General features: G+C 43.2%; 1 protein-coding gene across 4 annotated transcripts; it reads right to left on the reverse strand.

Moving 5' to 3' along the window:
• Positions 1 to 5,044: 5,044 nt before the first annotated feature.
• fgfr1a (fibroblast growth factor receptor 1a) lies at positions 5,045 to 49,295 on the reverse strand. 4 transcript variants are annotated; one of them, XM_071353202.1, is made up of 18 exons: positions 48,639 to 49,295; positions 31,936 to 32,116; positions 20,317 to 20,565; positions 20,100 to 20,189; positions 19,284 to 19,456; positions 17,324 to 17,447; positions 15,996 to 16,186; positions 15,174 to 15,324; positions 12,254 to 12,444; positions 11,671 to 11,816; positions 11,420 to 11,541; positions 10,654 to 10,764; positions 9,493 to 9,683; positions 9,253 to 9,375; positions 9,064 to 9,134; positions 8,799 to 8,936; positions 8,498 to 8,603; positions 5,045 to 8,254 (listed from the first exon to the last, which is right to left on the reverse strand). In XM_071353202.1, exons 2-18 carry the CDS (start codon positions 32,021 to 32,023, stop codon positions 8,078 to 8,080), a joined length of 2,442 nt encoding a protein of 813 aa, XP_071209303.1. In that variant the 5' UTR covers positions 32,024 to 32,116; positions 48,639 to 49,295; the 3' UTR covers positions 5,045 to 8,077. The 4 variants fall into 4 exon arrangements, with proteins under 4 accessions (XP_071209303.1, XP_071209301.1, XP_071209304.1 ...); XM_071353200.1 differs by having other exon boundaries at positions 9,457 to 9,683; XM_071353203.1 differs by lacking the exon at positions 15,174 to 15,324 and adding an exon at positions 14,189 to 14,333 and having other exon boundaries at positions 48,639 to 49,292.
• Positions 49,296 to 72,089: the final 22,794 nt, after the last annotated feature.

A 72,089-nucleotide genomic window follows, 5' to 3' on the forward strand; every position in this document is an offset into this window, starting at 1 on the left:
AAATACAGTTTAAATATAATAAAAAATAAATGAAACATCTGTTTCCTAATCAATGAATACCATTTAGGGCTGTACATAAGACGGTCGGATAACAATATAGATTTTAATCCGAAAAGTCCGGACGTTACATTTGCCCTCGTGCCAGGGGCAATTGTAACACCTCAAAAAATAAACCAAATAAACTCAACAATTATTATTTTTTACATTCAAAAACATTTATCATATTATCATAGACATATGTAATGATTTTGCTAAAAAAAAATACACTAACCGGACAGTTTATTAGGTACACCACCCCGTTCATGAAAGAAGATTGTTCCTACAGACAGTGAGTCACGCGGCCGTGGCTTGCTATATAAAGCAAGCAGACAGGCATCGAGGCATTCAGTTACTGTTTGATTGAACGTTAGAATGGGCCAAATGAGTGACCTAAGCAACTTTGAGTATGGTATGATCGTCTGTGCCAGGCACACCGGATCCAGTATCTCAGAAACGGCCACCCTCCTGGTGTTTTCTCGCACGACAGTGTCTAGGGTCTACCGAGAATGGTATGACAAACAAAAAACATCCAGTCAGCGGCAGTCCTGTGGGCGAAAACAGCTCGTTGATGAGAGAGATTGAAGGAGAATGGCAAGAATCGTGCAAGCTAACAGGCGGGCCACAAACAGACAAAAACAGCGCACTATAACAGTGGTGTGCAGAAAGGCATCTTGGAACGCACAACTCGTCAATCCTTGTCACGGATGGGCTATTGCAGCAGACGACCATACCGGATTCTACTCTAATCAGCTAAAAACAAGACGAAGTGGCTCCAGTGGGAACGCGATCACCGACACTGGACAATTGGACAATTGAGGAGTGGAAAAACATTGCCTGGTCCAACGAATCCCAGTTGCTGTTGTGTCATGCTGATGGCAGAGTCAGGATTGAGTCCATGGACCCATCCTGCCTGGTGTAAACGGTACAGGCTTGTGGCAGTGGTGTACTGGTGTGGGGAATGTTTCCCTGGCACACATTAGGTACCCTGATACCAAGTGAGCAATGATTGAACGCTACAGCGTATCTGAACATTGTTGCTGACCAAACCCAATAGAGCATCTTTGGGGTGAGATGGAATGGGCTGTTCACAGCATGATTGTACTGCGTAATGCCATCGCGTCAGCATGGACCGACATCCCTGTGGAACGTTTCCGACACCTTGTAAAATCCATGCCCTGAAGAATTCAGGATATTCTGGAGGCAAAGGGGTGTCCGACCCGGTACTAGATGGGTGTACCTAATAAACTGGCCAGTGAATGTAAGTATTTTTATGTATGTAAGCATTTTTATGTATGTAAGCAATATTTACAGTAACAACCCCTGTTTGTGCATGGCCATTCAGTTCCTCTCAAAACATCTTGAATAGTCTGATGGTGCCCAGATCATATCTGTTTACAACTTCTTTGGCACCCTACAGGACCCCAAGGCTGGTATTATTTGGTTAGTTAGTATTTGTATAATTCACGTATAATTCATACCATCTTAAAGTTAAAATCACTTCCCACTGGGCAAAAACTGATTAAATCAACTTTGTTTCCACGACATTTCAACAAAAAATATCAAACGTGATGACGTTGAATCAATGTGGAAAACTGATTTGGTTTCGCAAAAAGTCATCAACGTCAGGGAATTTCTTCTTTTTTTCACCCAACTTTTAACCTAAATCCAATGACATGGTGAATTTTATTTTTATTTTCCATTAGTTGACAACTCAACCAAATGTAAATCAAAACTACACGTTGAAATGACGTCTGTGCCCAGTGGGTTGTTTTCATCATTTGGCTGTTTGGATTAAGCAGCCATAAGAAAACATCATGTGCCTAGCAAGAGACAATATTTAGCCAGCATATAGTGATGAAAATTTTGCCAGTTTGAATTCTTGGACATTAATGCTCAGGACAGTATAAAAAGTCAGATATTTGGCTCAAAATTTCAAGCAGGGAAAGAACCTAAATGGGCATGTACTGAGTGAGTTTCATCACAAGTAACTTGTTTCTGTTTGGAGAAATTCAAAATGTTACAATTGCCCCCTGTTGGAATTGCCCCTGGTCTCCCCCACAAACATTTTAATGTCTCAAAGAGGCTATGTTTTCAGAGTGGCTATTAGTAGTTCAGAGAGGATATGAATGTGGCTGGACGTCACTGCATGCATTAGTTTTCCCTTTCTCTGTGACGTGTGAATGCCAAGTTTATTCTTTCCCTTTGAGTACAAGACCGCTCCCATGATTGGCATGGAGGGAGGAGCAGGGCAGAAACTGAGAGACAATACTGTGATGGCCAGTGAGTGACAGGCCTCGCCCTACGATAACCCCCGACTGTCAGTTCTGTCCCAGTGAGCAGAGTGCACTGGGGACCTGTCACAGACACAGACATCCCATAGACAGGGGCCCAGCCCTCAACAGAGACCCCTGCATCAACAGCCAAAGTGCATGTATACTCCCTGCCAACAGCTGTCATATTTACCTCAGTGTGCTGTTAGAAATTCTTTGCTATACTGCTGAGACTGCTGCTTTCTTTATCCTTTTCTTTTGAAAACATTTACATCATCAAAAAAGATTACGTATTTTGTTCCACTGCAAACTGTGTCAAGAACTGAACTACACCCCAAAAACCACAATGGCCACAGTAGGATGAAAACACAGATGATCATCGACTCCTAACCCTCAATAAAGAGGCTGGCGAAACAACCCACTAGAGAAAGTAAAATATATTGTTTCTGACGTTATTACTGAGTAATTCACAGACCACATTTTCCTTCCTTGTCTGCATTTGTGCTTCAAAATATTTATTTTGGGTTGTAAGTCTTGGTTACAGCTCATTATAGCTGACATGGTTTTAGGGCTCGATTCCATCCGTATCACGGAAGTTCCGAGTTATAGTCTGATTGAAATTTAAAAGCAATGTTCCCGCGTTAGCAGAGACCACATTCACGGTAAATGCCGCATATGTCGTCTGAAACTGAAATGGCCTTTACATTTCTATCACGCAATCTGTAGCGCTTCACAGATACAGACTGAATAGAACCCTTAGTGGCTATTAAAGAGACCAGTATGTTCATCGGCTCTAACAGCACAGTGCCCCCTCACTCTGGGAATGTGCCCACCCTTCACTTTGGGCACTGCCCCCCTCACACTCTGGGCTCAGCATGTGGAGACACTCTGCCTCTAGGACAGGAGACGGGCCTCGGTCTCCTCCACAACTCATAGCAGATGGAAGCTGGCCGAATTGATATTCATGAGCACCTGCATTGTACCGCTCCCTTTTGTCCCCTTCTACCCCTCATGTGCATTGACAGCCCCCTGCACTTTCTCCTCCCTTGTTCCCATAAATAATCGGGCTCAATTGCGATGTGACAGCCAAAGGCGCACAACAACAGGCTGATGTCACCACTCCTCTCTCTGGTGGAGGCTTTAATAAGCAAGTACCCCCCGCCATCCTCACAAGCTCCACTTGTTATTGAAGGTGAATAATGATGTCTGATTGACAATGCATCACCTCTGTGGGGAGTCTGCAAGGTGAAGGGCAGGTCATCTGTCAGTCCTGACAGGGCACAAAGTGTGGACAATAATGGAGGATTTGTGTTGCTTGAAAAACAGACTTGGAGCCCAGGGTTGAATAAATCAGGACAACTTAAGTAAAAAAGAAAATAAAGCAATTCATCTGAGTCCCTACAGCCATGGACAGGGTCAGTGTTAAAACACCAATAACTAATCCAGCACTCTGTGGAAACATTATGCATTTTAAATCAGGCATTTTCTTGAGGCTGAAGCATTCTGTTTTAAAATATAATTCCCAGACTTCAAATGAGGACTTTTTATTGACTGTTATTTCTTCACACTATGCTTGTTTTTCTCAGTCTCAAAGACTCAATAGCACATCCTAATGACAACGATGAACAAAAAGTGATGCTTGAAGACATCACCTAGCGTTGCCCGCTTCTAAAATAAACAGATATTGAACACTACGAGACGTTATTTAACACATTTATGTGCTCATAAATCAAAGCTGCACCCCAAGCAGGTACGGAGCTATTAGTAGCCCTGATCATCTCACTGTTGCTATACTGAACACTCACTAATTAACTTTGCCCCACCCAACTCTTCCTAGACCATCTGTCAGAAGTGATAATACCATCCATTTAATTGCACCTGCCGTCTTAGCAATGCATTAGCTGCCCATAAACCCACGTTACTGGGGTCCATTCTATTCCTATATGGAGCCCTTGATGGTCACCTCAGCCACAGCACACAGATGTACCTTTTATTAGTACGCGTTTCCAGGGATTAATACAATTCCTCCCAAAAACAACATTCAGGTGACATCATTGGCCTCTCAGATTCCAGGAAGGGAACAGAGGCGGTTTCTCATTTCCTGGTAAAGGACAGATGAGGCACTATGTCCCTGGAAAGGCCTTTTCTCAAAACAGTGCCATTTGAAGCGTTCACTTCATCCCTCCTGCAGCAATTAGTCATTAGTTGACGTTACATATTTCAGTTCAAATACACAGGTCTGAAGGATAAAACAGCTCACACATGAATCAAAAACCTAACTCGTTCTTGCATCCTTACATATTTACCTTCAGCAATGATATACCGTAGGCACTAAAGGCTACTTCCATTGAATCCAGCAGTCAAAGCTAGCTCTTAACAGGGATCAGGAGCTGTCCCACTGTGCGGCGTTAGTTTAAGCCTGTTGCATGGAGACAGCAATCCAGGTGATGCATCAGGCCATAGCAGGAAGCCAGAAGCAGACATGGGTATCAGCGTCTGTGGGGGTTGATGGATGGCACTGGAGAGCCAGCCAAACCAAGCCATTTACACTGCAATAAATTAAATGTTTACGGCTGCCCACGGCTCTCTGTACTAGCGGACATTTCTTCTGGTGTCAGCAGCACATTATCATATTTAATCGCCCCCAGTAACCTGCACTAAATGGGTAGGAGATTGAAGTGGCCATCAGTCCATCTTTGTAAGTATGATTTACATCATAAACAACAAAATCAAGATATTTATGCACCTGTTTATTAAGTCCTTTCAAACTCTGAAAGCTTTATTGATTTGTTTTTTCGATAGCATTTTATTTAATGTAATTCTTTTACGATGACATAAGTGCTCTGCAACCCTTTAACAGAAGATCCCTGAAAACAAATGGACCTCCTGTTAAAACATGAAGAGGATAAGTTCATTACATGGCAGGCATGCACAATGAAAGTGCATGGTGTTATCTAAAGCATAGAATTCTGGTTCTTTTTAATAAGCATGGTTAACAACTAGAAATCTTTACAGTTGTGATCATACTTAAAATAAACGACAGATCATGAATGAGAAGAGGTACATAAAAGACTAAACCCTCACAAGCACACTCCCACAACGTACAAGTACACAAGCATACACTTCAGACATTAAACATATGTATGCACGCACAACTACAGCATGGATTTTACTAAAAGGAACATTGCTGGTGTCTCTGATCGACACCAACTGCTGACATTGAGCTAAGAATAACGCTGTATTGCAGGTTGTCATGAAAAAACATTTGGACCTGAAAAGATTGATAGAAAATACATGTTTCCACTAGTGGTTAAGCAGCCAATTGATTAATGGTATAAAAAAAGCAAAGCTGACAAATTTAGAAACAGCAAAAACTGGCCAAGTAATATTTAATACAATTTATAGTTATTTTCATGTAGCAACTCCCCTTATGGACTATACTCAAAAATGGATCAAACATAAGCTTCCTTGTACAAAAAGAAAATAAAAAATATGGTAATAAAAATAAAGAGTGCTGTGTAAATATATATTCATATTTATAAATTTAACTGTATTTACAAGGAGATTGTAATATGAATGAAATAACTGACCACTGCACCAACATATACAAGGTATAGTGCCTTCAGAAAGTATTCACACCCCTTGACTTTTTCCACATTTAGTTGTGTTACAGTCTGAATTTAAAATAGATTAAATTGAAATTTTGTGTCACTGGCCTAAACACAATACCCCATAATGTCAAAGTTTAATTAAGTTTTTTGAAATTACAAAAAAAAATGAAAAGCTGACATGTTTTGAATCAATAAGTATTCAACCCCTTTGTTATGGCAAGCCTACAGTCTAGGAGTAAAATTTGCTTAATAAGTCATATAATAAGTTGCAATGTTAATAAGTTGCAAGTGTTTAACATGATTTTTAAAAATGTCTACCTCATCTCTGTACCCCACATACAGATTATTGTAAGGTCCCTCAGTCGAGCAGTGAATTTCAAACACAGATTCAACCACAAAGACCAGGGAGGTTTTCCAATGCCTTACAAAGGGCAACTATTGGTAGATGGCTAAAAATAAAAAAGCAGACATTGAATATCCCTTTGAGCATGGTGAACTTATTAATTACACTTTGGATGGTGTATCAATACACACAGTCACTACAAAGATACAGACGTCCTTCCTTACTCAGTTGCCGGAGAGGAAGGAAACCGCTCAGGGATTTCACCATGAGGCCAAAAGAGACTTTAAAACAGTTGCAGAGTTTAATGGCTGTGATAGGAGAAACTGAGGATCAATAACATTGCAGTTACTCCACAATACTAACCTAAATGACAGAGTGAAAAGAAGGAAGCCTGTACCTGGGGCGGCAGGTAGCCTAGTGGTTAGAGCGTTGGGCCAGTAACCGAAAGGTTGTTAGATCAAATCCCGGAGCTGATAAAGGTACAAATCTGTTGTTCTGCCCCTGAACAAGGCAGTTAACCCACTGTTCCTAGGCCGTCGTTGTAAATAAGAATGTTCTTAACTGACTTGCCTAGTTAAATAAAGGTTAAAAAAAAAATCCAAAACCGCAAAAAAATTGTCAAAGAATTTAACTTTATGTCCTGAATACAAAGTGTTATGTTTATGACAAATCCAACACATCATGGAGTACCACTCTTCATATTTTCAAGCACGGTGGTGGCTGCATCATGTTATGGGTATGCTTGTCATCGGCAAGGACTAGAGTTTTTTGGGGGGGATAAAAATAAACAGATAGAGCTAAGCACAGGCAAAATCCTAGAGGCAAATCTGGTTCAGTCTGCTTTCCAACAGACACTGGGAGACAAATTCACCTTTCAGCAGGACAATAATATAAAACACAAGGCCAAAAATACACTGGAGTTGCTTACCAAGATGACATGGAATGTTCCTGAGTGGCCTAGTTACAGTTTTGACTTAAATTGGCTTGAAAATCTATGACAAGACTTGAAAATGGCTGTCTAGGAATGGTCACAAAGAACTTCAGAGTTTGAAGAACTTAAAAAAATAAAATAATGGGCAGATATTTTACAATCCAGGAAAGACTAACAATTGGAATCGCTGCCAAGGGTGATTATAACATGTATTGACTCAGGAATATAAATACTTATCTAAATCAAGGTATGAGTGTTTTATTTTTCCATAAAAATTTTCTTCCACTTAGATATAAATATTTTGTATAGATCGTTGACAAAACATGATAATTCAATCCATTTAATCCCACTTTGTAACAACAACATTTTGAAAAGGTCAAGAGGTGTGAAAACTTTCTGAAGGCACTGTATGAATGTCCCTTGTTAATATATTCTCTGGATTTGGTCTTAAAAGCAATTTTTTATTTATTTATTATTGATGAACATTGGAAAAATACAACAGACATAATCCTAACTCAGATCCATCCAATTCATAATTCTTTCAGTTTAGTACGGTCTGTTATTCTTGTTCCATGGAATGCCCAAAGTGGAGAAATTAGTCTTTCCTTCTCCTGCACCGTTTGACACAAAAAGAAAGACAATCCCAGCAATACAAAGTGCTCCGAAAACATATCCACCTCAATCACGAGCCAAGAAACTGCTGCAGCCTTGAGTCCTTGATGCCCAACCGGTACATTTAAAAGTTTCAGAATTAAGCTTGTTCCACTCTCCACCAGTGTTTTGCCTAGTCTCTGGGAGGGTTGGGAGAGTTCATACCAGGCCAGCGGTGCAGAGAAAGAACGACAGTAAGAGGAATGTCAGGGTGTTTGAGGGGAGTGAGGTATCAGCGCTTCTTGAGGGCCACCCCGTTTGAATGGGGAGGGAACTTTGGCAGGCAGGGCTCCTCAGCTCCAGCATCGTGGGAGAAGACAGAGTCCTCGCCAGAGGAACAGGTGGAGCTGCGAGTGTCAGGGTAGCTGGGGGAATACTGGTCCAGAGGCACAGACAGCTCCAAGTACTCCTGCAAACACACACAGATGGGATTTATGAGAGAGGATTGGACACACTGGCCAGAACACAGTCATATATCCGTCTTTGGATATCATCCATTTCACACCCACATACAGACAAGTGGCTTAAATATCAAGTAAACACAACATTTTAACATTTAGCATTTGGTCCTGACAGTAATACAAGGATGTGAGTTTATCACCTTTGTTGACTGTGTGTGAACTGCTGAGGCGTGCTCAATGTAGAGACTCACCTGGTTGGACGTCATGGCCAGGGTGCGGTCCAGGTCTTCCACCAGCTGTTTGAACGTGGGCCGGTGAGAGGGAACGGCATGCCAGCAGTCCCTCATCATCATGTATCTGGGAGGGAGGAGGAGAAATGGAGAGAATAGAGAGGGAGAGTAAGAGAGCGAGAAAGAGTCCTAATTCTGCTGCTGGCTTGCCTGTCTTTTTTATTATCAGAGATCAATGTCTTTGCAGCAGCTGCATCCCTGTGCTCTGGGATAAACCCATAGCATCCATTCTAATGATAGAACGCTGAGGAAGGAGGCTTACAGTTCGTGAGTGCAGGTGGAGGGCTTGTCCATGCGGTGGCCCTCCTTCAGCAGCTTGAACAGCTCTTCTACAGGGACCCCCGGGTACGGCGAGCCCCCCAGGGTGAAGATCTCCCACAGCAGCACCCCGAAAGACCATCTGCAGATACAGAGGGACAGGACAAGCCCCATCAGTCAACACACAGGTCATATCATACAAGCCACGGGTATCTGGCCAACGTCTGCCCATTCCAAATATGGTAAATGTGTATTTCTTCCATACTCACACATCACTTTGGTGCGTGTATATCCGGTCAAATAGAGCTTCTGGGGCCATCCACTTGACTGGTAAACGACCCTATGGGTTAAATGCTAGTGTAAATTGGCAAATTGACACAGGAGATGGAATAAGGTCAGGGGAAGCAATTTTCACATTGATTGGCATGGCTGAGGTAGGTAATTAGTAGCATACTGACATTGGTGGTCTTCTTATAGTAATCAATATGGTGGATATCTCTGGCCAGGCCAAAATCTGCGATCTTCATCACGTTGTCCTCTGTCACCAGCACGTTGCGGGCAGCAAGGTCTCGGTGGATACACTGTACACAAACACACATAAGAACAAGGTCCAGGTGGCCTGGTACATTCACTGCATATTTACTGTGTACTCTATACTCAACTGTGCTGATGTAGGTAGAGTCGGATCCTGATGTTACCTTCTTAGACGACAGGTACTCCATGCCGCGGGCCACTTGGTAGGCACAGGACACCAGGTCTTTGATAGACATGTTCTCTATGGGCACCTGGTCAGGGTTGTAGCAGTACTCCATGCCTGGTGGACGCCGAGCTCTCAGGTACTCCCGGAGGTTTCCCTTGGATGCATACTCCACAATAACATAGAGAGGGCCTGGGGAGGGAGACAAGGGTCACTCCTCAACACCACTGGAGGACGTGACATTTGATATACCTTTTATGTGACACCTAATGCAACAAGACAGACTGATAGGAGCACACCACCTTTACTGTCAGAGAACAGCATTTCCAGCGGTGAGGAGGGATGTCACTGAGCGGTGGAGGGGTCATGGTGAGAGAGTTAAGCTCTGAATTATAACCAACAGCTGTATCTTTCTCCTAACATGCCAATGAGTGCGAAGAGTAATGGTGTATTCTGGACAGCTATTTTGTGGTCAGGGAAAAACACCATTACAAATCAAGGCATTAAGAATTTACAAGCTGTAACTAAAGAACAAGAAAAAGAAACCAAATGTCTGTTAACACTTGTATGCCGTGTGAAGAAGAAAAAAATAATTCTCCATCACTATCATCTATAGTAAGTAAATTCAAAGACTTGAAAACATTTAGCCAAAGATGAAAGTTTGTATGTCAAACAGGTCTGGGTAATAAGGTGTGAAATGCTAACAGATTCCTACAATAACCTACTGGAACTTCTCAAGGGACCAGGTGGAACAAAGAGCAGCCTCCTGTGTTCTGCTACGTGATATTTAGAACAGAGAGCTCTCCAATGTTCACAGCAGGGTCAGAGAAGGCTAATGTTCCTCCCCAGCAGAACACAGCTCATGGTGCCAGGGCTTGTCAGTCAAGATTTGAAAGATATGGCAACCCTGGCAGCAGCTGTGGTCATCTCAAACTGAGAGCTCGGAAGTTGGTGTCAGAATCCCCTTACTCATACCATTACACACATTTCTGCATGCTGATATGATCATGCTGTGCTTTTTGTGGTCTTGTTAAACAACTGAACAATGCAAGGGTCTAAAAACACATTCCCAAAACACTCACTTTCCCCTCTCCAAAATGAAACATGTTTTCAGTCTTTCTGAATGAAGGATTTAAAGGGAGTGTGCCAGTGTGAGACCTACCATCCTGGGTACAGGCTCCCAGCAGGTTAATGATGTTCTTGTGCTTCCCAATGATCTTCATCATCTCCATCTCGGAGATCAGATCTGACAGGTCTTTCTCTGTAGCATCAGCTGAGGGGAGGGAAAAAATGAGAAAGAAATTAGACTCATTACAACAAATCACCCAACCCTGAACTCTATGATTGGCAAATAAAAAAGAGTTCTCATGTAAAACATCCCAGTTGTGTACAGTGCAAAGGACACTACTATGCAAAATGATTTCAAAGTGAATTTACATACCCTATTTAAAAATGTTTCAAAAGGCACCAACTGTAGGGAAAAGTCTACAGACACCACTAAGGTAACCAAGAGGAGAGTCTACTTTCAGAGGGACATGCAGGTAGGGGGAGGGGGAGATGAAGGCAGCACTCTCTGGGGGGAGGAACTTAAAAAGTACCAAGCAATAAATGGTTATTTTCCTACATCCCCACTCTTCACAGTTTTATGAACCCTGTCATATATCCAAACTCAGGGGTTCTCATAAATGTTTACTCTGGTCTCCCATTTGCACAGTGGCCAGGAGCCAGTGGCAGATGCCTCTTATGTCTGTGCATCACAGCACTAAGTAGAACTCTCCTCCCATCCTGTAATAGCAGTTGTGGTTTTCTGCTCAATTCTGTACTCCTTGCATTTGAAATAACTTCCCAACATGCAGTATCGGCAACCCAGCCATGTGCCTAAATCACAGGTTTGATATGGTTTATGAGAGAAAAAAGACTTGACTTACATTTGAGCATCTTGACGGCCACTTTGGTGATCCTGTTCGGCTTCTCTTTGTCCATCCCTAAAGCCTCTCCCATCACCACCTGGCCAAAGCAGCCTTCTCCCAGGGGCTTCCCAAGCACCAGTCTAAGTGGGACACAGGGATAGGAAAAAACAACAAATGTGAGATGATTGAAACAGACAGGCAATGTTTCCATTCAAAGGAGTGTGATGTTATGTCTGTATTTAATAGGTGTGTTCCAGTCATCTGTGTACCTGTCTCTGGGCAGCTCCCAGCGTGGGTCCTGGGGCAGCTCGTACTCAGACACCCCAGACAGCATAGGAGAGCCGCTGGACGAGAGGCGGGAGGGGCGCACCAACATCACCCCGGAGTGGAGGGAGGAGCTAGAGTCCACTGACACCTGTAATACAGAAGCCTGCCGTTACTCTCTCATAGTGGAGCCAGGGAAGGAACAACAGAGACAGGCAGACAGAAGTATATCCAGTGTGTGGACAGAAAATTATGTTAAACCTTCAAAATGTTACTTAAATAAGTCTGTAGACACAAAATGTAACAACTAAAACTACTTGAATCCCAGTGGAAGCAGATAGCAGGATGAGATTAACACCTGCTCTCTACGCATACCAACCTGACTCACCTCATGGGCTCTTTGAGGAACCAGAAGCTCGAGGAATTAAGGGTTTTTATTTTCACAAGATAATGAACACTTCCATTTGATAAGAATAAGTGATAGGAATACGTAAAAAAAATATTAAGATACGATAAAGATTAAACTAAATGGGATGAGAAAGCAGAAAATGTATAAAGATGTCAAACCCCCTATCTACTTTCTGTTACCTGTCTGCGCAGAGGGATGCTTTTAGCCAGCTTGTGGACAGCCAGCTGACTGTTGAAGTCACTTTTCTTGGACGAGGTGCGCATCTTGATGATGATGGCCACGGCCACCATGACAGCAATGAGGAAGAAGCCCACGCAGTAGATCAGCACTTCCAGGTAGGTTTGGTTGGGTGGTGGGGAGCGTGGGACTGCTGGATGAGGGCAACGCGATGGGGGACAATAGGTCAGCCACACAGGGTCAAATCACACAACAGAGGTCCATGCATTCTCAAATAACAATCTCACTTTCACAACAGGCATGTAACAAAAACACTGAACACAAACACACACAAACACCACAATGATACATTCACTAACACCACTCAGCTGACATGTACAGAAAAACAGAGCCCTTAACACCACTGGCATAGAGAGCGGAGCACAAACTCCTATTGTGGCACCATAATCACTTCTTTCAGGCATAGGGTTTCACTCCACATTCTTTGCCAGTTTGACCAGCAGCCATATTCTCTAGTGGCAGAGAACGGCCAAGTCCTCTTGAGCTGGGACAAACCCAAATAATACAGAGCCTTGTGCAAACTGATGAGCATTAACACGGATGTACATTAAGTTCAATCTTAGCTTCCTAAAACCATATAAAAAAAAATAAAAAAAATATTTATTTGTGTGTGCAAAGGCTCGGTTATTCAGGACAACGCGTGTTAACATCAGACAAAAACCATGCCACTCCACACTAATACACATTTTTCAAACATACTACTCATTCATAAATGTTGTAATATATATGTTATAAATAGAATGTGTTCAGTAGTTTAACTTAAGCTAATTATTTATTTAAAGTAAATGTCCCATTCTGACTTCCTTAGAGCACATAAAATGGTGGTTCTGCATAAAAGCCCAGTTTGGTTTTAAAATGGCGGCTTGTGTGGCGATTGTTGGTACAAACAATTGTCATTATGATTCCCTTGTAATTTAGACATTACAAAATTTGACATTGTCTCTCGCTATGAGGATCAAAACTACCTACGTACTGAAGACACAAAAGATAAAATGTTTAATCTAAATATCTCCAAAATTTTACAATATGGTTTAAAATTAACATTTTGGATGTTTCTTTTTTACCTCGCTTTCCGAAAAACACCAGAATGACACAAACACCAGCAACACAAGTGAGGTGTTCTTGTGTCTTGAGGCTGAATGACAAGCAGCTTGATAATTGGACAAATGCCTATTCCAACCCAGAGGAATGAGCCGTCCACTACAGTGAGCCAATTATCAAAGCTAGCCTTAAGAGCAGGCTTCGTCCTCACAGCAGGAAATGACATCAGGGATATATGTCATTTGTAGTGCTTGTCAGAAAACATCAGCCTCACACAGAATCAAATGTAAACACCAAATTGAAACCAGAATGGGAGAGACAAGTTGGAGTGAAACACCAACAGTACTGCCAAACAACCCCTTCTGAATGAAAAACTTCATCTTAAGGCAGTCAAGTGGAAGTGCATTGCAAAGTTACCCGTTAACCATTTGAAACAATGTGGAAAGCTGACAAATGATTTTTATGAAATTGGCAGAGGAAATGGTCATTTAGTTATTTTTATTTTGAGTGTATGAAACACCTAAACTTTCTGATTCAGGGGTTGTCAGTTGAGGTATGGGTCAGATGGGTTGTTTGGCATTCTGTGATTTCTGGGAATCATTTCTCAACATGGACCATACCGTCCCATCCAGAAAGGTTGGATGGGCATGGAACCATGCTGACAGGGGAAGGGAGAAGGTTAGTATCACAACTTGGCCTGGCTTCCACACACATCCACATTGCTCACTGAAGTAGGGTCTACAGAGACCATATTCAGATAAATGTGGGCAGTGGATGCCCAAGCCATAGTGGAGAGTAGGGAGGGGAAGGAGATCAGAGGAGAGAACCATTGATACCTTTAAAAACGATCAACCATGCAGAGTGATGAGAGAACCCGATAGAATTGCCCGCCAAGCAGGTATACTCCCCAGCATCATCAAAAGACACATTCCTCAGTTGGAGGATTTCCATTTCCTTGTCCGTGGTGTTAAGGCCAGCAGTCTAGAAAAGAACAATGGAAGCAGACCCGACAAGAGGCCCAGAGGAAAAATGGAGGCATGAGTAAAAGATTCTGAAAGGGAAAGACTTCTGGTAGAGGAGGGGACAGGACAGAGGGTGGGTGGGGTGTTCATACTCCCCTCTCAGTCCAACACCATCCCCCCAAGAGTAAAAACCCGTATCGGCCCTCCAGTCAGTTAGTGGAGGAGCTAGTTAGGTAGAAACCGCACCGCAGCACTGAACCCTTCACTGGACCATCACCATTTGAGAAGGAGCAGGGACGGACATCCCATACCCTAAAGACTCATCTCTGCATGCAAGAGATGGGCTACATGGAAAACCCCTCAGCAGAGCACACACACTCACTCTCAAGGCCACACACACACACTTCACCATACAACAAATCCATGAGACAAACAGCAGGAGCTCAGTGAAAGACGGAAAGGCTGAGTAAGACAGCTGAAAAGTAGGGGGGTACAAGGCAGTAATAAGCGAGAGGCAGTCAGAGATCTGAGCAGAAGACTTTGAAGGGCGAGGGAGTGAAAGTAACAGCAGTGGATGGCAGGAGAGGCCCTTATTAGGAGGGCACGGGAGAGGCATGGGGCAGGAAAGAGAAAGCAGTCCAACATAAAGCAAGACTAAACACATTCAACCGCTCTGCTGGGAATTTTCCATAGTGTAATTTACAGTCAGGAGCACTGAGGCGGGATAGAAGGAGGGAGGGAGCGAGGGAGGAGAGAAACAGCTGAGGTCATCCCTAAACAAGTCCCTAGGTCTCCAGGTGGCCCTAGCAGCCCCTGGCTGAGGATCTCTCTATGTGCTGCTGCTGCGTGGGGCGGTTACCTTGGGCCTCATGCCTGACGATGGTCAGCCAGGCCGACTGATTGGCCTCTCCTATATAATTGGACACTTTACATATATACTCCCCGCTCTCCTCCTCAGTGACATTGTAGAGGGTCAACACCTGAGTGTCCGAGCTATTGACCCCAGAGTGCTGGAAACAAAAACATGTCATGTGCAACAACAAATCAAGATGAGGTTGTAACAAATGTCTCTGTTGAATGAGATCACAATCATTTGTTAGCATTGACTTTCCCCTCTCAAGCATAGACTTTTACAAGGCACAGAAAACTACTTATATAGAGGGATAAAATGTACATTTTAGTCATTTAGCAGACACTCTTATCAAGAGTGACTTACAGAAGCAATTAAGGTTAAGTGCCTTGCTTAAGGGTACGCCGACAGATTTTTCACTAAGTCGGCTTGGGGATTGGAACCATCGACCTTTTGGTTACTGGTCCAACGCTCTTAACTGCTAGGCTACCTACCTGCCATATCCTCGAAGAGGGATACTATTTGCCATCCTTTGCCAGACAGTCTTGAAGGGTTATAATAGACATGATGCAACAGGAAATGAAAATGATACAAACTACTCAACAAAGATATGCGCTTAAGACTGTACTACACAATTTCATTGAAATCTAATACGGTTTGGCTGTATTACTACACAGTTGTATGTCTGCATTCCCCCAAGCATAACATGGGGTGTCATCTTTTACTTAATGGAGGTTCACATTTAGTTCCTGACTGAACAGAACAAACGCAGCTATGTTGTGTCCTGTGTAGACTGGTGGTGGACCCAGTCAGTGCGCTGCGAGCCCCTACCTTGAGGACGCGGACGTAGGGTAAGCCATCAGGGCCTACGCGACTCCCATTGACCTCGATGTGCTTCAGCCACTGGATGTGAGGCTGGGGGTCGCTGAACACCTTACACTCAAACGCTACATCACTGCCCACCACCGCAGTGAGATTGGCTGGCAGTCCGGCCTGCAGGATGGGTCTGTGTGGGGAACGCTCTGCAACGGATACACACAGACGCATGACAATCACATTAAAATACGAACATTAATAACAAAAAAAAGACACACAGCGATCACATACAAAGACACCTTAAATCACATACGAAGATACGTCAAAGACATAGTCGTGGAGAATCCTAGCGGTCAGCGCAACAGAAATATCTTGGTAAAAACCACCATGGATTATCATTGGAAAACAACAGCAAATGATTAGGCTATGTTTCTAGTTCATTCCAGTAATGAATAAGCATTGAGGCATGGCTGATCTGGGAAAGTAAAATACAACAGGAGGAGGACAGCTCTGTCAGTCTGGCCTTGGTAGAGGTTGATCTCAGGCCAGGTTACAAGGTTACCCAGATCTCATGTCCTTTCACTACTTACAGACGGTAATTTCACAGCCAGGGAAATAGCAGTTCCCCCAACTACTCTGCCGCCTGTATAATTGCTGCCATTTTTCCCAAATTACTGGAAACACAAGCTTGCAGACAAGTTTCGAGCCATTGCACTGAGAGAGAAATGTTCTCCGGGTGCCATTTTGATGACTGATAACTTGCCAAACCATACTAATGAGCCCAGCATCTGGCAGGGAAACAAAATGTTCAGGCTTCATTTGCTTTCCTGATACAGAGATGAGTGTGGCGCTTTGCACACATTTTGTAGAATTACTCTGTCTGCAAAATGATCTCACAGTTGACCGAGGTTGGGGAGTGAAGTCACGCCAACACAGGCCCTGGCCGCAAATATCCCAGGAGACACCACTGTCTGTGGAGGTGGAGCTTTGATTTATAGAACCAATGGAGCATGAGTAAGTCACAGGGCAGGTCCAGGATGAAATAATAATTTCACCTTTTCAGACAGCTTCATTGGCAGGGCCACAACGTAAACAAGGTTAATAAAAAAAAATGCTAATTTGACAACAGTTCAGACCATATGACTCTCTCCTTGGAAAAAGGGCACACCATTACTTTGATTACTAGGGCCTAGTGTTGTAAACCATTAGCGATATTGAACCAACAACACACTTAAGCTACATAAATATCCAATTGATGATTAAACCAGGTGAATGGATTAGCAAATGAATGGATTAGCAAGGAATTTTCCCGATAAAATGCCCCGGTGAGGAAAGAGACTTACCAACAACATCCAGCTGGTAAGTGTGGTTGATGCTTCCGTGTTTGTTTTCCACTACACAGGTGTAGTTCCCCTTGTCAGATGGCACCACAGACTCCATGATGATGGTCCACATGTGTTCTCGAACCTACAAATTGGAGAAGAGAAAGGTAAAATATTTAGTCAGAGGAGGAAGTATGGAATGCACTTCCAGATGACAGCTGGTCCAACCAAAGCACTAAGACTTAAATAGATCCCCAAAGCCCCATACTTTCACAAAACTTCCTATAACACCTACTATAAAACACTTTAGTGAGACACTTGTGTCTAGATTATAAAAAAGATGGTCAAGCCAGCCTGATACAACACTTTTCATTCATAAGTTAATTTCTGGAATTATTATTTTCTTTGACATTGGGGTGTACATAACCTCTCAAGAGCACATTTAATTTGTCATGATGCTAGTTAGTTATTTGTACAAAAATGGGGAAATATTTACGAGTTCAATGATGTGTAATGAAATGCAGATCAAACCATTTTATTTTAACATCCATGGGAAGGAGGAACTTGCTATCAGGAGACTATTTCCCATGTCATATAAAACTATATTGTGCTCCATTGCTTGAGACACAGTACATTAATGCACTCTTGGAAACATATTGGAGCGGGGAAAGGGTTTTCTTAGTGGTTACATGACTTGTCACAACCTGCTCCGGGAAAAACTGTAGTTGACATTGACCAGGTTACATCCTATGCACATCTAAGGCTAAATCCTGTTCTCTATATTCCAAGTTATTATTTTTCTTCCATATATCTGACCAAGACCGGCAGTGTGTGATTAAACTAACAAACCTCTCAGGCAATGGCAACATCAAACATTCGTACACAGAGCCTGCGTTAAGGTTTCCCTCATTTAGCTTAAATGCGCTGGGGTTCCACAGCTGCTTTTGGCCAGATGTGTTGTGCTTGGGTTAATACATGTGGTCTGTGTTATTCCCCCTGCCTGCCTGCCCTCTCCATACATTAAGACTATATAAACAATGGAGCTGTGGTTATAAAACCAAAGCGCGCGGGGGGGGGGGGTTGGCGAGCCTCGTTCATAGACGTCCCCAGCTGCCCATCTAGACCTTTGCACCTTGACTGAAAAAACAGCAGCCAGATGGTAAAGTGTGCTGCGTGGCCCGGTAGGGTCGAGATGGGCTGGGGGAGAGAAGGCAGCTGAAAGGAAACTCTTTAATGTGTCCCAGCGGGGGGGGGGGCTGCCGAGGACAGGGCTGGACAACACCTTGATGGGAAGAGCAGATGCACAGGACCCTAGACTCCTACAACATCCCAGCACATCCTACATGAGCCTGTCGCAAGCCAACACACAATCGTCCACACCACGGCACAGATATGGTCAACTTTAAAAGCCAAGCGCACAGTATACACATGCTATCTGCACCAGGGAAAAGAAAAGGAAACAGACTCGTCACCACCACACCCATTATTGTGAAATGTTTACCCCGTCTCACTTCCTCTGTGACAGTGAGCTGTCCTGTCCTGCTCCCCAGCACTGAGATGGGGGAGATCTGCAGGATTTATTACGTCTCCTCATTATAAACAAATTTCCTTTGAGAAGTTGGTTTTGCTATACGCAGAGAAATCTGGACTGAAAACAAATGCTGCAAACATCAGATACCCAGATATGTTAAATGAGGACAGCCAGGCGTATTCTGCCTCCCGGGCTAAAATTGCCATCCTCGAGGCATGCTTTTTTGTGGCACAATCATCCCGTTGTGGCATTGGATTTCACTTTGCATTGTTCCCTAGTCAGGTGCGACATGGCTCTAATGCTGGGGGTGGGGGTTGGTGATTTAACAGTGACGGGATCACCATCACACCTGCACTCATGTTCAGGGAGTTTGGGGATATTCAATTAGGATAATACAGTATGGTCTCTAGCCATCCAGTACCAAGGGGTGAATACAGGGAGGGGGTTTACCTTGAAGCCCCCGATGCGCTGATCCCTCTTGAATTCCTTGCTGTTCTTGAACCACTTGAGTGTTGGGGTGGGGTTTCCACTGGCCTGGCAGCGGAACTTGACCGTCTTACTGGCTGGGACAGCATGCAGCTTTTTCTCCATCTTCTCGGGCTGAGCCCACTGAGGGGCCATTGCTGAGGAACAATGGGGAGAAAGAGAGAACACTTAAACACCTATTCTGACAGAAGAATTGACAACAATTGTGTGTGCAGGTAGTTTCCATCTGGCTTAGGAGAGTTCTATACAACGATCCACAAAAACAGTACAAGTCAAGTGACAATTTCCAGTTTTGCTTAAAAACATACAAAACTCCAGTATAGGATTGCCTAGTCTCTTGGGGCCCAAGGTCGTCGTCAGGGGTGCCCGCCACGCTAGCTGCTTACTTCCCTGTGGGCACATGGCGTTCACCAGACGGCAGTAGCCAGCTGACCACGCCTGACTGGCTTTATAACGCTGCGTAGACAAACAGTAATCAGGGGACGTCTGGAATGTACTGAGTTTAGTCACTAGTGTGACATTCCTTACTCAAGTGTAAACAGCAGTGTGGGGTGCTACTGGCCCTCTGAATCACAACTGTGAACAAATCACTCTTATATGACCAGCAAATGCCTAATAGGTGAATCACATATGAAATGTAACAGGAAATAACCTAATTAGTCAGGGCTGTCATGTTAAGTTCAGGGCATTAACCTCAACAGGAGCAGAATCGGGTCCAAGCCCAGTCCTGGTCTACCATTCCAGTGACAGGTGGTAGGACTAGGAGGATCAGACACTTACGTAAAAGCTTTTGACTGCTAGACATCTTTGCCTCCTCTGAGGAAGACTCATCCTCCTCGTCTTCATCTTCAGAGGATGCCAAGATATCAACTGGTGAATAGGCAGATAGGACAATACATGTCATTTGACCTGGGCTTAGCTGCATTACCACATACCTTGAATTGTTTCTCTCTACAGGACCAGTGATTTGAGCCCTCAGTGGTAGCTTTGACCTTACCTGTGACATTGACAGAGAAGTAAGAGCTGTGGTTGCCAAAGGTGACGCAGGTGTACAGGCCCGAGTCAGCCGGCTCCACCCCCTCAATCTCCAGCTGACCGTCTCGTAAGCGTGTGTGCTCCCCGTCCACCACCACTGCATGGTTCTTGGTCCAATTGACTGACTCGGTTTTACAGCTCAGCTCTAGTCGGTCCCCAGGGTAAAGGGTGTAGCGCTCTGCTTGGATTTCCACAGATGGCACAGGGTTGACTAGGGTACAAACAGGGAAAGGTGTGAAGGCCTGATCACCGACAACGATAAGACTATAGGGAGGAGGTCAGAGACCTGGCAGTGTGGTGCCTGGACAACAACCTCTCCCTCAATCTTGTTAAGACAAGACAAAGGAGCGGATTGTGGACTACAGAAAACCGAGGGCAGAGCACACCCCCATTCACATTAACGGGGCTGTAGCTGAGTGGGTTGAGAGCTTCCAGTTCCTCGGTGTCCACATCACTAAGGACCTATCATGGTCCAAACACACCAACACAGTCGTGAAGAGGACACGTCAACAGCTCTTCTCCCTCAGGAGGCTGAAAAGATTTGGAATGGGCCCTCAGATCATCAAAATGTTCTACAGCTGCACTGTCGAGAGCATCTTGACTGGCTGCATCACCGCTTGGTATGGCAAGCTACAGAGGGTAGTGCGTACAGCCCAGTACATCACTGGGGCAGAGCTCCCTGCCATACATAATCTCTATACCAGGCAGTATCAGAGGAAGGCCCAAACATTTTTCAAAGACTCCAGCCACCCAAGCCATACTGTTCTCTCTGCTACCGCATGGCAAGCGGTACCAGTGCACCAAATCTGGACCCAACAGGACCCTGAACAGTTTCTAATCCCAAGCCATAAAACTGCTAAACAAGACTGCTAAATATCTAATAAAACGGCTACCCGGACTACCTGCATTGACCTTTTTTTTCACCGACTATGCACACACACACACACACACACACACTGCTGCTACTGTCTATTATCTATCCTGTTGCCTAGTCACTTTACCCCTACCTACATGTACAGTACATAGCTACCTCAACAACCTTGTACCTCTGCACATCAACTCAGTACTGGTACTCCTTGTGTATATAGCCATGTTGTTATTTTCTACTCCTTGTGTATATAGCCATGTTGTTATTTTCTACTCCTTGTACATAGCCATGTTGTTATTTTCTACTTCCTGTATATAGCCATGTTGTTATTTTCTACTCCTTGTACATAGCCATGTTGTTATTTTCTACTCCTTGTACATAGCCATGTTGTTATCTTCTACTTCCTGTATATAGCCATGTTGTTATTTTCTACTTCCTGTATATAGCCATGTTGTTATTTTCTACTTCCTGTATATAGCCATGCTATTGTTATTCAGTATGTATTTATTCCTCGTGTCACTATTTTTATCTTATCTTTAACCCTACATTGTTGGAAAAGGACCAGTAAGTAAGCATTTCACTGTTAGTCTACACCGATTGTTGTCCTACACCTACAAAGCATGTGACAAATAAAATTAGATTTTGAGGGCTGAGTACCTTCCAGTACAATAGTATACATAAAAAAATGCAGGCAAGGTCCAACTAACACAATAGCTTAATCACTGGGTAAATAGTAAAACCACAGACAGACTCAATTGTTCATATGATACTGGGAGATGCATATCAACATTTATGTAATAATATACAGCAGGAGACAGCATATAGTATCCACAACAACCAGTCTTGAGGAAATGTATTGAAGAAAAAAAGTGCATAAATCAAAAGTGCATATAACTCAACCTAAAATCTGCAACATGTCTGACATTCGGTAAATGTCTAAAAAGCTCATATACTGTGATGCAACCATTAGTCTAAATGTTGTGCCCAGCTACATGAGAAAGGAATGACAAAGGGAGCAGCTCTTTCCTCGATGTCCCTGAAAGAACCATCGTCCACATTCACAGGCAGCTTATTGAATCTAGGCTCTCGTTTGCGTTTGCAGAGCTGAAAATCGAGCTACAGCCTCTTACCTTCTTCACCCAATCCCTGCCTATCCTCTGCCTTAAATTAAATCGCACCCTGAATTAGTCAAGGGCCAAATTGTGAGGCTGGCAAGGAGCTCCTCGGGAGAGGAAGGTGGAATTAGATTTGAGGAATGGGGAGGGTGACGGCGACACAGAGCTAGACACCTGAGCCCCTGTTTTCTACGACTACATAGTAGACCAGGGGGAGGGGGTAACCCAATTATGTTGACACATTGTCCATCACAACGGTGTTGTCTGTCTGGTTACAAAAGCACACAGCGTCACAAGCTAAACTTGCCTGGGAGTCTTGCTCTTTATGGGGAAATTTGTTGAGTAGACACTGGAAAAGCATTAGAGGACAATGTGGTCTGAATCCTAGCTATAGGCTGCGGACTGGGCTATACAGTGAAAAAGCCATCTTTGCCATTTCCAGATGGTAATGTCTGTCACAAACACTGTGGCCCAAATACATGTTCTGCATCCTTTGCCATTCTCATTGCTCCTCTTTCACAACTATCTGTGCATCTCACGTACTTATATCCCCCTATATCCTTGATGGATTAAAATCCATACATTCCAACAATTATGATTCCAAGAACGTGGAATCCCAAATGCTTCTAGACATAATCTAAAGATCGCTTAGTTATGAACAGATAACCTAAAGATTGATGTTAAGAAAAGTTAGTGTTGTTGAATCTACTCTCTTCCTGGGTCCAAAGAAGACAGATTCTTGGTGCGTTCATAATGAAGTGAAGACTGAACATACAGCACACTGCTACATGTAACATATACTAGGCTCTTCCTCCAACACAGGGAGCACACCCATATACCATACCCTCAGGACAACGTTAGCAAACCTGATCACAGTAATCCCTCCATCTCAACAAAGGCCTCTCAACAATAAAGGGGGAGAGAGAAAGAGCGTGTGCACAAGAGAATGAGGGAGAGAGAGAGAGAGCGAGTTAGGGCCTGCAGTGGCAAGTTCTAGTGCCAGTTGCCATGGTGACCCTCAGTTGGGCCTAGTAAAGGTATTTCCTGGATCACATATGTCTGACAGGCCCTTAATCCCAGCAGGAAAAGGGGCCAGGGGGTAGGATCAACTTTCTCCTCAAAAACAAAACCAAAGGGAAGGGGGGGACGGGAAGCCCAGAACTATCCAATTGAGACTTGGGCTAAAACGTTAAGGGCTCCACCATGCTCTGTGTGGGGCCATGATCATGCTTGTTTTTCTCCTCCTCGTCCTAAACCTGATAAGGCTATGTCAACATTAGTTATTAATCTAGCTGCAGACGCCCCATAAATATCCCATGAAAGATGTACAAAATGTACTTGTCACTGTTGTGGAGCAAAGTCAATCCGGTTTCATGATTACAGCTGGGAACAGCAACCAAGTACAACATTGTCATCACTATTGAGGAGCAGACATACCTTGCATACATAATAACCAGATTTTTTCTTTCTTCCAAATGGGAGAATCAAGTGGGAAGCGCACATGCTGTAAGGACATTGAGTCAATGTCTAATTGAGGTCTGTCTAGTTTATGTATTTAGAAAGAAAGAGTCATATTAACTAATACTGTGAGTCACAGTATTTTCACAAACAGTCATTCCATCATTATTTCCATTCAGTAAGCGGTATCTGTGTGTAACTCAGAATATAAAAGGTGAACAGACAGCTAGCCCATTAGGAAATTGTGGCTCTGTTAATCCTTCTGCATCAGTGATTGGATTAGAGACCATATTTTCAGAAAGCACCGCAGCTGGAATATTCCTGCTTGCATACTTTCTTCAACTATTTGGAAAAATTGATTGACATTCCTGAAAATCAACTTAATTACACAAAATCATGAAAGGTATTTTGACCGAGAAGTAAGCATGCAAGACAGGGTTTGAACAAAAAAAAAGTAAATGAGTCTATGAGCGCAGGACTGAATCCAAAAACGGAACATATAGGCGGCAGTCTATAGAACCTGTGCTGGCTTCCAGATAGGAAGCAATATGCCATGTGAATGACTGTTGGGATTTCCTGCCGGAGTGTAATAGCAGACAGGAATAGCAGGAAGTGAGAACACAGGGTCTATTAGCAAACCCAAAAGTTTACATTAATGGGATAACCTTTGCTTAAAGTTTTTCAATGGCCAACATTTCCATCTGAACCCCTGATGTCTACTTCATTAGCACCATAATATCCCTGATGTTCAGCAGGTATAGTGCCGTTAACCCCACTGTCTGTATATAGTGCCTTTAACCCCGCTCTCTGTATACAGTGCCTTTAACCCCGCTCTCTGTATACAGTGCCTTTAACCCCGCTCTCTGTATACAGTGCCTTTAACCCCGCTCTCTGTATACAGTGCCTTTAACCCCGCTGTCTGTATACAGTGCCGTTAACCCCGCTGTCTGTATACAGTGCCGTTAACCCCGCTGTCTGTATACAGTGCCGTTAGCCCCGCTCTCTGTATACAGTGCCTTTAACCCCGCTCTCTGTATACAGTGCCTTTAACCCCGCTCTCTGTATACAGTGCCTTTAGCCCCGCTCTCTGTATACAGTGCCGTTAGCCCCGCTCTCTGTATACAGTGCCGTTAGCCCCGCTCTCTGTATACAGTGCCGTTAGCCCCGCTCTCTGTATACAGTGCCTTTACCCCGCTCTCTGTATACAGTGCCTTTAACCCCGCTCTCTGTATACAGTGCCTTTAGCCCCGCTCTCTGTATACAGTGCCTTTAACCGCGCTCTCTGTATACAGTGCCTTTAACCCCGCTCTCTGTATACAGTGCCTTTAACCCCGCTCTCTGTATACAGTGCCTTTAACCCCGCTCTCTGTATACAGTGCCTTTAACCCCGCTCTCTGTATACAGTGCCTTTAACCCCGCTCTCTGTATACAGTGCCTTTAACCCCGCTCTCTGTATACAGTGCCTTTAACCCCGCTCTCTGTATACAGTGCCTTTAACCCCGCTCTCTGTATACAGTACCTTTAGCCCAGCTCTCTGTATACAGTGCCTTTAGCCCCGCTCTCTGTATACAGTGCCTTTAACCCCGCTCTCTGTATACAGTGCCTTTAACCCCGCTCTCTGTATACAGTGCCTTTAGCCCCGCTGTCTGTATACAGTGCCTTTAACCCCGCTCTCTGTATACAGTGCCTTTAACCCCGCTCTCTGTATACAGTGCCTTTAACCCCGCTGTCTGTATACAGTGCCTTTAACACCGCTGTCTGTATACAGTGCCTTTAACCCCGCTCTCTGTATACAGTGCCTTTAGCCCCGCTCTCTGTATACAGTGCCTTTAGCCCCGCTCTCTGTATACAGTGCCTTTAACCCCGCTCTCTGTATACAGTGCCTTTAACCCCGCTCTCTGTATACAGTGCCTTTAGCCCCGCTGTCTGTATACAGTGCCTTTAACCCCGCTCTCTGTATACAGTGCCTTTAACCCCGCTCTCTGTATACAGTGCCTTTAACCCCGCTCTCTGTATACAGTGCCTTTAACCCCGCTGTCTGTATACAGTGCCTTTAACCCCGCTGTCTGTATACAGTGCCTTTAACCCCGCTCTCTGTATACAGTGCCTTTAACCCCGCTCTCTGTATACAGTGCCTTTAACCCCGCTGTCTGTATACAGTGCCTTTAACACCGCTGTCTGTATACAGTGCCTTTAACCCCGCTCTCTGTATACAGTGCCTTTAACCCCGCTCTCTGTATACAGTGCCTTTAACCCCGCTCTCTGTATACAGTGCCTTTAACCCCGCTCTCTGTATACAGTGCCTTTAACCTCTCTCTCTGTATACAGTGCCTTCAGAAAGTATTCACACCACTTTACTTTTTCCACATTTTGTTGTGTTAAAGCCTGAATTTAAAAAGGAGCTAATTGAGGTTGTGTCACTGGCCTACACACAATACCCCATAATGTCTAAGTGGAATTATGTTTATACTTTTTTACAAATTAATAAAAAATGAAAAGCTGGAATGTCTTGAGTCAATAATTATTCAACCCCGTTTAATGGCAAGCATAAATAAGTTCAGAAGTAAAAATGTGCTTATCGAGTCGCATAATAAGTTACATGGACTCACTATGTGCAATAATAGTGTTTAACATTTTGAATGACTCATCTCTGTACCCGACACATACAGATAATTGTAAGGTCCTTCAGTCGAGCAGTGAATTTCAAACAGATTCAACCACAAAGACCTGGGAAGTTTTCCAATGTCTCGCAAAGAAGGGCACCTATTGGTAGATGTGTAAAAACAACAAAATGGTGTATCAATACACCCAGGCGCTAAAAGATATATAGGCGTCCTTCCTAACGCAGTTGCCGGAGAGGAAGGAAACTGCTCAGGGATTTCACCATGAGGCCAATGGTGACTTTAAAACAGTTAGAGTTTAATGGCTGCGATAAGAGAAAACTGAGGATGGATCAACAACATCGTAGTTACTCCATAATACTAACCTAAATGACAGAGTGAAAACAAGGAAGCCTGCACAGGATAAAAATATTCCAAAAACATGTATCCTGTTTGCAACAAGTAACTTAAGTAAAACTGAAAAAATAGGAAATTAACTTTATGTCATGAATACAAAGCGTCATACACTACATTGCCAAAAGTATGTGGACACATGCTCGTCAAACATCTCATTCCAAAGTCATGGGCATTAATATGGAGTTGGTCCGCCCTTTGCTGCTATAACAGCCTCCACTCTTCTGGGAAGGCTTCCACTAGATGTTGGAACATTGCTGCGGGGACTTGCTGTAGCATTACATTTTCCCTTCACTGAAACTAAGAGGCATAGCCTAAAACTATGAAAAACAGCCCCAGACCAAATTTTACAGTTGGCACTATGCATTTGGGCAGGTAGCATTCTCCTGGCATCTGCCAATCCCAGATTCGTCAGTCGGACTGCCAGATGGTGAAACGTGATTCATCACTCCAGAGAAAGCGTTTCTACTGCTTCAGAGTCCAATGGCGGCGAGCTTCACACCACTCCAGCCAACTCTTGGATCTTAGGCTTGTGTGCAGCTGCTTGTCCATGGAAACCCATTTCATGAAGCTCCTGACGAACAGTTATTGTGCTGACGTTGCTTCCAGAGGCAGTTTGGAACTCGGTAGTGAGTGTTGCAACCAAGGACAGACGATTTTTACACTTAGCGGTGCTGTTCTGTGAGCTTGTGTAGCCTACCACTTCACGGCTGAGCCGTTGTTGCTTCTAGACATTTCCACTTCACAATAACATAACTTACAGTTGACCGGGGCAGCTCTAGCAGAGCAGAGGTTTCACGAACTGACTTGTTGGAAAGGTGGCATCCTATTTTGGTGCCATATTGAAAGTCACTGAGCTCGTCAGTACCAGACAGTCTACTGCTTAATGTTTGTCTATGGAGATTGCATGGCCTTGTGCTCGATTTTATATACAAGTCAGCAACGTGTTTGGCTGAAATAGCCAAATTCACTAATTTGAAGGGGTGTCCATACACGTTTGGCCATGTAGTGTATTTGGGGAAAATCCAACAGAACACATCACTGAGTACCACTCTTCATATTTTCAAGCATGGTGGTGGCTGCATCATGTTATGGGTATGCTTGGTTTTTATTGGGGGGGGTAAATGTAATAGAGCTAAGCACAGGCAAACGAGTATTTCTCTTTGTATTTTCAAGTAAGTTATCTTAGCGCACTCACTATCTTGAGTGTTATGAACATGTGGAGGCTTGAGTATTTGTTTGTGGCTTGTTTGTCTGTGAGAAGGATTGGGATTAAAAGGCCCTCCCTAGAATTATATATTGTTTCCCAGTGGAATCTTTTGACTGTGCTGTCCTCCTGTCCTGAGGCCTAAAAACATGACAATTTCCACATAAGCTATTTTGTTTCCCACCCATGTGCAAAAAGAACGTGACCAAATGCTTCTACCGTGATGGTTTGTGGACAGCTGAAGCGATCAGTCCCCCAGCGGGAGAGCACAGGGAAAGGACTGGAGGAAATGCAGAAGGGGCCCTAGATAGTACCTGACCATTTGGGTATGAAAACTGTTTGGAGAAAGACAATGCATCATGCTCCCCACCCCACTGGCAATATGTGACTTGTTTCAGGAAACTAGGCGTATGTCAAGCGTCACTACTTCACACGAGAGGCATTTGAACGTAAACTTAACTTTCTTTTAATCAAAACACGTTTTTTGGCAGAAATGCCTTCTGGAACATGTGAACTAAATAACCAACTTGTATGCCATCTGTAAATATGAATACAATTGTTACGTGACGAGCCTAGTTGGTTTAGCCACGGGAAAAGACTGGAACCTTCCAGCTAGCAATGATTGGCAGAGATAATGATGGGTTGGACATGCCGAGAGAGGAGTTGCGATTGGTCTGCCACGTAGAACGCTTCAGTGTGTAACTGAAGGGCTGCTCAGTATGTGTAGGTAATCCTTTCTAACATAGCTTTTTTGAAAGATATCACAAATATCTGCAAAAGTGTTCTTCTACACTTTCTGGAGGACAGTTTTGAAATCAGTGGAATGCCTGGTCGAAGCAGAGTAGGATAGCTAAGGAGGTGGAGAAAATTCTGGCATTTGATATGCGGGTGGAGTCGAAAAGAGAACACACAGAAGGCTGTTGTATAAAACACCCATCTCTGGATTACATTGTAATGACTCCCGAGTGGTGCAGCGGTCTAAAGCCCTGCATCTAAGTGCTAGAGGCGTTATAACAGACCCTGGTTCGATCCCAGGCTGTATCATAACTGGCCGTGTTCGGGAGTCCCATAGGGCGGCGCACAATTGGCCCAGCGTCGTCCGGGTTAGGGGAGGGTTTGGCCGGGGTAGGCCATCATTGTAAATAAGAATTTGTTCTTAACTGACTTGCCTAGTTAAATAAATACAAAAATAAGGGCATCCGTGACAGAGAAGGAGAAGCGTGCATCCATGTGTACGGGTAAGAGCATCTATCTAGCTACATTTTCAGATTTTAAACATTTAAGTTAAAGCGCATTTGATTTGGATAGAAAACACTCTGAAGTTTCTAAAACGGTTTGAATGATGTATGTGAGTATAACAGAACTCATATGGCAGGCAAAAACCTGAGAAGAAATCCAACCAGGAAGTGGGAAATCAGAGGTTGGTCGATTTTCAACTCAGCTCCTATTGAAGATACAGTGGGATATTGGTAATGTTGCACTTCCTAAGGCTTCCACTAGATGTCAACAGTCGTTAGAACCTTGTCTGATGCCTCTACTGTTTAGTGGGGCCGAATGAGAGGGGATTGAGTAAGGTCTACCATGACCTGAACATGCGCTGACCATGCGCGTTCATGTGAGAGCGAGCTCTGTTCCATCGCACTTCTGAAGACAAAGGAATTCTCCGGTTGGAACATTGAAGAATTATGTTAAAAACATCCTAAAGATTGATTCAATACTTCGTTTGTCATGTTTTTACAGACTGTAATATAACTTTTTTAACTTTTCGTCCGTACTTTCCGCTGGACTTGAACGCGCGTCGTGAGTTTTTTGGAAAGTGTACTGAACGCTAGAACAACAAGGAGGAATTTGGACATAAATGATGGACATTATCGAACAAAACAAACATTTCTTGTGGAACTTGGATTCATGGGAGTGCATTCTGATGAAGATCATCAAAGGTAAGTGAATGTTTATAATGTTATTTCTGACTTCTGTTGACTGCACAATATGGCGGATATATTTTTGTCTTGATTGGGCTCTGAGCGCCGACCTCAGATTATGCATAACATGCATAACAGTTGTATCTTTTAGCAATGTTTATTATGAGTATTCCTGTAAATTGATGTGGCTCTCTGCAAAATCACCGGATGTTTTGGAACTTCTGAACGTAACGCGCCAATGTAAACTCAGATTTTTGGATATAAATATGAACTTTACCGAACAAAACATACATGTATTGTGTAACATGAAGTCCTATGAGTGTCATCTGATGAAGATCATCAAAGGTTAGTGATTAATTTTATATATATTTCTGCTTTTTGTGAATCCTCTCTTTGGCTGGAAAAATGGCTGTGTTATTCTGTGAATAGGCACTCACCTAACATAATTGTTTGGTTTGCTTTCGTCGTGAAGCCTTTTTGAAAATTGGACACTGTGGCTGGATTTACAACAAGCGTATCTTTAAAATGGTGTAAAATACATGTATGTTTGAGGAATTTTAATTATGGGATTTCTGTTGTTTTGAATTTGGGGCCCTGCAGTTTCACTGGCTGTTGAAGAGGTGAGACGCTACCGTCCCACGTACTCTAGAGAGGTTAATTAAAAGAGATGGGTGGGGCTAAAGCTTAAGAGGGTGTGAACTATGCTGAATGGGTGTAGACAAAGAAGAGCTCTACAGTACGTGTACCAAAACATTCAAGGGCCATTTTCTCAAAAGTTGATCAACTTTCACAGCAGAATTACTTTCACATTGTTCCTCAACTGTAGTGTATGATATACAATTTTCTAGCTCTTAGTCTCTACTTTTATCCAATGTAAAAAACACAATTTCAAATGTTGCTACCTAAGACCGAATCGAGCGGTCACATATATCCTCCAGTCTCTCTCATTCTAGCTGTAAGAAAATACACTGTTTTCTTAAAAACCATATCTCTTTGGCTTAGAAAGGTCTCCAATGGTTCCAACCTTAAATAAAAAAAAAAAATTTAAGTTGTACAGCTCATTTATAGTTTCTCTGGCAGTTAACTCTTCCCTCTGTGACAAAAAAAAAAACATTTTCATAACAAAGGAGGAGAGGAAAGGAGCAGGAATTGCTAGCTATGTAGTGTAGCTGCCTGGGCCTGAGGCTACAGATGGGAGGTATTTACTCCCTCCCTGTCTCAGTGTTGGGATAAACACAGCTCTGCCTAGTTTTATTTTAAGGCTTACTGCCCAAAAAAAGACCCTCTTTCGTAATTACTCTAATTATAATGCTGGGCTTTATTATATTCCATTTGCAGCACTCTACTTCCGATTCCAGAGTGTAAACACCCAAAACTATCCACCCACAAGTCCAGGCAGCCATTACACTATTGGAATTCAGCCCAAATAAACATTTTTCAGGATTCTATTTCAGTGACTCTATTCCATTTTTTTCAGCTGAAAAGGCAACTTAGAAGTTAGCTATCTGAGCTTTACAAGAATATAAAAGAGTAGATACTGAGAGCATACAGCGAAATGTCTCCAGGGTTACAAATGCAGCCCTGTCGAGTTAGATCCAGTTGGGCTCCCTACATTACATCAAATACAGGGAAATGGGAGGGGGCTACACAGACTACAAAGAGAAAAACTTCAAACACTGGAAAAGTCTCCAGATTTTTGCACAGCTACAGAGACCAGAGGAATTAAAGAATTACTGGTAAAATGGAGTGCTTGTAAAATAAAATAACTACGTCATCTCATCTCTAAATCCATCTACGGATGTAAATTAATAATAAAAAAGACCAGCATATGACCCATTTCAAAAGGGTCTGGGATAAGAGCCAGTAAATATATTGTGGTTCATTTTGACTAGAAAACATGATGAAGAGAAATGTGACACACAAGAAGACATACATTTAGGTGATCGACTGGCGCCATATATGTGTATATTTTAAAAGAGGCCAGGCAGGAGCCTTACCTTCATCGGGGATGGCAGGCCGGGCCTGGGATGGTAAAATGTGGGGAAGCAAGGCCAGAACCACCAGCGTACTCCGCACCGCCAACATCCTGTGAGGGCCGCTACAGCTGTTGATTGCTCTGTGAATGGAATGCCATCGGGACCTCTGGGGAATCAGCACTGAGCCATTCACTGTGCCAACCTGGAGGAACAAAAACACCACAAGGTGAAACTGTGCTCACAAATGAGGCATGTCAAACACAAATGCGAAGTTATGAGCCTTTGTTGAGTGCCTTGCATAAAACGAGAGCTTTGAGAGTTAGCGTGCGGAGGAAGAGTAGATGCTGAGCTGTGCTGAAACACTCAGACGGATTTATCACAAGGGATCTATTGCATTTCATGTCAAACTCACTCATTATTTATGTAAAGACTAACACTGCACAATTGAGAATTAAGTACAGCAGATTTAAAAATTGTGTTAGAATTTTTTGGAACTGCATTGTTGGTTAAGGTCTTGTAAGTAAGCATTTCCTGGTAAGGTATAATACACCTGTTGTATGTGGCAAATAAAGTTTGATTTGATAAAAATCTATTTTTGGACAGTATGATTTTGAATTTCAAATGAGCTTGGTGGTTTGCATTTTCTGTAAATGCAGATAATCCCAGTGTGATAAGAAAATACAAACAAAGCATGCATCAGATTGTTCAGGTATTACAAAACAAACAAGTGAAATTGTATTACGTAGTTCTAAACAAGTAAGAACAAAAGAAACAAAGAGGCATGATACATTTTCATGGTCTGTACATAATAGTATTACTACATACAAACCCTGGGAGGCGAGATTCAAATGTTTCACTGTCAAACCCATACAGCTAGTCTCTAATTACACAGAGGAAAAAGGTTATTTTAACAAAAGGTATTTCTATGCAACAGTATCTAAAAAAAAAAACTTTCACAACCAGTAACTTTAAATAAGCGTGTTCTAAAAAAAAAGGCAACAATGAGTGTTAGTCATCTTCTTGCCAAGATACAACAAGGACGATACAATTAAGAATGAAGAGGAAACAAAAGGTGAATTCCTATAGGGATTCATGAAAGGCGATAGATAACTGGGCAGGCAGAGCTAATGTCACGGGACAGGGGGGATGGGTAATCCAAGAGCATTGAGAGTATTGCTCCCCCATGGCTGTCGATGGCATAATGAAGCTGAGGACGTGTTGTAAATAGGCACGCTGCTGTGGGTGACCCTCACATGCACATCTGCTCGCCCCATCACCCTGCAGCATCTGGCCAGGGAGATTAACACTTGCCCCTAATTCCCATAATCCCCCTTTAGGAATTTGTTAAAGGACCCCAAAACTCAGGGTTGTTATGTGATACCCCTGTAGAGAGGCAGCCAAGACGTAGTTTCCACACTTACAGATCTATCACCTAACAGTTGGTTTTGGCCCCAACCCCCATTTGTTCTCATGCCTGTCAAGTGGTGTGAAACAAATGTTTGTTGTAGGGTGCAGGCTTCTGAGAACTAGCCTAACTGTTGCATTAAAACATTCATGAAGTAGGCTATACACAATAAACTTACAGTTTGTCCAAAGTATCAAGCATTAAAAGACATATGGAAATATGAATAATCTCTAGAATGAATCAGCAATAAACGTGAGGAGATATAGGATGTGTCAGTGCATGTGGTGACAGTCTACATAGTTCACTTATGGAAAAGCAGGTTGGTGTGATACAGATTCTACAGATCCAAGCAAATCAGAAAAGTATCTATGGGAAACATCCAGTGGAGGTCAGGTCATCCCCATGACTCGACAGAGGAATAATGTTCAGTCAATTCTGATGGTCTTCATAAGTGTTCTCCACTTAAACATGTTCCTTGTACTGTCATCTAAAGAAATTCTATTTCACTTTCCAAGAATGGCCCAGTGTTCCGGCAGCTGAGTTGGATCAGAGGGTCCCGGGGGATAAAGGAGTTTGGTCATCACAGGCCCGTAAGCAGTGAGTCAGTGCCTGGTCAGGCTCCAAGTATCCACTTCAGCTGCCAGACAGAAGTCCACACAGCCAACCACGTTCCCCGAGCGCGACCACTACACAACGTTTCATGATGAAGGAACAAATGGGGTCTTCGGGGAGTGAAATATGATGCAACGGCCCACTTCCAAGTTTGTCAAGTGCAACCTGTGTTTTTACTGTAGGCCTATGCTAAAAACATACCGCACAAGACACACACTAATGGTGAGTGGTGAATGTTTTCTGAATATTACGTAAATCAGAAAAACCCATCACCTTTGACGGTTATTTTTAAGTTCACATAAAAAGGGATAATTGACATGGACAAAGTGTTCAGGCCTAGGTTGTGGTCAGCTAGTCTTTTCTGGGACCTGACAAGACATTTTGAGAAAAGCACACAAAATAGGAACAAGACATGAAATTAATTTATTCTCAGCATTTCCTACAACTAAGGAGAATAACAGTCATTGACATATTATGCATTGTGAGTCTGCAGCAACGCTTGACCTGTGTAAAAATATCCTCATCTCATGGATGTTACAAAAGATGTAGCCTCTGACAGTTGACACCAACATTGTTTTTATGGGTCCTTGAAATGGGACCCTAAGGCTGCAATTACACTGAAAGTAAGCAGACATTCATCCAAGTAAACAAAAACATTTTCTCCCAAACAATAGCTGTGGTGGGTCACTGCTCATCGTGTCACATAGCCTCCACTGAATTTACGATCACACTGAATCCACTGCGCCAAACTAGTTGAGACAGAGATGAGCTGGTGGATCAATGAGCAATGAAGTTTACACAAGAGAGTTGAGTTCTGCAAAAACAACACTTTTATAGAGAGACAGAAATCTGAGAAGATAAAACGTGAAGTTAAGAAATCAGAATGCTCTGCCTTCACATTGACAATGAAAAGTTATGGTGCATTTCTTTTCCTTCCCACCCAAACATGCAGAGACAGGGTATAAGCCCAAGCATGGCCCCGTAATTACTGTTCACTGTATCCATCCATCCATGCATGAAATTCCTTAGCTCTCCGTTTGATTCTGTAGTCCAACCCCACTAATTTCTCCACTCCCAGCGCCAGTCTACTGTGCAGATTCACCAAGCTTCTCTACATGGGGGTTCAAGTTGAACTTTTATTAGTCGTATGTACATGAAGAACAAAATAAACAATAGGAGAGCACTTAATAAACTTAACTAAACATATTTGTATTGCCGCACAAATGTTTTGGGTATGAGCCCGTCTTCAGCATGCATAGGAGGCAATGTTACGACAACAATACAGGCCACACACAGGTGGGCATAATTATAGATTCACAATGTCAGTATTACCCCAATCAAGAGATCCCAGCAGAGGGAGTTGTGGGGGAAACATGAATAAATATATATACATACATACAGTACATTATGATGTTAAAGCCTATAGGAGGGTATATTTGGCCTACAAATTTATAGCCTTCCACAAAAACAAGAAAAGGAACATAACTCATTGAGACCTGCTGGGGCAAGATTGCCCAAGTGGTCCAACCAATATGTCTCTCTTTGGAGAAGTAATTTATCCCAATCTCCTCCCCTACATGGCATCTTTGAAATTTCAATGCCCATAGAACGCAAGGCACTTAGTTCATGATTATGGCTATTGAAATGCGAGGTTGCAAATGGAGCTCTTATGCTCAAAAAATCCTTGTCTTCAGTTCCCGTTTGGTCTTACCCACATAATAAAAATAGATCAAATCAAATGTATTTGTCACATGCCACGAATACAACAGGTATCAACTTTAGTGAAATGCTTACTTACGAGCCATTGCCCAACAATGGATTTTTTTTAAAGGAAATAGTAACACAATAAAATAACAACGTTATATACAAGGATTACCGGTACTGAGTCAATGTGCAGCGGTACGAGGCAGTTGAGGTAATAGGCACATGTAGGTAGGGGTAAAAGTGACTGAACAATCAGGATAGACAGAGTAGCAGCAGCGTATGTGAAAAGTGTGTAAGTGTGTCAACATGGACAGTACCAGTCAAAAGTTTGGACACACCTACTGATTCAAGGGTTTTCTTAATTTTTTACTATTTTCTAAATTGTAGAATAATCGCACTTGTTGGCTTCGCTCTGCGGTCCAACTCGTCCAAAACCATCTCAACTGGGTTGAGGTCAGGTGATTGTGGAGGCCAGGTCATCTGATGCAGCACCCCAACACTCTCCTTCTTGGTCTAATAGCCCTTACACAACCTGGAGGTGTGTTGGGTCATTGTCATGTTGAAAAACAAATGATAGTCCCACTACGCTTAAACCAGATGGGATGGTGTATCGCTGCAGAATGCTGTGGTAGCCATGCTGATAAAATTTTCCTAGAATTCTAAATAAATCACAGACAGTGTCACCAGCAAAGCACCCCAACACCATCACACCACCATGCTTCAGGGTGGGAACCACACATGCAGAGATCATCCATTCATCTAATCTGTGTCTCATAAACACACGGCGGTTGGAACCAAAATCTCAAATTTGGACTCATCAGAACAAAAAGGACAGATTTCCACCGGTCTAATGTCAATTGCTCGTGTTTCTTGGCCCAAGCAAGTCTCTTCTTCATATTGGTGTCCTTTAGTAGTGGTTTCTTTGCAGCAATTTGACCATGAAGGCCTGATTCACGCAGTCTCCTCTGAACAGTTGATGTTGAGATGTGTCTTGAACTCTGAAGCATTTATTTGGGTGCAGTTAACTCTAATGGAGTTATTAACTCTGGGTCTTCCTTTCCTGTGGCGGTCCTCATGAAAGCCAGTTTCATCATAGCCGTTGATGGTTTTTGCGGGTGCACTCAAAGTTCTTGAAATATTCCGTATTGACTGACCTTCATGTCTTAAAAGTAATGATGGACTGTCATTTCTCTTTGCTTATTTGAGCTGTTCTTGCCATAATACAGATTTGGTGTTTTACCAAATAGGGCTATCTTCTGTATACCACCCCTACCTTGTCACAACACAACTGATTGGCTCAAACGCATTAAGGAAAGAAATTCCACAAATGAACTTTTAACAAGGCACTCCTGTTAATTGAAATGCATTCCAGGTGACTACCTCATGAAGCTGTTTGAGAGAATGCCAATAGCGTGCAAAGCTGTCATTAAGGCAGAGGATGGCTACTTTGAAGAATGTCAAATATATTTTGATTTGTTTAACACTTTTTTGGTTACTACATGACTAAATATGTCTAATTTCACATATAGTAAAAAATAAACAAAAACCCTGGAATGAGTAGCTGTGTCCAAACTTCTGACTGGTACTGTATGTGAGAGTGTGTGTGGCGTCGATATGCATGTGTGTGTTTTGTGTTTGAGCATATGTGTGTGTGAGCGTGTGTATGTTGGTTTAGTATATGTGAGTGTGTGGGTAGAGTCTGGAGAATGTGCATAGAGCCAGTTCAAAAAAAGAGTCAATGCAAAAAAAGGAGTTCAACGCAAATAGTCCGGGTAACCATTTGATTAACTGTTCAGCAGTCTAATGGCTTGGGGGTAGAAGCTGTTCAGGAGCCTTTTGGATGCCAGACTAAACCCTCCAGTACCACTTGCCGTGAAGTAGCAGAGAGAACAGCCCATGAATTGGGTGGCTGGAGTCTGAACAGTTTTAGGGCCTTCCTCTGACACCGCCTGGTATAGAGGTCCTGGATGGCAGGGAGCGCCTTGCAGTTAGATGTCAACCAGTTGCCATACCAAACGGTGATGTAGCAGAACTTTGAGGATCTGAGGGCCCATGACAAATATTTTCAGCCTCCTGAGGGGGAAGAGGCATAGTCTTGCCCTCTTCATGACTGTGTTGGTGTGTTTGGACCATGATAGGTCCTTAGTGATGTAGACACAGAGGAACTTGAAGCTCTCGACCCGCTCCACTACAGCACTGTCGATGTGAACGGGGGCGTGCTCGGCCCTCCATTTTCTGTAGTCCACAATCAGCTCCTTTGTCTTGCTGACATTGAGGGAGAGGTTGTTGTCCTGGCACCACTCCTGCCAGGTTTCTGACCTCCTTCCTGTAGGCCATCTCATCGTCGATCAGGCCGACCACCGTTGTGTCGTCTGCAAACTTAATGATGGTATTGGAGTCATGCACGGCCACGTAGTCGTGGGTGAACAATGAGTACAAGAGGGGACTAAGTATGCCCATCTGAGAGGCCCCCGTGTTGAGGGTTAGCATGGCGTATGTGTTGTTGCCTACCCTTACCACCTGGGGATGGGCCGTAAAGAAGTCTTGGATTCAGTTGCAGAGGGAGGTGTTTAATCCCAGGGTCCTTAGCTTAGTGATGAGCTTGGAGGGCACTACGGTGTTGAACACTGAGCTGTAGTCAATGAACAGCATTCTCAAGTAGGTGTTCCTTTTGTCCAGGTGGGAAAGGGCAGTGTGGAGTACAATAGAGATTGCGTCATCTCTGGATCTGTTGGGGCGATATGCAAATTGAAGTGGATCCAGGCTGTCTGGGATGATGGTGTTGATGTGAGCCATGATCAGCCTTTGAAAGCATTTCATGGCTACAGATGTGAGCTCTAAGGGGTGATAGTCATTTAGACATGTTACCTTGGCATTCTTAGGCACAGAGACAAACTTCCGGTTTGAGTTTTTAAGCAGGAATCAGGGGGATAGAGTTATGGTCAGATTTACCAAATGGAGGGCGAGGGAGAGATTCGTATGCATCTCTATGCGTGGAGTAGTGATCTACAGTTTTTCGCCTCTAGTTGCACAGGTGACATGCTGGTAGAAAATAGGTCAAACGGATTTCAGTTTTCCTACATTAGAATTACCGGCCACTAGGAGCGCCGCCTCTGGGTTAGCATTTTCTTGTTTGCTTATGGCGCTATACAGCTTGTTGAGGGCGGTCTTAGTGCCATCATCAGTTTATGGTGGCAAATAGACCACTAAGTAAATAGTACTGTCTACAGCTTATCAAGAGGTATTCTCCTGATTGGAGCAGAAACTCGAAACTTCATTAATATTAGAGATCGAGCACTAGCTGTTAACAATGAAACACCCCCCCCCCCCCCCCCAACCTTACCTGAATCTGCCGTTCTGTCCTGCCGATGTATAGAAAAACAGCTGTGTATATGTTTTCCATGTTCAGCCATGAATAACACCGGATATTACAGTTCTTCAGATCACGTTGATAGGATAGTCTCAAACGGCGCTCGTCTAGTTTATTCTCTAGTGACTGCACATTCGTCAATGGAACGGAGGCTAGAGGCGGTTTCAGGTATCGTCAGGTATCCCGCACGCCGGACTCTATAACGCCTTTTTAATTGAGTGTCAGGGATTTGGGCCTGGTCCTGGATGAGCAGTTTGTTCTTCGCTTCCGACTCACTGAAGTAGAAATCTTCATCCAAATTGAGGATAGTGATCACTGTTGATGTCCAGAAGCTCTTTACAGTCATAGGAAACGATGGCGGGAACTTTTTATGTACATAAAAAGGTAAGATCAGCGGGGAAAAAACAACACAAAATAGCACAATTGGTCAGGAGCCCGTAAAAAGACTGCTGTGCCATTCAGTTAGAGGAACACTTAAGGAGATATACAACATATTTCATGTTACAGGTTATTCAACCTCAAACCTTTATCCTGTCACCCGAATAGAATGGATAAGAGAGCTCCCTCTGATCATGGCATAACAGTGAACGTAGTTGTGACAAGGGAAATTGCCACCTAGAATGATAGACATGAAATGCTATGCTTTTTTGTGGGGGCAAATCTGACCTTAAGCAATTCTTTAAATTTGAGGGTCTTTTATAGGAAAAACCTCAGGACGGTTTCAAACGCTTTACCAAAACTGGGGTCGCTGTGAAATAATGCGCCAATTTTTATTAACCACTTCCTTGATCGACCAGGAAATGGGACGGTAGGTGGACAACAAAGTTGCAGAGGGAGGAGAGGAATTCCTTTCAAGTGGTTGCAATAATGCATTGTAATGTGTGTGTAGCATGTATGAGTGTCTTCAGAAAGTATGCATACTCCTTGACTTATTCCACATTATCTTGTTACAGCCTGAATTCAAAATTTATTAAATATATTTTCTCACCCATCTACACACAACACCCCATAATGACAAAATTAAAACATGCTAGAAACCTTTACGCATTTATTGACAATTTAAGACAGAAATATCCCATTTACATAAGTATTCAAACCCCTGAGTCAAACCCCTGAATCACCTTGGCAGCGCTTATGTCACGTTCCTGACCTGTTTTCTGTTTAGTTTTGTGTGTTAGTTGGTCAGGACGTGAGTTTGGGTGGGCATTCTATGTTGTCTGTTTCTATGTTGGTTTAGGGTTGCCTGGTATGGCTCTCAATTGGAGGCAGGTGTTTGGCGTTCCTCTAATTGAGAGTCATATTTAGGTAGGCTGTTCACAAGGTTTGTTTGTGGGTGGTTGTCTCCTGTGTCAGTGTTTGTCGCACCATACGGGACTGTTTCGGTTTGTTCATTTCATGTAGGCTATTTTTCCCTGTTCGTGCGTTCTCGTGTTTATGTATGTTCGTCGTTCAGGTCTGTCTACTTTCGTTTTGTTATTTTGTATCATTATCAAGTATAGTTCGTTTTTGTCTTGTCTTTAATAAATATAATGTGTTCACAACCCGCTGCGCCTTGGTTCCCTCACTACTCCTCCTTTTCGGTAGAAGAGGAGGAGGACCGCCGTTACAGAACCACCCACCAATCCAGAGCCAAGCAGCGGTGTAAACGGAGTAAGGGACAGCGCAAGAAGGAGGAATGGACTTGGGACGATGTATTGGACGGTAAAGGTTGCTACACATGGGAGGAGATCCTGGCTGGAAGGGATCGCCTCCCATGGGAACAGGTGGAGGCACTGAGGAGAACAGAGGCAACCGGAGAAGGGAACCGGCGTTATGAGGGGACGCGTCTTGCACGGAAGCCCGAAAAGCCCGTGAGTAACTCCCAAAAATTTCTTGGGGGGGGGCTAAGGGGTTGTGGGCCAAGGGCAGGTAGGAGACCTGCGCCCACTTCCCAGGCTAACCGTGGAGAGCGGGAGTACGGGCAGACACCGTGTTACGCAGTAGAGCGCACGGTGTCTCCTGTACGTGTGCATAGCCCGGTGCGGGTTATTCCACCTCCCCGCACTGGTAGGGCTAGATTGGGCATTGAGCCAGGTGTCATGAGGCCGGCTCAACGCGTCTGGTCTCCAGTGCGTCTCCTCGGGCCGGCATACATGGCACCTGCCTTACGCATGGTTTCCCCGGTTCGCCTACACAGCCCGGTGCGGGTTATTCCACCTCCCCGCACTGGGCGGGCGACCGGGAGCATTCAACCAGGTAAGGTTGGGCAGGCTCAATGCTCAAGAGAGCCAGTACGCCTGCACGGTCCGGTATTTCCGGCGCCACCTCCCCGCCCCAGCCTAGTACCTACAGTGCCTACACTACGCACTAGGCTACCAGTGCATTTCCAGAGCCCTGTTCCTCCTCTACGCACTCTCCCTGTAGTGCGTGTATCCAGTTCGGTGCCTCCAGTTCCGGCCCCACGCACTAAGCCACCTGTGCGTCTCCTAAGTCCTGTACACACTGTCACTTCTCCCCGTACTAGTCCTGAGGTGCGTGCCCTCAGCCCGGTGCCTCCAGTGCCGGTACCACGCACCAGGTATAGAGTGGGCTTTGAGAGTACAGTGTGCCCTGTCCCTGCTTCCCGCACTAGTATGAAGGTGCGTGTCCTTAGCCCGGTGCCTCCAGTTCCGGCACCACGCACCAGGTCTACAGTGCGCCTTATCCGGCCAGAGCCATCCGTCTACCCAGCGCCATCTGAGCCATCCGTCTCCCCAGCGCCATCTGAGCCATCCGTCTCCCCAGCGCCATCTGAGCCATCCGTCTCCCCAGCGCCATCTGAGCCATCCGTCTCCCCAGCGCCGTCTGAGCCGCCCGTCTGCAATGAGCCTGCAAAGCCGCCCGTCTGCAATGAGCCTGCAAAGCCGCCCGTCTGCCATGAGCCTGCAAAGCCGCCCGTCTGCCATGAGCCTACAGAGCCGTCCGCCAGACAGGAGCCGCTAGAGCCGCCCGCCAGACAGGAGCCGCTAGAGCCGTCCGTCAGACAGGGTCTGCCAGAGCCGCCAACCAGACAGGATCTGCCAGAGCCGCCAACCAGACAGGATCTGCCAGAGCCGCCAGCCAGACAGGATCTGCCAGAGCCGCCAGCCAGACAGGATCTGCCAGAGCCGCCAGCCAGACAGGATCTGCCAGAGCCGCCAGCGAGCCATGAGCAGCCAGAGCCGTCAGCGAGCCATGAGCAGCCAGAGCCGTCAGAGAGCCATGAGCGTCCAGAGCCGTCAGCCTGCCATGAGCGTCCAGAGCCGTCAGCCTGCCATGAGCGTCCAGAGCCGTCAGCCTGCCATGAGCAGCCAGAGCCGTCAGAGAGCCATGAGCAGCCAGAGCCGTCAGAGAGCCATGAGCAGCCAGAGCCGTCAGAGAGCCATGAGCAGCCAGAGCCGTCAGAGAGCCATGAGCAGCCAGAGCCGTCAGAGAGCCATGAGCGTCCAGAGCCGTCAGAGAGCCATGAGCGTCCAGAGCCGTCAGCCTGCCATGAGCGTCCAGAGCCGTCAGCCTGCCATGAGCGTCCAGAGCCGTCAGCCTGCCATGAGCGTCCAGAGCCGTCAGCCTGCCATGAGCGTCCAGAGCCGTCAGCCTGCCATGAGCGTCCAGAGCCGTCAGTCAGCCATGAGCTGTCCCTCAGCCAGAAGCGGCTAGTAATTCAGAACTGCCCCTCAGTCCAGAGCTGTCTCTCTGTCCGGAGCTGCCCTTCAGTCCGGAGCTGCCCCTCTATCCTGAGCTACCTCTTTATCCTGAGCTACCTCTCTCTCCTAAGCTATCCCTCTGTCCTGAGCTATCCCTATGTCCTGAGCTACCTTGTCCCAGAGCTGTCCTTGATTCTGGTGTTGCCCCTAAATTTAGGTGGGGTTATTTGGAGGGTGGTCATTGTGGGGAGGATACGGAAGCGGGGATTGATTATGGTGGGGTGGGAACCACGCCCGGAGCCTAAGCCACCACCGTGGTCAGATGCCCACCCAGACCCTCCCCTGGACTTTTTGGTGATGCGTTCGGAGTACGCATCTTGAGGGGGGGGTTATGTCACGTTCCTGACCTGTTTTCTGTTTAGTTTTGTGTGTTAGTTGGTCAGGACGTGAGTTTGGGTGGGCATTCTATGTTGTCTGTTTCTATGTTGGTTTAGGGTTGCCTGGTATGGCTCTCAATTGGAGGCAGGTGTTTGGCGTTCCTCTAATTGAGAGTCATATTTAGGTAGGCTGTTCACAAGGTTTGTTTGTGGGTGGTTGTCTCCTGTGTCAGTGTTTGTCGCACCATACGGGACTGTTTCGGTTTGTTCATTTCATGTAGGCTATTTTTCCCTGTTCGTGCGTTCTCGTGTTTATGTATGTTCGTCGTTCAGGTCTGTCTACTTTCGTTTTGTTATTTTGTATCATTATCAAGTATAGTTCGTTTTTGTCTTGTCTTTAATAAATATAATGTGTTCACAACCCGCTGCGCCTTGGTTCCCTCACTACTCCTCCTTTTCGGTAGAAGAGGAGGAGGACCGCCGTTACAGCTTACAGCTGTGAGTCTTTCTGGGTACATTTCTAAGAGCTTTTCACACCTGGATTGTACAATAGTTGCACATTATTCTTTAGAAAATTCTTTAAGCTCTGTCAAGTTGGTTGTCGATCACTGCTAGACAGCCATTTTTAAGTCTTTCCATAGATTTTCATATCGATTTAGGTCAAAACTAACTAGGCCACTCAGGAACATTCAATATACTCATTGGTAAGTAACTCCAGTGTAGATTTGACCATGTGTTTTAGGTTATTGTCATGCTGAAAGGTGAATTTGTCTACCAGTGTCTTTTGGAAAGCAGACAGAAACAAATTTTCCTCTAGGATTTTGCCTGTGCTTAGCTCTATTCTGTTTTATCCCAAATCCCTCCCTAGTCCTTGCCGATTACTTTTATACCCTTATTTTACCAGGTGAGTTGAATGAGAACACATTCTCATTTACAGCAATGACCTGGGGAATAGTTACAGGGGAGAGGAGGGGGGATGAATAAGCCAAATGGAAACTGGGGATGATTAGGTGGCCATGATGGTATGAGGGTCAGATTGAGAATTTAGCCAGGACACGGGAGTTAACAACCCTACTCTTACAATAAGTGCCATGCGATCTTTAGCTACCACAGATAGTCAGGACACCAGTTTAACGTCCCATCCGAAAGGCGGCACCTTATATAGAGCAATGCCCCCAATCACTGCCCTGGGGAATTGGGATAATTATTTATTTTTTAGACCAGAGGAAAGAGTGCCTCCTAATGGCCCTCCAACACCACTTCCAGCAGCATCTGGTCTCCCATCCAGGGACCAACCCTGCTTAGCTTCAGAGGGATGTAGGGTGTTATGTTGCTGGCTAAAGCATACCCATAACATGATGCAGCCACCACCATGCTTGAAAATATGAATGTGGTACTCAGTGATGTGTTGCTGAATTTGGATTTCCAAACATAATGCCTTGTATTCAGGACAAAGATAATTTATTTGCCCGTTTATATTGCAGTTTTACTTTAGTGCCTTAATGCAAACAGGATGCATGTTTTGGAATATTTGTATTCCTTACAGGCTTCCTTTTTTCACTTAGGTTAGTATTGTGGAGTAAATACAATGTTATAGATCCATCCTCAGTTCTCTTATTACATCCATTAAACTCCGTAACTGTTTTAAAGTCACCATTGGCCTCATGGTTAAATCCCTGAGCGGTTTCCTTCCTCTGTCAACTGAGTTAGGAAAGACGCCTGTATCTTTGTAGTGACTGGGTGTATTGATACACCATCCAAAGTGTAATTAATAATTCACCTTGCTCAAAGGGATATTCAATGTCTGCATTTTCTTTGTTTGTTTTACCTATCTACCAATAGGTGCTCTTCTTTGCGAGGAAAACCTCCCTGGTCTTTGTGGTTGAATCTGTGTTTGAAATTCACTGCTCAACTGAGGGGCTTACAGATAAATGTATGCTTGGGGTACAAAGAGGTGGTAGTGACTAAAAAAGTCATGTTAAACACTATTGCATACAGAGTGAGTCCATGCAACTTATTGGGACTTAAGCTCATTTTTACTCTTGAACTTATTTAGGCTTGCCATAACAAAAGGTGTTGAATATTTATTGACTCAAGAAATTTCAGCTTTTCATTTTGTATTAATTTGTCAAATCAGAATTCCATTTTGACATTATGGGGTATTGTGTGTAGGCCAGTGACACAAAATCTATATTTAACCCATTTAAAATGCAGGCTGTAACACAACAAAATGTGGAAAAAGTCAAGGGGTGTGAATACTTTCTGAAGGCACTGTATGTCTAGGTGCGTGTGTGTGCTAAGGTGCAGGGAGTCAGTGCAGGTGCTCAGTTCAACCCAACAGTAAGGGAGTGAACAGCTTGTGGATGGGGTGTGTGGGGTCCTTGATGATGCTATTGGGCTTCCTCAGGCACCATTTTGTGTAGATGTCCTGGATGGGTGGGAACACGACCACAGTGATATACTGAACCTTCTTCACCACCTGCTGGAGAGCCTTGCGGTCATGGACAGAGCAATTCCCGTACCAGGCTGTGATGCAACTGGTCAGGACACTCTCGATGGTGCAGTAGTAGTATTTGGAGAGGACGTGGCTGGCATGACAAATTTCTTCAGCCACTCACGACAAGAGTGGTGGTGTTGTTGGTCCATGTCAAATCCTCGGTGATGTGGACTTTCTCAACTGCAGTCCCGTTGATATGGACCAGGGCGTATTCCCTCCTCTGCTTCCTGTAGTCAACAATCAACTCCTTTGTTTTGCTGATGTTGAGGGAGAGGTTGTTGTCCTGGAACCACAATGCCAGTTCACTTACCTTCTTAAATTTGTCAATTCCACCCAGTTATGATGCTTTCACATGACGGCAACAGTCAGATTTGTTAGGTCCTTCGAATTCTCCCAAGTGTACAACTATTTTTAGTTATTATGCACACTCATTATTGTATTGTAGCTGATCTCCATTTCAAAAGATGTGTAACTTCAGTCTATTTTTTCACATACACGGAGTAAACCAAACATTAGAAACACTACCATACCCCATTCAAAAGGCACTTAAATATTTTGTCTTGCCCATTCACCCTCTGAGTGGCACACATACATAATCCATGTCTCAATCAATGTCTCAATAGAAAAATAAATAGCAAACCCACAATGCCCTTCACAAATTGGTCACCACTGCCTTGTGGAGGAATTTAGGAAGTGGTTGAAGGGTATACTGGGAGATTTGGCGTCACCGTTGACCTTTTTAAACGTGTTGGCTGGAGTTTTACTGTTCTCTATTGCCAGGGAAGGAGAGTTGTGACAGGTCGAGTGTGACTCTGGCAAATAGTATTAAAAATCCTTCTTTAACCTGTCTCCTCCCCTTGATCTACACTGATTGAAGTGGATTTAACAAGTGACATCAATAAGGGATCATAGCTTTCCCCTGTATTCACCTAGTCAGTGTTCTTAATGTTTTGTAAACTCAGTGTAAATTATACATAATCTACATTCGAGAAAATCTTGATAAGTTATTTAACGCCACAACTTTCCACATCAACAGCAAGCAACAATAATGATGTGCCAACCCAGCAACTCGGTAAATTAGAGGGCAGGAAAACTCTTAACTTCCTTTCCTACAGCTCAACAGAACAACTGTTTTCATGGTGAACTCCTTAAGGGAATGCCTCTTAGCTCAACCATCCATCCTCTCCCTCTCATTTCAAACCAACTTCGAAGTAACATTTTAGGGTGCATTGACGCTATCCATTCTTAACCTGCTTCCAAAGAAAGGCAGCATCCGCAACACTAAAATTGGCAAAGCGGGCTTTAGGGGCGGACAGATGATTTCACGTAGTGAGTTTCACTGAGGTGTACCTGTACTACAGAAAGTGATGGGAGACATTTTTCTTGCAACACATAGGCTACAAGGATGATACCCAGATGGAGCGTCATGGACATTATCCTTTACCTTAATTCACATAGCAAGAGATGGTAGATCTCAGTCAGTTGTTTTCAAGAAGAGTCACAAGTAAGGATTAATCGGCAAACAGCACGGTCACCTGTTCGCATTGTATATGCTATTCTCCCAGTAAGTATGCACCCCTACCTGGGATTGACAACTGAGGGGCCGAAATCAAAACCTGTAACTGAAACCTCTAAGCAGTGTTCTTGTACAGCAAGAAAGCCTAATTCAATCAATATGCATTTGAGAGCATGTTTGTAAGTGGCTCTGGATAAGAGCGTATGCTAAATGTAAATGTTTGTTTCGCACTAAACACTTTTGTTGTGTACATTCAACATGTGCATTCTTGCTACTGCATGTCATTTTTGACTGAGCTCATTCTCGAAAACCCGTTTATAGTTTTCTTGTTTTTGTTTAACAGAACACCTCTGGAGTACTGAAGCACCTTTCCCTAAAAACTATCCAAAGATGCTGAATCTGAGGGAGATGGACTATGATGGTGTAGTGATTTGGCTGGAGTAAATCAGGATTCTTCCCTCTTGAAAAGATTGGGGATGTTAGGATGGGTGATGACTTCATGACTCCACTGGAAATGTTGCAGAGAAAATAAGTGATGTGCTATATATAGAGAGAGCAGGGGCGTGGTGAACCCCTTAGTCTTATCTCTTCTAAAGCAAAAGGTGACCCATCTACCTTTAAAGTATGACACCCTCATTTTTTAAAGGTAAGGGCACCTACTTCCAATCTCGCTGGTGTAAATGAACCATGCTAAGGAAACTAAAACTGTTCTTCAGATATTCATTTCAGATGATTGGCTATTTTGAAGATGCACTCAAGCAAATTCTTGCGCAAAAGTGTTTTATGTCAAAACAAGCACCGACTTGTAATTGTAATTTGTCAGTAACACAGGTGAGGGAGGAAAAGGCTATAGAATATCTCTGGTAAAGCTTGGGAATGACAAACAATGATCAAATCAAACATTGTAAAGAAAACAGAGTAAAATACATTGCATAGCCACCATGCCCTAACATTTCTTGATTTAAAATGCAAACCGATGCACAACCCTATGCCAAATGTATTTACATTTTGCATGTCACACTGACCTAGGGTAATTTGAATCTTAATGTAAGCTTATGCGTGGGCTAATTGAAGAGATCAAGCAAGAAAGTCACAATAAATTCCAACAAATACTGACAACTTTAATGTTATCTCTCTAAGTGTTAGCAGTGGTGACTGAGCGTCCACAGATGGCAACTTAATTGCCCCCCACTCTTCCCAACCAATTAAGCACATGAAAAACAAATTAAAATACAAAACTACCACCAAATGTTAATAAATTGTCAACCGACTTCACAGGAGGGAAAACAAAATTCTTAAATCTGTGAAAAAGGAGAAAAGAAAAGCTCTAGTCACGTCATTAGTGTCAGGGTTTGTTTCCAAACTAGAAACACATGCCCTCTAAAGCCTCCATATAGGAGGGGGGACTAGTGCTACTACAGACTATAAAAAACACTAACAAAATGTCCTTGCTGAGACCTGTGTGTATCTGTCAAAATGTGGATACCTGATACTGATCTAAATCATAATAGATACCTCCCTAAAAGTTATTCTAACCGCACGCTCTGTGCCGAACATGTAGCCTTAAGTAATGATCCCAATTCCCACCTTGAAAAAACCTACCTTCTTGAGGGTCGACGAAACAGCCAGCGTAGAAAAATGTCGTACTCAGAGTGCGAGATTTGATGTTAGAACTTTACAAAAGCTTTTATATCCAACGTCGTTAACTTTAGCCCGTAAAGACGCTCCAATATTAAAAGGAAACTTTTAGAAGATATTTGCCTTTACCCACGTTTACCCTACTTGCCCAAAATAAAAGAAAATCCGCAAGGCATCAAAAGAAAAATCGCTCCTGAGAAAAGCGTGCCCCAATCCCAGATCATAGAACTCAAAATGTCAGTAGCTACGTAGAAAGAGGAAAACATTTAGCATAGGCCTACATCGGCTACAATAAAATATGATTACATCTAGTTGTACTTTTGTCACAAATCTCCCCTACTCCAGTTCTAATAGATTTTAGAATCGATAGAAGATCCGTTCGTCGTTTTTCATAAATCCATTTACTCACTAAGAAAAAGTCAAACAGGCTCAAATATTCCTTTACTATGATTTTGCTGTCCGAAAGACCAGAGGGTAAATGTATTAAAAATAATAATAATTGTGCGCTCATGCCTATCTAACTTCTCTCGACTCAGGCTTCTCCTCACCACCCCGGGTCAAATGACTGCATAGACAACGAGATTCCGGACTCGTGGAAGCCTTCCCCCCTAGCATCGCATAGCAAATGCCTTTTCGCATCACTCGGATTGAAGAAACCTGGCTCCCCCTGCCATCCCATCCGCAACACCGCTGTAGCGTACCCATAGAGGACTATAGTGCCCAAAAAACCTATTTTAGCACGGACAGCGCCATTGATACTACTATGTGCCAGATGTTAATTACAATTTTTTTTTTTACCTTTATTTAACTAGGCAAGTCAGTTAAGAACAAGTTCTTATTTACAATGACGGCCTACCTGGTTAACTGCCTTGTTCAGGGGGAGAATGAAAGATTTTGTATCTTGTCAGCTCGGGGATTCGATCCAGAAACCTTCCGGTTATTGACCCAACACTCTAACCACTAGCCTACCTGCCGCCCCAAAACACAACACACCCTTACAAATGACCTATTTGTGAAATTGACTTGTCATTTCAACAAGCATAGGCTACTGAATAAAATCTGGGTTTATGATTGTAATTCAACTTTGCCATGGGTTACTGAGCTAGATGCAGGTAGTTTATAGCCCCCGATAGGCCTACATCTAATTTCAGGGTCCACAATAATACTGACAATAAATATGGAGAATGATACATTTGCGATGGAGCTGTGACCATGATCACAATTCATAACTTCCAATTAATTAACTAAACATGGCCATGAATAATTGCATAATAACACAAGGCTACAACAACAATAAACTTAAATTATAGGCTATTTATTAAATTCGTTTGCCAGCTCCAGGTAGGCTACACAAGTGGCACAAATTGATTTGCAATGACTCCAGCGATATCATAATTTCAACATATTTTTTTGTATCAAATGGTAACGTTAGGCTACAGTAGCCTTCAATGGCATAAATAAAATGTACAGACTACTTAATGGCCAACAGATGCAAATGTGTCATTCTCCACATTTAATGTCAGTTTCATTGTGAACTTCCCACCCCCCATGACAGAAGCACAGGAGGGAGTTCCATAACATCCATTTCAAATGTCCACTCGCCAGAGACCCAAAAATTGAGCATTCGTAAAACCCTTAACTTGATACGGTTTTCCATAAGCAGACATTAGAATGCAGTTAACTTTAAACCAGCTCTGAGCGAATTTATCTAAAGCGCTCTAGTGCACCTAATGTTGTTTTCCAATTCTTTGTCGCTGTTATTTCTTGATGCGCACGTTCATATGTTTTATGGGAAGAGGTTTGGAAATAGATGTCTCCATAATGACAATCTAAATAGACTACGTACAACTGGTAAAAAGTTATCACGAAGTGCGCAAGTGACTCAGCTGCCGGCTGCAGCCATCTCTTAACCAGTGCTCTCCACACACATACAGCCCTCCGGCCAACCCCACCAATCACTTACTCACTCACGCAGCAACAGCCAGCTCACTGACTAATAGTCAGCAGCAGCAGGCCACCGTGAACTAAACAGTACGTTACAGCCTTATTCTAAAACTGATTAAATAAATGAAACATCCTCATCAATCTACACACAATACCACACTATGTCAAAGGGGAAAAAAAGTTTTTTATATATTTTTTTCAAATTTATAAAACATTTGAAATCAGAAATACCTTATTAACATAAGTATTCGGACCCTTTGCTATGAGACTAGAAATTGAGCTCAGATGCATCCTGTTTCCATTGATCATCCTTGAGATGTTTCTTCAACTTGATTGGAGTCCACCTGTGGTAAATTCAATTGATTGGATATTATTTGGAAAGGCACACACCTGTCTATATAAGGTCCAGTGACAGTGCATGTCAGAGCAAAAACCAAGTCATGAGGTCAAAGCAATTGTCCATAGAGCACCGAGACAGGATTGTGTCGAGGCTAAACATCTGGGGAAGGGTACCAAAACATTTCTGCAGCATTGAAGGTCCCCAAGAACACACTGGCCTCTATTATTCTTAAATGGAAGAAGTTTGGGCCCACCAAAACATTTCCTAGAGCTAGCTGCCCGGCCAAACTGAGCAATAGGGGGAGAAGGGCCTTGGTCAGGGAGATGACCAAGAACCCGACGTTCACTCTGACAGAGCTCCAGAGTTCCTCTGTGGAGATGAGAGAACCTTCTCTGCAGCACATCACAAATCAGGACTTTATGGTAGAGTGGCCAAACGGAAGCCACTCCTCAGTAAAAGGCACATGACAGCCTGCTTGGAGTTTGCCAAAAGGCACCTAAAGGACTCTCAGATCATGAGAAATAAGATTCTCTGGTCTGATGAAACCAAGATTGAACTCTTTGGCCTGAAGGCCAAGCGTCACGTCTGGAGGAAACCTGGCACCATCCATACGGTGAAGCATGGTGGTGGAAAAACATCCCCATCATGATGTGGGGATGTTTTTCAGTGGCAGGGACTGGGAGACTAGTCAGAATCGAGGAAAAGATTAACAGAGAAAAGTACAGAGAGATCCTTCATGAAAATCTGCTCCAGAGTGCTCAGGACCTCAGACTGAGGTGAAGGTTTACTTTCCAACAGAACAACAGCCCTAAGCACACAGCCAAGACAACACAGGAGTGGTTTTGGGACAAGTTTCTGAATGTCTTTCAGTGGCCCAGCCAGAGCCCGGACTTGAACCTAATCGAACATCTCTGGAGAGACCTGAAAATAGCTGTGCAGCGACACTCCCCATCCAACCTGACAGAGGTTGAGAGGATCTGCAGAGAAGAATGGGAGAAACTCCCCAAATACAGGTGTGCCAGGCTTTTAGCATCATACCCAAGAAGACTATAGGCTGTAATCATTGCCAAAGTTGCTTCAACAAAGTACTGAGTAAAGGGTCTGAATACTTTTTTATTTAATACATTGCAAAAATCTTTTAAAAAATCTGTTTTTGCTTTGTCATGGGGTATTGTGTGCAGATTGATGAGGGAACAAAACAATTTAATACATTTTAGAATAAGGCCGTAAAGTAACAAAATGTGGAAAAAGTCAAGGGGTCTAAATACTTTTCAAAGTAAATCACAGTAAATCAGTAAATCACAGTAAATCACCAACCTTGGTTTTATACCTGTTCAAACAACACACTCCAGGCAATATGCAGCCTTTCAGTTTGTTTGCCAGCTCATAGAAGTAGTAGAAGAAGAAAATGTACTACTTCAAAATGAAGATTTGGCCTCAATGGCACTGCCGGGCTCTCACAGATGCCATAATGGGGCAGATACAATGATGCAATGTCTATCTAAGTCTATGAGCTTACCCAAGTTTTTCAGCACATACTTTGCATTATGAGATTTTAGTTCTATGCTCCATCTTTGCCCTCACTCTTTGCCCAAAATTATCCTAATTACTGAATGTGTATGCTGATGTTCCTTTGAATCCTCAGTATTTATCCCAGAACAGACTTATTATAAAAGCCAATTTGGGCACTGTTTCACCACCTGGGCCTGAATATCTCCCTCTGCAACTGGATCCTGGACTTCCTGGCGGGACACCCTGAAGGTGGTGAAGGTAGCCAACACCACATTTGCCACGCTGACCCTCAACATGGGGGCACCTCAGGGGTGCGTGATTAGTTCCCTGCTGTACTCCCTTTTCAACCATGACTGTGCGGCTGCGCACGACTTCAACACCATCATTAAGTTTGCCGATGATACGACGGTGGTAAGTCTGATCACCGACGACGAAGAGACAGCCTATAGGGAGGTCAGAGACCTGGTAGTGTGGTGCCTGGACAACAACCTCTCCTTTAACGGCAGCAAGACAAAGGAGCTGATCGTGGACTACAGGAAACGGAGGGCTGAGCACGCCTCCATTCACATCGACAGGGCTGAAGTGGAGCGGGTCGAGAGCTTCAAGTTCCGTTGTGTCCACATCATTAAGTATCTATCATGGTCCAAATACACCAACACAGTTTTGAAGAGGGCACGACCACGCCTCTTCGTGCTCATGAGGATGAAAAGATTTGGCATGGGCCCTCAGATCAACAAAATGTTATATAGCTGCACCATTGAGAGCATCTTGACTGGCTGCATCACGGCTTGGTATGACAACTGCTTGGCATCCGACCGCAAGACCCTACAGAGGGTCGTGTGTACAGCCTAGTACATCCCTGGGGCTGAGTTCCCTGCCATCCAGGACTTCTATACCAGGCGGTGTCAGAGGAAGTCCCCAAAATGTTAAGACTCCAGCCACCCAAATCATAGACTGTTCTCTCTGCTACCACATGGCAAGCTGTACGAATGCACCAAACCTGGAACCAACAGGACCCTGAACAGCTTCTACCCCAAAAGCCAGCTTCTACCCCAGACAACCTGCATTGACCCTTTTTGCACTAACTATTTTGACTCATCACATTCTGTTTACTATTTGTCACTTTATTCCTAGTTATATGTACATATGTACCTCAATGACCTCGTACCCCAGCACATCGACTTGGTACTGGTGCCCCTTGTATATAGCCACGTTATTGTTACTCATTGTGTATATGTTATTACTATTACTTTACGTGTTTTACTTTTCTATTATTTCTCTATTTTCTTTCTCTCTGCATTGTTGAAAAGTAAGCATTTCACTGTTAGTCCACACATGTTGTTTACAAAGCATGTGACAAAGAAAAATTTGATATGACCTACAAAATCCAGATGTAACCACAGCTGAACTTTAGTTCTTTCCTTTATGATGGTCAATGTGTTGGCAATTAGACATATCATTTCAGTATATTTTTTGGTGAAAGAACTACCACACCCAACATCTTTTTAAGGATTGTACATCCCTTCCACTTTGAGCTTGATAGAGAGCACTCTCAGATTATGCTACAGATTCTGCTACTGAAAGACAAATACCTCATCTCAGGCTGGGCCACAAGTTAGTTGCTTAGAACAGGAAGCAGTTACTGAAGCTTGTTACAGAAAATGCCAGAAAGAAAGAATAAATCTACCTAATTGTCCATTACACCCAGTCTTATTCTTTTTGAGAGCACACAGGCGGATCTGAAAGGCCCCCATTGACCTAATAAAGAGAGCTTATCACCAAATATAGCAATGAATGGAGGTGGCAATGAGGTGTGAACCAGACCAACAGAGACTAATGAGGAGCATACTCAGAGAGAGAGAGAGAGAGAGAGAGAGAGAGAGAGAGAGAGAGAGAGAGAGAGAGAGAGAGAGAGAGAAGGAGAGAGAGAGGGAGAGAGAGAGGAGAGAGAGGGAGAGAGTGGGAGAGAGTGGGAAGGGAGGGGCAGAGAGGGGGGAGAGAGAGAACAGGGGGACAAGTAAAATAAACTAGTTTGAAGGATGTAAATAAGCACCCTAAAGATGTATCTTTGCAACAGATAATGATACATACCGGTAAATAAAATCCTGTCAGACATAAGGTTTTGTGGTGAATATTAAATATATGCTTTTTCTTTTTTTTCTCTGGCTGAGACATTCCAAGAGATCAGAAATGTCAAACCCATGTTTGATGGCAATAGCAAGCTAATACTGTACGTCACATCTAAAACCACTTCACAGTAAGTCGATAGAGAACCATATGAGGATATTGGCACTATTTCAAATAGCAGCAGTATGAGTACATCTGGTAACTTACTCACTACAAAACATAAAAGTAACTGCTCTCTGACTCCGATCAATCACATCTTTTATATTCTCTATATTCTTTTATATTCTCTTTTATATTGTCTTTGATGCTATGTCACCCCTGCCATGTCTCATTTGATTTGCATGTCTAATAAATGAAGTTCTCCTAATCTCATATGCATTGACACATGCGTCCCAGTTTGGTTGTCTTCCATACAGGAGATGGAAGGGGGCAGAGATGGAAGGGATAGGCCGAAATCAATATTCTATAGTATTAAAAAGTATATCAATTAGTATTATTTAATTTGTTGTCTTTATTGTATTGATAAATACACAACAAAAACAGAGTTTGTGTTGGTGACAGAGTATGGTTATGCTTATTTGTATGGATATGCAATGTGAGGAGCAACCACATGGCTTATCACTAACTCTGTCTTGACACTCAGGATAAAAGCTGCTGTATAGATTTACTGGTGGAAATTACCCCCCAGCTATCTCACAAGCCTCAAACAATGGCATTGTGTTCCTCCGGTATTATAGGTGTGCGATTATCCTCTAATGAAAAACTGAACAAGCATAATCTTTCTGCTGCTGCATTGGCTACAGCTCCAGGCAACCAGTGCAGAGTTTCTACTAGGTAGATTCATTTCCTCACAACCCCAATATCTTCCTATCTGTTCATCATCACAAACATAAAAGGAGGCTCTAGGGCTGGGAAGGGTAAGGTGGCCTTGGAACTGGCGATCAGAAACACGAGTTGATGGTTGTATGCAGTTAGAAAACACGTTCGTTTTTCGTGCATTGTATCAAAAGTGCCTCTTCATTATGAAATAGAAGCACAATCGTGCCTCACACAATCTACTCGAAATAGATATCTTATCAAAGGATGATCTGAGACAGACCTAGACATCTAGGCTTAACACTCAGCTTAGCAGAACCAAAAACCCATACTATAGGACTTGGGCAAATTACATATTAGTGGGGAGCACATGAGCTAAAGCCCCAGACGTGCTGAAAAACCACATCACGTTATTACACAGCACTCAATCTTGCCATAGCTAGGCTCATCACACAAAGCTTAGATGTAAAGGGAATGCGTTCAAACCAGAGACCCTACATACACTTTCTATTTGTATAATTTTTCAGAGCTGCAGCATTTATTTTATTTAACTAGGCAAGCCAGTTAAGAACAAATTCTTATTTTACAATGACGGCCTACCCCGGCCAAACCCGACCCTAACCCAGACAACGCTGGGCCAATTGTGCGCCACCCTATGGGACTCCCGATCACTGCCGGGTTGTGATACAGCCCAGGATCAAACCAGGGTCTGTAGTGACGCCTCTAGCACTGAGATGCAGGGCAGTAGACCGCTGCGCCACTCAGGAGCCCATAAAAGCATTAGGTCATCCACTATGAAAATGAATGTGTGGGGTATGAATTTGAAGTTACAGAATTATGCCAAAGACACATGAAAGACGGGACCAAATTCAGAACATATGCTGATGGATTTAGTGATTTATCCACTTTAACCGGATACTTTACTCCAAACCCATCTAAGGAAGATGATTAATATAGTTTTTCCAAGAAATGTCTACTTTTATATTTATATTTTTCAGAAGTGCCTTCTGTCAAACACTATAATGATAGGATAGCAAAGGCAAAGAGGCTCTACATTTTGAGATTCATTTGTTTAATCTTAGTTTCTTTGAGAGAGTCAGTAGCCATTTTAATTACTAGAGGACAACTAAACCTTACATATCACCAGGGTTAGGGAGTAACTGATTACATGTACATGTAGATACTTCAAAAAATTTATGATTTATTACTTGTTGGATTACTTTTAAATTCAGAAAGGATGTTTGTGGGAAAAAAATGCATTATGAGACCTTTCTGTTTTCTCAATTCAGCATTGAAAAAAGGCACAGGTTTAAGTTTGTTCCACCTGAGTGAGTCTGACCATAAGTCAGAGACCACTATGGGAAAGGGGGGGTACCTAGTCAGTTGTACAACTGAATGCCTTCAACTGAAATGTGTCTTCCACATTTAACCCAACCCCTCAGAATCAGAGAGGTGCGGGGGGCTGCCTTAACAACTGCCTTGCTCAGGGGCAGAATGACAGATTTCTACCTAGTCAGCTCGGGGATTCGATCCAGCAACCTTTCGGTTACTGGCCCAACGCTAACCACTAGGCTACCTGCCGCCCCATATGATGACACACCAAATACGTTTGATGGATCCTTTTTGTCTTCTTATAATGCCTCTTAAGGTTAAAGTCATCCAAAAGTAACTACAAGTAATCAGATTACGTTACTGAGTTTGGGTAATCCAAAAGTTACGTCACTGATTAGAATCTTGGACAGGTACCTAGTAACTGTAATGGATTACATTTAGAAAGTAACCTACCCAACCGTGCATATCACTGTCTTTTTACTGAATGTACTAGTAAGTATTCATAGTGTGATTTCATGTGCAAGTATAATAGGACTAACAGTCTGTGTAAACAAACCTCTGTGGGTGGTGTGTTGTGAATAAATGTAAGCAAATACTGTTATAACAAAGGTAGTGCTAAATTACGTATTTTAAAAGCAGGTGTTTTGAATGAACTTGTTTCTCTCCCTCTGCTCAGTGAAAAGGTACGGTAATAAGGGGTTGTGGTGGTAACAGAGGTTTGGGATGGGACTCTCAAGGTGTGTGGGGGGTTATGTGCTAGATAGATGAACAGACTCCAGGCCTCCCAGTGTGTGTTGGCCAACTGAGGCAGAGGGAGGAGGAACAAAGAACAAAACTCCCTGACTGTCACAAAGGAGCAATAAAACGTAAGGCCCTCTGTTATCTGAGGTTTATAAAAAGCATGCACTCTCAACTAATCATTAACTATTCTCTCTGATATGCACATATAATGGTAGCCCAAGAAAAACATAGGTCTCAACCTCATTTATGAGTTCCACTGAGTTGCCTTTGCTGCGTATGTTTCAAAGTCAGTTCTATTCCCTCTCTTTCAAAGTAAGTCAATGTTCAGGATACTGTTAAACCCAAGAATGCCCTCTGCAAAAGAAAACCGAAGGTAGGTAAAACCACCTTCAGAGCTGCAGCATTTATTTTATTTAACTAGGCAAGCCAGTTAAGAACAAATTCTTATTTTACAATGACGGCCTACCCCGGCCAAACCCAACCCTAACCCAGACAACGCTGGGCCAATTGTGCGCCACTCTATGGGACTCGGATCACTGCCGGTTGTGAAACAGCCCGGGACCGAACCAGGGTCTGTAGTGACGCCACTGAGACGCAGGGCTTTAGACCGCTGCGCCACTCAGGAGCCCATAAAAGCATTAGGTCATCCACTATGAAAATGAATGTGTGGGGTATGAATTTGAAGTTACATAATTATGCCAAAGACACATGAAAGACGGGACCAAATTCAGAACATATGTTGATGGATTTAGTGATTTATTCACTTGGTTCCTTTAACCGGATACTTTACTCCAAACCCATCTGAGGAAGATGATTAATATAGTTTTACCAAGAAATGTCTAGAAAAACATAGGTCTCAACCTCATTCATGAGTTGCACTGAGTTGCCTTTGCTGAGTATGTTTCAAAGTCAGTTGAACGTTTATTGTCCCACAATGGTCCATAGATATTGGTTTAGGATAGACTCATTTCTATCCCCTCTCTTTCAAAGTAAGTAAATGTTCAGGATACTATTAAACCCAAGAATGCCCTCTGCAAAAGAAAACCAAAGGTAGGTAAAACCACTCATCAGCATGAGAACAGAGAGGGCATTCTTGTACCAACAATATCAACAATATCTGTCTGGGATTGGTTTGCATGCTGATTTGCATACCAGCTTCTCCACATCCAAAAGTGCTGTTAAATCGTCCTCCCTTTCCCTGTTTGCATTCCATTGTCACTGGCCAAGTACAAATAACCTTTTTCATAGACAACAAAAAAGCCTCTGTCAATCCCTCCTCTACATCAAAACCAAACCCAGCCCTCATCCATCCATCAGCAATGCCCCCATCCCTCACGCAGCCCCCAACTTCAACCCCCACCCCCACCCTGGTCTTTGACATCACGCTGTTGTGGCTTTCCGGGCCTTTATGCTGGCTGTTGTCTGAGGCAAATTGAAGACCCTTTTGTGTCAGGCCTGTCCTGAGTGGCCTGGAGGAACCTGCTGGGCTCCGAGCGGAGAGACAGGAATGCGCATATGAATGGGCTAGTGTGTGCTGGGCACCTGCTGACAGAGGGCCTGTATGCCTGTGTGTGTCTCAGTTCACCAGCACAATCATCTTGTTCAATTACATGTGTAGCCGGGTGCTGCATTCTCTTGTTATTCATGCAGAGAGATTGTCCATTGTTTCTGTCTTGTGCGTATTGTGCTGTTGCTTTGTGTTTCAGTGCTGTGTGACATAACTCAGTGGATGGAGCAGCAAAGACTGCCAAATCTGCTTCATTGTTTTAACTGGAACTGATTAATATCACTTGATGGAATACGTTTTTTGTGTCTTTTCCCCAAAACTCTTCCCACCCCATCCCTCCTGATTTACCCTTTATTGGTGAATCAATGAGCCTGCCAATCAGTTTGAGCACAAGGTTTTCTGTAGGTTCTTCCAACAGCATGATCAACTATCTGTACGACTGAGAAAACAGAGCTTCAGGGAAGCCAGATGGGAGAGGACCTCTTCATTTAGTTCCTAGGGTGAGGAGGAGAGGGATAGTACACAACAAGTACTTACATACAGCATCTTGTCCACATATGTGCTCATCCACTGAAGTTTTATTGTTTCATATGATAAATGTATGGACAAAACCCAACCTGACATACTCTACTTTCTTAAGGAGATAAAGAGCTCTGGTAGGGCCTGCATTTTACAGATCCCAAGGGCTCTATGAATTGAAAACCTTTACCTAGGATTTCCACGATAAGAAAAAACAATATTGTTGTTTTTTTGTATTGTGCATGAACCCGATAGTACATGCAACTCAGGTACAAGAAGGATGCTGATTTATCCTTACCCCAGTATGTCAGTACCCAGTTGTGATTGAATTGGGCCCAGCGTTATTACAGTTTCATCAGTATTGTAGGTCCATCGATGTTTACATGAGATTCTTGTTAAGGTGATTCATTGCCAATTACTCTTGCATGATGGGAACCAGGAAGAACAGATGATTCATGTTAATGTATACAGCAGATTCACTAATTGTCCTCTGAGTGATGTGGTGAAGGCTAGGGGTTGTTTTTCTGGGTATGCTTTTCAGGAGATTACATCTCCATAATCATAAAATAATAAGAGCATACTTATTCCCTCCATCTGAAAATCAAACACACCAACCATTCTTCAAAATGACCCTTCACAAGCAATGTACAGCATATATGATATATATATACAGCTCTGGAAAAAATTAAGAGACCACTGCAAATGAAAAATCAGTTTCTCTGGTTTTACTATTTATAGGTATGTGTTTGGGTAAAATGAACATTTCTGTTTTATCTTATTAACTACTGACAACATTTCTCCCAAATTCCAAATAAATATATTGTCATTTAGAGCATTTATTTGCAGAAAATGACAACTGATCTGTCACCCCCTGATCTGTTTCACCTGTCCTTGTGATTGTCTCCACCCCACTCCAGGTTTAACCCATCTTCCCCATTATCCCCTGTGTATTTATACCTGTGTTCTCTGTTTGTCTGTTGCCAGTTCGTCTTGTTTGTCAAGTCAACCAGCGGTTTTCTCAGCTTTTCCCCAGTCTCTCTTTTTCTCGCCCTCCTGGTTTTGACCCTTACCTGTCCGGACTCTGAGCCCGCCTACCTGACCACTCTGCCTATTTTTATTTTTTACATTTTCGCCTAAAATGACATACCCAAATCTAACTGCCTGTAGCTCAGGCCCTGAAGCAAGGATATGCATATTCTTGGTACCATTTGAAAGGAAACACTTTGACGTTTGTGGAAATGTGAAAGGAATGTAGGAGAATATAACACAATAGATCTGGTAGAAGATAATACAAAGAAAAACTGTTCTTTTGTATTTTTCTGTACCGTCATCTTTGGAATGCAAGAGAAAAGCCATAATGTATTATTCCAGCCCAGGCGCAATTTAGATTTTGGCCACTAGATGGCAGCAGTGTATGTGCAAAGTTTTAGACTGATCGAAGAAATCATTGCATTTCTGTAAAAAAATTGCCCGATTCCAACCTTGCTGAAGCACCCCCAGATCATCACAGACCCTCCACCAAATTTCACAGTGGGTGCGAGACACTGTGGCTTGTAGGCCTCTCCAGGTCTCTCACCCACTGTGAAATTTGGTGGAGGATCGGTGATGATTTGGGGGTGCTTCAGCAAGGCTGGAATCGGGCAGATTTGTCTTTGTGAAGGAAGCATGAATCAAGCCACGTACAAGGTTGTCCTGGAAGAAAAGTTGCTTCCTTCTGCTCTGGCAATGTTCCCCAAATCTGAGGATTGGTTTCTCCAGCAGGACAATGCTCCATGCCACATAGCCAGGTCAATCAAGGTGTGGATGGAGGACCACCAGATCAAGACCCTGTCATGGCCAGCCCAATCTCCAGACCTGAACCCCATTGAAAACCTCTGGAATGTGATCAAGAGGAAGATGGATGGTCATAAGCAATCAAACAAAGCCGAGCTGCTTGAATTTTTGCACCAGGAGTGGCATAAAGTCACCCAACATCAATGTGAAAGGGCATGCCAAGACGCATGAAAGCTGTGATAGAAAATCAGGGTTATTCCACCAAATATTGATTTCTGAACTATAAATAAATGCTCTAAATGACAATATTTTTTATTTGGAATTTGGGAGAAATGTTTTCAGTAGTTAATAGAATAAAACAAAAATGTTAATTTTACCCAAACACATACCTATAAATAGTAAAGAGAAACTGATCATTTTGCAGTGGTCTTCCAGAGCTGTATATCCACAGCATTTGGTGTGCTGTAAACTTTTATGGCTGGAGAGTATAATCTGTTTTACACATTTCTGATGTTGTCATCTTTGGTTATGAATCAAAAGAAAGTACTATGATAAGGCAAAGTTCTTGACAATCTAATTAATGGAACGCATGGAACAGTAAATAATTGCTTGTAATGTCACTTTACTGCAAATTAGGTCTTTCAGATGGTTTCACGTTATCAAATGCACCTGCGAACTCTGTCCCACTGGCTTTACGTTACCTAAAACTGCACTTACAAACATTTAAACAACTAAATAAAAAGTAATGTTGACGTCCTAAAATGTCTGTGATTACACTGGATAGCTTGTACCCAGTGAAGGGAAGAGACATATGGGAAAAAGTTTTACAACTCCATTCTCTGGTTACCTCAGAAGGAAGTATGCCGGAAGTCCACTGCAGTCTATGATTGCATGTCATTCAGTCTCATTCCAGGCATGTAGGAACTAGCTGCACAGAAACACGATGTCTTAATTAGACACACATTCTCGTATTCCACACATCACACTGACATGTCATCCTCCATTGGTATGACCAGTGGTAATTTTAGCATGTAAATCTTGGTGGGGCAAACTCAACAAAAAACATTAGGAATGAATGCCAGAAAAGCCACTACACAACACACTAAACAATACATCAATAACACTATAACGGTGACAAACGGTGCCCACAAACTGTTAGGGCCTACATAAAGCTGTCGCAACAGCAGAGCTTTCTTTTCAGCACCATGGAGTGAATCCTTACCACTGCTACACCTGGCTATCAGCGGAGCCTTGTCTGGCAGTGAAACAGTTCATTCAGCCTCATTTACTGCCTTTTAAAAAACATAGCTGATATGGTTTCTACTGACAATTGAGATGTACAAACTATGGCATAGGGGGACGACGAGCGGATAAAAGGCAATCCGTAATTTCATTTAAGACATTAAAGAGAAAGCTAGGATGGCCGTGGTCAATATAACTAAAACAGGCTTTAGGCTACATGTGCACCACCAAGTCAGAACAGTGAGGTTTTTATTAGGGTGAGGCACATGGACTACTAACAGCTTACTACACAACATACACTTAGTATTACTTTCTTAGCTACAGTATACATATCTCCCTGGCATAATACATAATTTATGCAGCAGCATACAAGACATTTCTGAACTCACCTTGTTGTGTTGTGCTCACTTGAACAGGAAGGTGGCGCGGCGGTCCTTCGTGGGCAAATTTGTCATCAAATTTTGTCATCAAAGTCTGCCATTCTCTGGATTTATGGTGCTTTCAAGACAACTGGGATCTCGGAAAAAAACAATGTTGAATCATGACGTCAGTGATCTTCATGTCGGAGCTCTGGAAAGAGGCCAGAGTTCCTGACTTGGAAATTTCCCAGTCGGAGCTATTTTTTTTCAGTCTGAGATTTCCCAATTCCGAATTTCCAGTTGTTTTCAATGCGGCAGAAGTCATGCTGGATTGACAGCATGGTCAATGTATTCAACCTTTTCTGGCCCAAGGCATGTGAACGTTTATCGTTTAAGCTTGGAAAATAAACTCTTAAACCCAAACTTGGATCACATACCCACTCCACTGAATAGCAGGCTAGTGATTGCTTTGCAACGCTTGCAGTTAGCCACTGATTCCTTCCAAACAACTCATTGTTTAATTTGCAATTTTTTGTTTATGTCCAATGGCTGATGATACATTTTATCTATAATTTCTCTTCAGATGACAAGGATTGAAAAGGATTTTCCAGTAGATTGTCAACTTCATTCATGATGATGACTGCTAGCTTGCTAGCTAAGATTTTGAAAGTATGATGTTGACATGATCAGTCCAATCAAAGCTATGGTAGATATAATGTAATTTAATGTAATTTTATCTGTGGCCAGACCTTGAGCCTTCTTGGATGGGCACTTCTAATGTAACTCTATGGCAGTACTCAAGGGGCTTGAATTTTCGAGCTCACACCGTAGATTTTGTGGTGACGTAGTGTCCCCATGAGTGACAGAACACTGAGCCAATCACGGCGCAACTAGAGAACATTATCAACCCCTACGCTCCGTATTTTCTGCTAGCTGCCCCACCACGACAGAAAGCACTGAGCTAGGCTGAAACACCTGCATTCTGGAGCTGCCTTACTCAAGAAAGCAAAAAAGAGACCATGTTTGTATACAGCTTTATTAACAATGTTTTTTTTTTTTTTTTTTACATTGTTTGCAAACTGATATGTGACACGTATAAATGACAAAATAACATGCAAAACAGGCAACAACAAAAATATAGATATATTTCTTTCTTTAGCTAAACAGGTGGGGCTCAAAACAGGTGGAGCTCTGCACCTGCCCTGAATGACGGGTCACCACTGGGTATGACTGAGGGGCAAGCCATTTAGTAGTGTCTATTAATCACATGATTATGAAGGAATAAATGTACAAAAGCGTGTATTCTTATTTTAAATGCATGTAGTTCTGTCCTTGTGATGTACTTGTCTATTAATGTGATGTATTATGTCATGTTTTATGTCTGCGTGAACCCCAGGAAGAGTAGCTGCTGCTTTAGCAGTAGCTAAAGGGGATCCTAATTAATACATTTCTTTTTTAAGGCGGAACCACTGAAATCCACCTTTAGATGACTGACGGGAATTTGGGTCTCTTCCTTATTGCCAATACATTCTAAAGGGCTGGTTAAAAATGCTCCTCTACTAAAGTCACTCCCTGCTGTAAAACTTTGAGGATGCTAGTGTCCCATGGTCAACAGTTGCAAATTCAAGTATTTATGGCAGGGTCTGACAATATGAACAACTTTAGCTTTGTTTTGGGCCTCATGTTAAAGCGCGTTTGACACTTCTGTTTTAACACCCTAGATAATGACAGTGCTGATTGAGAGGGGCAGCAGCCCCTGGATCCGAGTCTGTGCAGCCTTCCGTTACCATCTAACCTGGACAGTGGGAGAGTAAGATTTCCAATATCACTTCAATCATCAGGCTGCTATAAAGCAGGAGTGGAGTTGAATTAGATTAAGTTGGATCTCTGAGGAGTAGCCCCCTGAGATTTGATTATGACCCCCCTTCCTCATTCCAGGTTACATTTGATAATATTGGGCAGTCTTCTATGCCAGTGTCTGGAAGTCCACTCCCTTTTAGATGTGTTCCCATCTGCCAGCCATTTAGCTGATTACTTCAGGCTCAACCAGCCAGGCCCTGCTCTCTGGTCCTGCAGCTGGGAGACCAGGGAATGGATCCTGTGTAGAGAACAGGTGGAAGGAGAGCTTTTCCAGCAGCCAAGATGACAGCGACCAGGCCTGTGTAGGTCAAACACACAAAAGGAACTCTCAGCAGGGCCGGATTAAGAAATCATAGGTCTCGGGGCTTTTTTTTCTGGCACAGTTTTAGTCTAAGATAGTCTAAAATCCAGCAAAACTAATCAAATTGTAACGTTTCCGGGACTAAATGTATTTAACATGGTAAACACAGTTCAGTTCATGTATCAAAACATTATTTCTTATAGTGCAATAACATTAATTCAGACCCAGTTTTGATTGACTCAACTTTACCAGAGGTGTACAGGCTTCAGCTCCGTTTATGTCCTTCCCTGTTTTCCAAAGTTTACAGAAGGCAAGAGGGAGAAAACATGCTCTACACATAGGCACACAATCCACTCTTTCTGCTCCTCTGTCCACAGTAGGCCCTGTTTAAAATGTAGCTCCTGCACAAAAGTTCTCCAACACCAGCGTTTTCAGACCACCTATTTCTGAGGGGAAAAACATCCAGTCCTGGCTTAACTTGATTTCATTATTGAGGAAGTGGGTTCTCGGGCCAATGGAAGTTTCATTGCTTTCCCAAAAATCCCACGAAATTGAGCAGTATACATTTACTCGTCTTGTGGAGTCCTCCTCTAGTTTTCACACAGGGAGAATATAGTTTCAAAGAGAGAGAGAGAGAGAGAGAGAGAGAGAGAGAGAGAGAGAGAGAGAGAGAGAGAGAGAGAGAGAGAGAGAGAGAGAGAGAGAGAGAGAGAGAGAGAGAGAGAGAGAGAGAGAGAGAGAGAGAGAGAGAGAGAAACATTATTTTTCAGTGAATCATCCATATTGTTTACACTTTCAGGTATGCAGATGTATACACAAATAATCAAAATGTGGGATTTGGGAAAATCAATCCATTCTTCGACTGTATAGTAACATTGTGAATGAGATGAGTCGACGCTATCTGTAAAAGTCTTTGAAACCTTGAGAAATGCGTATATAACGCAATGGAAGTTCAAATGTAGCACAAACTACATTTTGATCTGTGTTTTTTAAGTACATATAACGTGAGTAGCAAAGTTGCATTGTTGTTCAGCAATATGTTGATTAACACAGTTCAAGAGCAGATTTGTCCCAATTACAATTGCTCGATCTATGATGTGCTTCTCACATAAAAGTGTAAGCAATTCTCCAATTCAAGCCGACACATGAAAACATATCAAAAAGGAATGAAAAAGCCCTTTAACATTCCTTAATTTCCCCCAATGCCACATAAGGTTTTCATTAGCTCGCTCATTGGCAAACCAGAGACGGCATAAACGTTTTAGAGTGATTGTTTGTCTTTCACAAAATCTGGCAAAGATACAATCAGATAGGCTGCCATGATTAACTATGATTATCTGTGTGCCATCTGAAATGAATCAGCTCACTTACGTTGCATATTGTTCTTTATTTTCCATGGTACCCTCAAAACATTGCAATAGCCATTTTCCCCCCAAATATCTTCCCATATCCTCCAATGGCCAAATAACTTGACGTAGCAGGCGTAAACGAAACGCCTGAAACTAGATCCCCTACATACTGGTCTTAATGAAAAGATAAATAACTGTCGGGGGAGGTTCTCTTCTGTACTGTTCAACCAATCAAGCAAATGTGGAGGAGTTAAGATGGAGTGTCACAGGCTCTTTCCATTTTACCTGAAAACCGGAACATCCGGTTGTTAGGGACTCGGCAGAGGCTAACAGCCAAAGGACATCCCAACTCTGTGCATCACAGCAACACAAGGTATTATCACATGTACTGTATGCTGAAGTCACATTCACAACACAATGTGGAAGGACATTCTTGTCACTGAGGGTTAACGGCTCACTTGGCCTGGTTAGCCAGCATGACATTCACCCCCTCTCTCTCCACTAGTGCAGCGTGGCGTCAGCTGCAATGAGCTCCAGATGTGGCCTGGCACCCCTCCAGTTACGGCACTGGATGTGGTTTGAAGAGCGCAATGGAAATGGCCCACCAGCAGGGCCCAATGAAAGAGCCTCTTCACACTTACTACTTTTCATAAAAATACCATGGGCTGCACATTTTACTCAAATGTAAACTTGTGTACTTGCTATGTCTCGACAGTTGCCCCCCTTGAAGCAGGGCGGTGTAAACAGAACTGTCTCATTGAGCCAACACTCCTACAGTATAAATGTTAATAGCAAAGCAATGTTTTTGTAACAGCTGAACTGTATAGACATCTAATATTTGAGACTTGTTTTATTCAGTGGCGTAGCGCAGTAAAGTCGCGTACTTGCTATGTCTCGACAGTTGCCCCCCTTAAAGCAGGGCGGTGTAAACAGAATTGTCTCATTGAGCCCCCCACAAGGTTCGAGCAAGGGCCACAACAACAATTGTTATAGATTATTTTTTTTTTTAAATGGGGGGGTGGGGTTACTATGGGGCAGAGAGAAAAATTGGCAGTTCCCTTTCAGTTGTTCACTTGGTATAACATACTACGGGAAGTCAACGACCAAAAAACGCCCAACGGGTCAATGAATGCAGAGCGTGCCCTCGGAAGCCCTGCCTTCATGGCTTGAACACCGGGGCTCACATTAATTTCCTAAATTCTTCGCTCTTCAGCCTGCCTGAAGAAGAATGTGTCACGCAAAGTGTCACACAAAGCCTACTGGATTCGGCTCTGACTTAGGTGTCTGTTAGTGGGGAGAGAGTACTCGTCCCCCTAGATGTAGCGAGATTTGGGTCTTGGTATCGGTTTTTGTGTTTTCTAAAAGCTAACTACTTTCTGCTCTGTTTGTGTAGCTAATGCTTACTTGCTTGGGTAGAATTGCTTGGGTAGCAATTGTGTTATTGACTGTACTCTTGTTTATTCCATGTGTAACTCTGTGTTGTTGTTTGTGTGGCACTGCTTTGCTTTATCTTGGCCAGGTCGCAGTTGTAAATGAGAACTTGTTCTCAACTAGCTTACCTGGTTAAATAAAGGTAAAATAAAATAAAACATTTATTAAATTTGTGTTGGGTAAAAGCCAACTACTTCTGCTCTGCTTGTGCTTCCCTGCTTGAGTTAGATGGCTAGTGGTAAGAGTAAGCTCTAAACGGCTAACCAACCGTATTTGAACCTCCGACCATGCCCTAAGGGGTTCCCATGGGCCAGGTGATCACGACAGATGCATCTTCACTGGGATGGGGAGTGCTGTGTGTGGGATACAGGGAACGACAGTGCTATAGCTGCTGCATATCAATTACCTGGAGCTACTGGCTGTTTTGCTGGCGCTGAGGCGTTTTCTTCCGATATTGGAGGGCTAGCATGTGTTGGTAAGGTCTGACAACAGGATGTCGGTGATGTACATCAGGCAGGGGGAGACGTGGTCTCTATCTCTCCTGAACCTTGTCCTTCATCGTGTGCATTTTCTGTTGCAGAATCTGTGGGTTTGGCAGCCTGAAAGGCTGACATTGACAGTTAGGGGTTTACCCTCGAATATGACTATGACTATACAGTCAGTGCGAGCGACCTCTATGAGGGGGTTGAATACGTATAAGTGACGCGTTTGAGGGTTGGTGTCAGATTAAAGGAGCTTCTCCTTTTCAGAGATCTTTGGAGGACGCTTTGATGTTCTTGCAAGAGCTTTTTGAGCTTTTCTTTTTTTACATTGAAAGTTTATGTGGCAGCCATATCGCTGTGTCACATAGGGATTGATGGCTCTACCCCGGGGTCTCATCCTCTGGTGGTGCGGTTCCTGAAGGCTTGCGTCGGCTCAGAACAGTGTCTAAGCCTATGGTACCGTCCTGGGATCTGGCTTTGGTCCTGGGCTCGATTTCCCAAAAGCATCTTAAGGCTCAGTTCATCATTAGAATCTTCGTAGGAGCATCTTTACATTTCCAAGCAGTTTCCCAAAACTGTCCTTATTAACATTGTAATTGCTTGTAATCTAATGGCTGCCTCAGACCACTCGTAGGACAGATAAGTGCATCATTAGATCACCATTTGCCCTCCTGCGTCACTTTACTTGCAGAAAATCTCTGTTAAATATAGAATGAATATGTTTATTTGTCTAGCTGTTTGAAAACTTCTTTGTTGAATATAAATAGACTAAAAAGTTTACAATGTTATAAGCAAGCGAAGCAAGGACACATTTATTTGTATGAAAACCATATTAACCAAATTATTTAATATCTAAGATTAGGCTAAATATTGACATCACTTTCATGTATACTGAATGTACCAAACATTATGGACACCTGCTCTTTCCATGACAGACTGACCAGGTGAATCCAGGTGAAAGCTATGATCCCTTATATGTTATGTATTGATGTCACAGGTTAAATAAGGATTTTTAAGCCTTGAGACAATTGAGACATGGATTGTGTATGTGTGCCATGAATCCGTAAGACAAAATATTTCAGTGCCTTTGAACGGGGTATGGTAGTAGGTGCCAGGCGCATGGGTTTGTGTCAAGAACTGCAATGCTGCTGGGTTTTTCACGCTCAACAGTTTCCCGTGTGTATCAAGAATGCTCCACCACCCAAACGACATCCAGCCAACAGGACACAACTATGGGAAGCATTGGAGTCAACATGGGCCAGCATCCCTGTGGAACGCTTTCGACACCTTGTAAATTCCCTGCCCCGACAAATTGAGGCTGTTCTGAAGGCAAAAGGTGGGCGGATGCAACTCAATATTAGGAAGGTGTCCTTAATGTTCTCTACACTAAGTGTATGTGCAATAAGTAGACCTACTAGTACTAAGCCATTAGGCTACATCTGAGCTGCTTCAATATTAGTATCTATTAGGCCTTCATCTAAAAGTTCACACATTTCACAGCAGCCTAACCAATAACCTAAAGGTCAACATATTACGTATATGGCAACATCGCTTAACTTGCTACTTCATGTTGAATTATTTTAATTGTTGAATTATTTAATTGTAGAATATCTGTAGGCTTACTTGAAGCCCAATTCCTGCCTGCCATTAGGCTACACTGATTTGTTGAGCAGTTACAAAAACCTCATGTCATCCTTTTTTTAGGTCACATTGATATTTTCCATAGCGAACGAAGGAAAGCGCGACTGACTTTGGCTTTATTCATTCTTGCTCACAGTTTACACAAACTGAATGCAGAATTTACATAATCAAACATGAAATACAAAATAACACGAGAAAACCCTTAGAATAAATAACACATGGCAAACATATAATACAAACATTTAAATACACAATAGGCTAAAGAACATTTCTCTTGATGGAAAAACTGTATTTTGTAAAAAAATTAAACATAAAGATGAATTTGAATAGCCATAAATAATTTAAGAGCTACAGATAACTCTTTATAGCCTATATTCTTTAATAATTTTCAGCAAGGTCCTGCAATGACACCGTTTAAGATGCACTATGCAGAAATCGCTCCGCCATTTCCTGGTTGCTAAAATTCTAATAGTTCGCCTAATTTCAGTTTATGTGACAAAACAAACAAGTACAGTGTAGAGAATTATTGTACCATCTAAACTGTTGTAAAAATATATTTTCCATAACCAAAATATTGTATATTCAGCTGTTTGAGGTTGGTGTACAAAGCCGAAAGTAAAAGACAGAAAACTCAACTTAAAAAAGGGAAGTATAGAACTAGCACACATAGAACAGATATACCTCTTCTTAGCCTTGCTTTCAATGAGTATGACATATCTATAACTCACATTTCCATATGCAGCTTTAAAATTCACAAAGCTGCCTTGCGGGGGCTTCTGGGGTTTGTGCTGTGCCAGTGGTTTTATTGGGTTTTTACCTGAAATTGCAGTAACTGCCTGTTACATTCTGAAATTGTTGTAGTAGCTGCCGGCAGCACTGAGCCATGTAAAACCATGGAAGTTCATCCCCACCACCAAAACCATGTAAAATGTAGATCATACAAATAGGATATGTTTTTTATTTGTAATATTGTGTGGTGACTTCAGAGGTGGCCCCACAGGTCTTAGAGTGGTGGGGGGGTATTGTTATCCTGGGGCCCAGAGTTTTTCCTGAGCTAACCTAACCAACTCCGGACCCTAGTTGTAGCGTATGACAGTAATAAATCAGTTGTAAAAAAAATATTATATATGGGCTTTGATATGGACTATGACAGGAGCAGATTATTTTTCATATCAAGTGATATGGTAAAAAAAAAAATCATGGAAAACCTCCTGGCCCTAAGGAGAATGATAACATTATAACCCGTTACACAGACAGAGACAACAACTGCGATTGGACAAAAATGTACAACAAAACTAACAGGGCTGAACTCACTGTATGCAGGGTTGGCCTTCGCACCTGTAAAAAAAAAAAACTCTTACAGTATGGCATCACTATTGAGTTTATTAATTCCAGTCAATCATTTTTTTATTAAAAAGGCCTAGGAAGCCTAGCACCCGAAGTGTGAATATAAATCAAACTTGATCACGTTCACATTTTCTCGGAACACAAATAAATTGGCCCTTTTAGGCTATAAATACATAGCTTAAGCTATGAAAACTTGACGTTACATTTCCCCTGGTCCAGATGGGATCAGAGCTCATAGGCTTCTCTAGGCTACCTACAGTTCTGGCCAAAAGTTCTGAGAATGACACAAATATTCATTTCCACAAAGTTTTCTGCTTCAGTGTCTTTAGATATTTTTGTCAGATGTTACTATGGAATACTGAAGTATAATTACAAGCATTTCATAAGTGTCAAAGGCTTTTATTGACAATTACATGAAGTTGATGCAAGGAGTCAATATTTGCAGTGTTGACTCTTCTTTTATAAGACCTCTGCAATCCGCCCTGGCCTGCTGTCAATTAACTTCTGGGCCACATCCTGACTGATGGCAGCCCATTCTTGCATAAATCAATGCTTGGAGTTGGTCAGAATTTGTGGATTTTTGTTTGTCTACCCGCCTCTTGAGGATTGACCACAAGTTCTCAATGGGATTAAGGTCTGGGGAGATTCCTGGCCATGGACCCAAAATATCAATGTTTTGTTCCTCGAGCCACTTAGTTATCACTTTTGCCTTATGGCACGGTGCTCCATCATGCTGGAAAAGGCATTGTTCGTCACCAAACTGTTCCTGGATGGTTGGGAGAAGTTGCTCTC

Source organism: Salvelinus alpinus, chromosome 19 (assembly GCF_045679555.1).
Source record: "Salvelinus alpinus chromosome 19, SLU_Salpinus.1, whole genome shotgun sequence".
In the NCBI taxonomy this organism is placed as follows: domain Eukaryota; kingdom Metazoa; phylum Chordata; class Actinopteri; order Salmoniformes; family Salmonidae; genus Salvelinus; species Salvelinus alpinus.

Bases quoted from the DNA above. Each gene is read 5' to 3' on its own strand.
- fgfr1a (XM_071353200.1), bottom strand. From the start codon at position 32,023: ATGTTGGCGGTGCGGAGTACGCTGGTGGTTCTGGCCTTGCTTCCCCAC. The intron at 15,325-15,995 runs GTAGGGGCTCGC...TTTTGTTTCCAG, and splicing joins CCTACGTCCGCGTCCTCAAG to CACTCTGGGGTCAATAGCTC. The intron at 8,937-9,063 runs GTGAGTATGGAA...CTGTATCTGCAG, and splicing joins TACACGCACCAAAGTGATGT to ATGGTCTTTCGGGGTGCTGC.